Consider the following 72,089-nt stretch of genomic DNA (forward strand, 5'->3'; position numbering starts at 1 on the left):
CAAGTCCATCCCAGTTCTGCATAAGAACAAGACTAAGTCCCTCCCATTTCCATGCTTATTTTAAACGGAGAATCCTTAAAAAAAATCTGCTCAGGCATACAAAGAAAAAGTTTAAAAACTTACAAGGCAGTGCAATGGCTGCAATGCTTCAGTGTTGCCTCAGTCCAGTAAGTTTTTTCTTGTTTTTAAAAAGGTCCAAAGCAGGTCATTCAGCCGCCCACTACCTGGAGTGGCTAATGTGTAAGGCTCCTTGCCATCATGCACTTTAAATACAATAGAGGCAAGACCCCATGAGAGAGACGGGACTTGGACATTCTGTCGTTCTCAGAAGAAACTGTATGTTAAAAAAATGGCTGCCCCTATTTTTTACATGTTTGTATATACTGTTCCCAAACCTGGTGCCCTCCAGATTTTGGATCACTCCCATAATCCCTGGCTCTTAGTTATGCTGGTTGGGGCTGACAGGAATTATAGTCCTAAAATCTGGAGGGCACCAGATTAAGGAAGGTCACCGTAGTGAAACTGGCCTGTAAGGATGGTAGGTTAAGCCCAACACACCATTAAATGAAAGGGCCGCATGATAAAGCCAATGGTCCTATATTCCATGGGAAATGGCCATAGCTCAGTGGCAGGGCATCTGCTTTTTATATGGAAGGCCTCAGGTTCACTCTCTGACATCTCTTGTTAAAAAAATCAGGAGATTGGCCATGGGGAAAGACTTCTGCATGAGACCTTGGAGAGTTGCTACAGAGAATACTTGGCTAGCTGGCACATATAGTCTGATCTGGTATAATGCAGCTTCTTACGATCTTTTGACAACATATCTGTGCATTAAACCTTTATCACAACAGCACTGAAAATACACAGTAGTTCTTACACAAGAAGAGCCCTGCTGGATCAGATCAAGGCCCAACCTCATGTTCTCACAGTGGCCAACCAGATGCCCATGGGGAGCCTACAAGCAGAACATGAGCACAACAGCAGATTCCCCATGTGTTCTTTCTATTCTTCCACTCATACACAGACCCCAGAAACAGGTATTCAGAGACACACTGCTGCCAATACTGAAGATAGTGTGCAGCCTTCATATCTAGTAGCCATTGATAGCCTTATGCTCCATGCATTTCAGAGTCATCCAAGTTGATGACCGCTGGCCATGTCTACATCCTGTGGCAGTGAATCCCACAGTTTAACTGCACTGTGAGAAGTACTTCTTTTAGCTGAAAGAGATAATGAGACAACACTCTTGCTTATGCTGTGCACAGATTAATATCTTTATCCCACTTCTACCTCTTGTCAAATAGGTTTTGTAGGGTTTTGAAAAACTTGCAAAATCTGCTCAACAGAGATGACAGTGGAATGAATGTTGCCACTGTAAGCATCTATGCCACTTCAACTTTCTGGGGACTCCCCCTCCTTGTCTGTGGGACATTCTTCCCTAAGCAACTCGTCAATGTGCAAGGCTGTCTCTATCTCAGCCTTTGATGTCTAGGGTTAAGGAGGCATAGGATAATTTTAATTCTGTAAAAATAATGTAGAGTTTTAATTTATCAACTTTATTGCACAGTTGTAGTGGCCATGAGCCAGGAGGATAGAAATCCAATTTATTAAATAAATTAAATAAGTGATCTTTTTGTAACACTGGTCGTTTGATGTACTTACAGCTCTTGCTAGTCTTGTGCTTCTTCCTGAAAAGCTGATAGGTCTTATTCACAGACGATACACTCCAGCAGTTTGATAAATACGTAACAACTTGAAAAGGAGTTTCTTGGGACACTGCGTGTTATTCATCAGGTCTTATATCTACACACACACATACAGAGGCCAAATCAGTTCTCAGAGTTGGTTTTTATTATTATTATTTGACATTTTGCGTTGACTTCTTTGATCTTCCCCTTTTCCAATCCACACAAAGAAAAACAGCGTCAAGGACAAGCAAAACTGCACATATGGTGCAGTGAAAAATATAATTATATACTTTTAGGGTATTATCTCGTAGCAGCTATCTGACAAATGAGGGTGAGGGAATATTGTAAAGTCATATTCTATCGCAGGCATAATGCTTATCAGTTTATTTTCCTTTGACCTTCTGCCTTAGAAAATTAATTCACTTGAGCTCTCCTCACAACTCAGAACATTAGGAGGGGAAAAAATAATGTTAGCGCTAGTGAATATAATCTCTGCAGGAAAGCTGTGCAATTATTCAATGGTCTAATCTTATCTCTTGTTTCATTTTTTTTATGGCAAGTCTCCATTTAAACACATTAGATGTACTGGGCTATTGCCCTGCACCTTCAAACCACGGTAAATAAATGCAGCTAAGTGCCACCAAGAGTGAAAGAGCTTATAATGAGAAGTGTGAATAGACGTGGGTGCCATTCATCATTCTGTTCAGCCCAATATTGGGGCTCTTTTTATCAGCGGTATCCGTAGTAGTGTCATCACCTCTGGTATAAATCTTCTGTCAGTGTCTGTCGTCTCGGTACCCTATTAAACCCATGCTCTCATATAATCACCAAATGACCTTTGGATGTTTTTCATTAACCCCTGACCTAAACCTTGCCAGTGTCTTGTTGGTAGGTAAATCTATGACATGACATTTGCCTAGAACCCTACATTTATCTCCATTTATTAATTTGTGCCTTTTCAGTGACTGCTCCCAAGCTGAAACCCGGTAGGGATTTTAGATAACAGCGGCTTTAGTGCCCTTGAATTTAATAAGCTTTAAGACTTATTAATACATACATTTCATTCTTACAGAATATCCTAGATGACAATACTAATATCGCATCCCCTCCTCCCCAAATAAATCTCTTCTTAATGGGAAGTGATCTTAATTATTTCTGTTTGTCAAAGTGGAGCTTTTCTTTATGTAACAAAAGGCATAGTCTATTGGAAAGTTCTCCTGTGCAACCCTCATAGCAAAGAACGGGAATTGTGCAAGTGCACCATCCACTATGTTCTGCTTTTTCTCTCTCTTTCAGATAGTTCTGCCTGCTCTGGTTCAGATAGCCAGAACTGATTAATTAAAAATTAAATTGTAAAGCTGTGGCACAACTCCAAGTAGAATGGCAGACTTTAGAAGCACCAATTTGTTTGTTTTTTGTACCATTTGCTGAACCTTTGCAGCCTGATTCTGTGCAGTGTTTGAAGTGCCTAAACCTACAGTGGACTTTGGTGTTCTAAACTCTGCAAAGCACCTCATCCTCACTGTGGCTGTAGCAAACACTGTGAGATTGAGCTGTAAAAATACAAGATTTACAAAAATCCATACAAAAGCAGTCCCATTGTTCCCAATGTGGGTATTTTTCTGAGGATGTCAGTGAAGATTGAGATACCCTACTATTTTATTTATCTTTTTATTACATCCATTTCTATATCACTCTATTTTTTTTAAAAAAAACCAACAGTTCTCAATTCACACTGTCAAATGCATAACAGAGCAAATTAAAACAATTTTTAAAAACCCACCAAACTTAAAACAGCATGTAAACAATTCCATAAGCTGTTCTCCAAACCAAATTTTACTGAGTCTAATTGGGACCCTCAAGAAGGCCCAAAGGCCTGAGTGATTGAAGAGGTATGTCTTTAGCACCTGATGAAATTGAAGATAATGGCTGACATCTAAGGGACCTCAGAGGCAGGGTTTAATAAACAACAAATACTGCACATTGTTGAAGGAAAGACATGCTTCTCGTTCTCCACTGCGTTAGAGCCAAAACTGGCTTCAAAAAACTGAGTCCAGCAGCTTCAGGTCCATGAATTAATATTTCCCAGGACTTTTATTTATCCTGGGCACAGACACTACAAGCTGCTAGAGCCAGCAAGAGGGACACCAGAGGGCTGGGAAGAGGCTCCAACATCACATTCTCCTATCTCCATAATCTCTTCTGGAGCAAACAAAACAAGCACATTTCTTAAATGTAGCCTTCCCATTTACCTCAAAGGGGTGGGGGAGTCAGCTTTTAAAATCACATTGAATATTCAGAGAACGAGAGCAAAATCCACCCCTCCCTCACTGTGCTTGTCTGCTTTAAGCTGTTTTCCACGTGCCCAGCTCCAGTGCTAGAACAGAGCCAGGCTGGAGGAAAATCGCTTAAAGTAGCCAAGGGGGGCAAGGTAGGCCATTGTGATTTCTCTTCCATGTACTCAGTTTAAATTAAAGGTAGAACCCCACATCTGCTTTATAAACAAGCTACTAACCCATTTCTTGGTGACCAGGGAGTTAAGGACCAAGCTGTGGACATGTTTGTTACTTGTCCATCAGTTTCCCAAATAAAGCAACTTTTACCCCCAAGGATGCCTCACTTTAGCCACCTTGGTAAACACTTAGCTATCTCCATCTTTGCCCCAGACTCATGCAGTAAACTCCAGCAACTTTGCTTTTAACTCCTTCTCACTAGCCCAATATCACTTTCCCAAGTCTGGAGAAAGATTCCAGGGCGTTAAGGTTCCATTTTAGAATATTAGCTGCTCGTTCCTGATCAACAGTATCTAATTAGCTGATCAGCACCTACCAGCTGTAACAGGACTAAGTTAATCTTTCAGAATTTATTTTAGATTGTTTCACACTAATGCAAGACAGGCTACATATACAAAATAAGTGAAAAGCACAGAAAACTAGTTCCCAGGATTCTTTGGGGAAACCAATGTACTTTAAATGTATGGTGCATGTGTATACAACCCAAGTGGGCATGTAAGCTAATATAATGCAATACGATAGCAAAGCAAAACCTCAACATAAATACACATTTAACTAATTCAATTACATTAACTAATTCAAAATATTGGTTCCCATTTCAGCAAATTCAAAACATGTACTTCCTTTCAAATTTTGGAAATTTGCACTTAAAAAAATAGTAGCTCGCCTCTGTAGCAATCTTGATACCCTATTCACATCTACTGTAGTCCCCAGTGAGGTGCCCAGTGCAATGTCTGCTGCAGCTTCTTGGGAACGGTTTCAGTTGATGCAGCCTGATGACGTGGACAAGGTGCTTGTGATGATGCGGCCAGCCACAAGTCCTCTTGACCCTTGCCCTTCTTGGCTTATTAAAACCTGCCGAGAGGATTTGACCGAGTGAATCCAGGGTGTGGTCAACGCATCGTTGCAGGAGGGAGTGTTTAGGGTTGCCAGGCTCAGAGCCTGAGAATGATTCTGTATTTTTAAGAGAAGAGAAAATTCAGCCAAGTACAGGTTTTCTTGCAACATTGTAATGGGAAAAAACCACAAGATGAAATTCTCCCTTCCCCCTGCACAACTTTTAAAGATACAGAAGACTCCTTGGTTGCCAGGCCCAGCCTCCAAGAGGTCTTCTGTATCTTTAAAAGTTGTGCAGGGGGAAGGGAGAATTTCACCTTGTGGTTTTTCCCATTGAAAAATTGCACTTGACTGAACTTTCTCTTCTCTTAAAGATACAGAATCATTCTCAGGCAGTGAGCCTGGCAACCCTAGAGTGGTTCCAGCTGCCCTGAAAGAGGCGATGATCCGACAACTCCTGAAAAAGCCGACCCTGGACCCATTGGTTTGCGACAACTGCCGACCAGTGGCAAATGCCCCCTTCTTAGGGAAGGTGATCGAGAGGGTTGTGGCGCAGCAATTGCAAGTACTCTTGGATGAAACAGCTTAGTCTGACCCATCCCAGTCTGGGTTCAGGCCTGATTACGGGACTGAATTTGCCTTGGTCGCCCTGATGGATGACCTTTATCAGGAGAATGACAGGGTATATGCAGTATGCTGACAATACCCAGCTCTTTTCTCCTTAACATCTGAATTGGAAGACGCCGTGCAAGCCCTGGACCAGTGCCTGGACTTGGTGGTGGGCTGGACAAGGGCCAATAAACTGAGTCTCAATCCTAGCAAGACAGAGACGCTGTGGGTTGGTGGTTCCTGAGTTCGGATAATGGGTCAGTTGCCTGCTTTGGATGGGGTCATACTCCGTCTGAAAGAACAGGTCCGTAGTCTGGGGGTGTTCCTCTATTCATCTTTGTCTCTAGAGACCCAGGTGACCTCAGTGGCTAGGAGTGCCTTTTACCAGCTTTGGCTGGTAAGACAGCTGCGGCTGTTTCTGGATTAGGATAGCCTGACCATTGTTGTCTATGCACTAGTAACCTCCAGGCTGGATTACTGTAATGCAATCTATGTGGGGCTATCCTTGAGGTTGAGCCAGAAGCTGCAGCTGGTGTAAAATGCAGCTGTGAGGCTGCTCACTGGAGCAGGGTATCGCCAACATGTCACCCTGCTTCTGAAAAAATTGCACTGGCTACCTATTAGCTACCGGGCTAAGTTCAAGGTTTTGTTGTGGGACCAGGATACCCGAAAGACCGTCTTATCCCTTACATGCCCAGTCGATCACTGCGCTTTGCAGGTGAGGGCCTTCTACATCTTATCAGGAGGTCCGTTCCACACAAGATAGGAAATGGACCTTTAGCATAGTGGCACCTACCCTTTGGAATTCCCTCCCCTTAAATACTAGACAGGTGCCATCTCTGTTATCTTTTCGGTGCCTACTGAAGACCTTCCTCTTTCAACAAGCCTTTTAAGTAGAGACCTTATCCCAGTCTGTGTCCGTGTTGGAATTGCTTATTAATATGTTTTTAAACCTTTTATTTTTTTAAAAGATGTTTTTAAAGCTTTTTTTAAAAATGTTTTTAAATGTTTATTTTAATAAATTTTAAAGTCTGTTTTTATAATGTTTTAAAGTGTTTTTAGTACTTTCATTTGCCGCCCTAGGCTCCTACTAGGAGGAAGGGCAGGATACAAATAAAGTGTTTAATTTTACACAAATTTTTCTCAGGATGCAATTTGATGTGACATGTATCACATGAACCCTGTGTCAAGATCCCTTTTCTTTCTGAACTGTTCAGTAAGGGAAACATGAAATGTGATATCCCAGCTCCATATTATTGGTTACTACTGGGAGGTGGGGAAATACATGATATGACTTCATGTCATGAATTTCCCTCACTAAATAACAGTGGCAAAGAAGGGTGTAGGATTGCTGTTTTCAGTATCAACATTAGTTTTATACACACACACACAAACTTCATACAGCACTATAAACTGCATAACAGTTTACAATCCCTATCCTGGGTAATCACAAAGCGCTGGGAGACAGCATTTTAACTATGGGGAATTAAGCCTGTGAGACAGTGAATCATCCATGTTCACACCATGAACCAATGGTTACTATGAAAGGGTTTCTCGTTCCAACACTATATTCCCTTATGCAAATAGACAGTTTCAATTTTTAAAGTACAAATATCTTGAATGTTTCTCCTCAAAGTAACCTAAAAGCCACATTTAAAATGGTGACACTTTGAAAACATATTGATGTTTTAAAATCCAAAATATCCAATATTTGGAAACTTCAGTTACTCCAGAATACAACTGCTGGAATGAAGTAGAGTAGGTAATTCATTTATTATATCATTGGCATTAGTTGTCACCCCTCAGTTTAAAGGTACTGATCTTTAAATCCCTAAATGGCCTGAGGTATCATATGAACTTGCCCAATCATTGACATCATTTATTGACTCTGCCCCCCACTCCATTGGCTGAGGTAAGTGGATGGACACAAGGCACAGGAGCTTCTGTGTGATAGACAGCACAAAGACAGAGGAACATCAGCTACAGCTGTTCACCTTTTTGGTAAGTGCACAAGACTTACCTGTTTCAGAAAGTTATCTTGGTTGAGATTTTTAGACTTGCAATCCTAAATACACTCACTCAGGAGTGTAGTCGTGTGGGGTCTCAGGGGTCTTAGACCCTTAACTTTTTGGAAGCAGGATCCCTATGTCTCCAGCATCCTGCAAGCCAATGAGCATGAAAGGGGAGTGTGTTAGCCATGGAGAAGAGTCTTCTAACATGCTTCCTTGACCTTTCCTGCTGATTGCAGCCAATCAGAGGGAAAGGAGGTGAGTCAAACACTGAGAAGACTCTTCTCAGTGCTCTCCTCTTTCATGCTTATTGGTTCCTAGGCATTAACAAGGATCTCATTCTCAACCCCACAGCAAAAAAAAGCAGGGAGGGGGCATGGCTGTGATTAACATGAAGGGATCCTGCACTTCTGAATTTGCCACTACTCTACTTCACTTACTAGGGAGTAAGCCCCACTGAACACAGCGGGACTTACATTTGAATAAATATGCATAGGATTGTTCCATTAATCCAGTAGTTTTAATATGCTGTTGGTTTTGAATAATTTTAGCTATGGTTTTAAATCTTGTATTTCTGTTTACCAAATTGAGTATTTATTATACAGCCACGAGAGTGGCTGTATTTGCCATCATACTTGTTTATTAAAAACTGACACAAAACAAAATCTGCCAATGCTGCCTCTCTCCCCCCCCCCCGCTTTTTTAAGAAAGGCAGGATATAAATAGCAAGACAAACTAGCAAACAAATAAAAAGGGGGGATTTGAGAAGACTGAGAATATGAAATTAAATACAGTTTGCATTATCAGGAAAGGGTGAGATGTGCAGGAGAAATGCCTGGCCTGCAGATAAATGAAGAATTTTAGTTTTTCCAGCTGACTATCCAGTAATCTTTCATAAATGATAAAATAAGTCAATGCAACTCAGATTGTGTATTCTGCCTCTATAGCCAGCAATGTGAGCTGATGATTTGATGCTATAGCTGTTTCTTTATCTTTACTCTCTAACATGTCAGCCTTGTTGAAAAACCAATTTTATATGACTTATCTCTTGTAGGTTGTACTCTTGCTAAGTTTATGGAACTGTTAGCTGTCTCCCTTTATGTACAACAATGTTTCTGCACACACTGGATTATATCTTTGATCATGACCCTTTTCCATAGTAATTGGAACAGCTATTCTGTCTCTTATGGTTTCCTTAAAGTTTGGCAGTAATTAAAAAGTCTGTTTGCAAGAGATATGTTTTAAAAAAAGAACTCTTGCATTTTTTAATGTTGCATGCCAGCTTCTGAAAATCCAAAAGATTGGATAAGTGTTCCTTCCAAACTGCGGTGTCTTCTCTTATTCCTAAGATCAGCCTCCACACCTGAGGACCGGTAACTGGCCAATGTAACAATTTTAAAAAAGGGATCCTGGAAATTACAGGCCTGTTAGCTTAATGTCTGTCCTGAAAAACTGGTGGAAAGTATTTATCTTTAACAATACTAAACATATAGAAGAACAAGCCTTGCTGAAGCACACCCAGCATGGCTTCTGAAAGGGTAACTCCTGTCTCACTAACCTGTTAGAGTTCTCCCGATGGAGGGATGTAGAAAGTGGAGCCTCCCCAAGGATCAGTATTGGGACCTGTGCTTTTTAACGTTCAAATGATCTAGAGTTGTGGAGAGCAGTGAGGTGGCAACATTTGCTGATAATACTAAGTTATTCAGGGTGGTTTAAAAAAGGATTGAAAGGAGCTTCAAAATGATCTCTCCAAACTGAGTGAACGGGTGGGAAAATGGCAAGTGTAAAGTAATACAAGTTGGGACAAAAAAATCTTAATTTTACATATATACCCATGGGGTCTGAACAGGAGATGACCAGGAACAAGATCTTGGGGTCATAGTAGATAGCTCAATGAAGATGTCAGCCCAGTGTGTGGCAGCTGTAAAAAAGGAACATTTCATGCTAGGGATCATTAGGACAGAAATTGAAAATAAAACTGCAGAAAAGAGCAACCAAAATGATCAAAGGGATGGAGCAGCTTCCCTATGAGGAAAGATTACAGGATTTGGGACTTTTCAGTTTAAAGAAAAGGTAAGAGGCAACATGATAGAATTGTATAAAATTGTGCATGGCATGGAGAAAGTGCATACAGAAAAGTTTTTCTCCCTCTCTCATAACACTAGAACTTGTGGTCATCCAGTGAAGCTGAATGGTGGAAGTTTTAGGACAGACAAAGGAAAGTCCTTCTTCACACAATGCATAGTGAAACTATGGAATTCACTCCCACAAAAGGCAGTGATGGCCACCAACTTTAATGGCTTTAAAAGATTAGACAAATTCATGGAGGATAAGGCTATCAATGGCTATTAACAATGATAGCTATGCTTTGCCTCCATGGTCAGAAGCAGCATTATTTTATTTCTTACATTTATACCCCACTTTTCCTCTAAAGAGCTCAAGGTGGAATCCATGGTTCTCCCCTTCCCATTTTATTCTCACAACAATCCTGTGAGGAAGGTTAGGCTGAGAGATGGTGACTGGCCCAAGATCACCCAGTGAACTTCATGGCTGAGTGGGCCTTCAAATGCTGGTCTCCCAGGCCATAGTTCAAGACCCTAACCACTATACCACACTGGCCCTATATGCCACAGTATGCTTCTGAATACTAGTTGGTGGGGAGAGTGCTCTTGTACTCAGGTCCTGATTGTGGGCTTCCCATAGGCATCTGGTTGGCCACTGTGAGAACAGGACGCTGGACTACATGAGCCATTGGCCTGATCCAGCAGGCTCTTCCTAAGTTCTTATATTCTTTTATTGCTTGAAGTGAAGCCAAAGAACAGGACAGGTTTAATTTTTGTATCTTTCAACCATATCCCAAATTAGAGGCTAAAAGCAAAAATGTTCCGATTGATATGTCCTCCCAAGGGAGATTAGATTGGCTCCTTCATTGATGACTTTTAGAGAGGTGGTTAACAGCACAATTCTATATATATCAGAAGTGCCCTTAAATTCAATTAGACCCAGGAAAATGTGTCTAGGATTGTGATTTAACAGTGTAATCCTAAATGTGTGCAAGTGTGAAGTGCCAGATCGCCCACCTCTCTTCCAAAGACCCACCAGCTCATGCCAGCCAGGGAAGGTGTGTATGTGTTCGGGGGGGGGAAGACTTGCTGCTTTCTCCCCATGCATTTTCTAATCCCCCTTCTCCCCAGTTCCCATGGGGAGAAATGAGTTGTGCCAGTTCGAGGTTGGTGTAGATCAGAAGCCCAATCCTCTGACAAGCGAAGGAGCCCCATCCCACTCTGGAATGCCCCATTTCCACCACCAAGAGGCATCTCTAAGCCCATGGAGATATTTGCAAGTGCAGCAAGGGCCCCCAGAGCAGATGTGTCCCTCTGCTGGCCTCTGCTCAGATGCCTCTGCTCAGTCCTATCTTTCTATAGCTAGCAGATCAATTGGTTAGGGTTGCTCTGTCTGATATTTTTATTCTGCCAAGCTTTTGCTGTATTTTAATTCTTACTGGAATGTGGAGTCATTTTATTGGCTTGCTTTAATGTTTCCCAGTTTTAATTGCAGTGCTATGCTAATATTGTAGACTGCCTTGGGGTCCCTTTTAGGCTGGAAGACAGCATACAAATGCTTTTTTATAATTATAATAAAATATACAAAATGCAATAAGGAAGAACAATAGATTTTAAATGTTGATTATTCTACTCTGAATATCTAGAGTTAGGTGTCTCCTGCTTAGATCTGAGTGATCTTGTGCCTCATACTTAGTAAATAAACTAAGCTTTGATTTAGCAATTTGGTTCCTGCAAGGCACATTAAGATGCAAGAGCCAAAGTTGCTTCATCACTTTGTACCGCATAGCTTAATTCTTTGCTCACACTTACTCCAAGGCAGCTCAGCTTTTCACAAATAGTCCCTTGTAAGCTAAATTTACACAATACCTGAGGATTCCACTGTGTGGAGGGGAGGACGGTCGGGATTGTGTCCATTTTCTATTTCTGATTTCTACACATTCAAATAACAGGTTTGTACAAAGCAGGGATGAAGAACCTGTGGACCTCCAGCTTGCATCCCTGACCATTACCTATGCTGGCTGGGACTGATGGGAGTTCAACATCTGGAGGGCCTGGCATAGAGCTATGTGTACACAACTGTACATGCCCAGGGGGAATCTGCATGCCACTGAAACCCTAGTTTTCCAGGATTCCTGGATGTCAGGGAGTGCTAGATGCATCTAGTTGTCAGGGCCAACCCTACCATTAGGCAGAGTGAGGCAACTGTATCATAGGATAGATGCTGGGGGGCAGTGGCAGCATCCCTGGCTGTTCCTCTTAAGTTCCCTGGCCATTCCCATGTTGGAGGACAGAAGGGTGTGTTCCACAGCCTGCTGCCTACAAGTGTGGCACTTCTGTATGTGGAAGGGATAGTGGAAGCCATCTTGTCCATCTCAGGCAGCAAAATGTCTTGGGCAAACCCTGCCAGCTGTTCATGCAACTGTGCCAGTGTTATTCAACTTTGGGTCCTCCAAAGCTTTTGGACTACAAGTCCCATCATCTCTGACCATTAGGTAAGCTGACCAGGGATGCCAGGAGTTGGAGTCCAACAATATCTGGGGGACTCAAAAGTGAAGAATGCTGCTCTACACAGACCTTCATCTAAACACAGGGTGGTAGGGAGTGGGGATAGCCTCCGCTCCAAATGTTGAAATATTGTCTGCATTGGGCTCATTAAGATGGCAAGTGAGTTGAGAGGGCTTGCAAAGGTCAAGCTAATTCACTTCTAAAGTGAATGATGATCTGTTGTAGGGAGGACATGGAGGAGGCATCAGGTACTGCCACACTGGTGCCCTTAGAAGCAAAACTGTCAAGGCACTGATGATCTCCTGGGTGTGGGGATAACTCTGAGCCATCAGCTGTTAGACACCATTCTGCCAACAGTGATTATCCTGTAGAAAAGTAGACTCTGCTACAATGGCAGAATCACTCTGATGTCCCTGCAAACAGACAGTATGAAACTCATCTTGCCTAATGTTAGCACAACTTTTTGTTACCTTGTTTACTTTACTCAAGAGTCCTGTTTATTTCTCAGGACCAAATCCACTGTAGCCTTTATTAGTATTATTTACTCTGCAGCCTGCGCAGAGACAGTCTGTCCTTATTCTGTGTTAATGCGCCAAGTTTCCCATGCTGTTTCACTGGAAATGTTACAGCCCCAATCAATACATTGTGATCTCCCATGTCCACCTTCAAACCCAGAGTTCCTGGCCCAAACCCTTTGATTGGTTATTTGACATGGCCTGCTTAAAGGACCCCAAAAGCACAGGAGGCAAGATTCTTTGCTGGTTTAAGTTTGGTGTCTCTCTTTACCAGTTGCATAACTGGAAAAAGTCCATTGCACAACTGAGAAAACCTTGTTCTCCCAGACCTTTGGAGGAAATGAGATTGTTTAATGTTTCAGGTTTCTTCTGCACTGCTGTATTTTATTAATCAATTGGTTTTAAGTATCGTGTTTTATTGTTTTATGTTAAACGGAATTCATTATGCTGGAAATTGCCTTGATGTTCATTAGGTATGTGAAGGGCAGTCTATACATTTGGTAAATAAATAAAATTATTATTTTTACATCCATAAATGAAATTACCTGGTCAAAATTCAGGTGGATATGGCTGATCATCTTTGCAAGGATGTCTTGCTTTATGACAACCGCTCCCTGTCTGACAAAGAGCCATAACTCCGTAGTTTACTGAACAGTTGGGGGCTATGAAGCCATTAGGGAGACAGCTACGGTTTAAGTATTAAAAGATTTGTGTCTTGTCAAAGTGGGCAAGCTATTGCAACTATCTGTAGGTCTATGTAGGAGGCTACCATCCCCCCCTTTTTTGTGCTTGATTGCTATTGTAGTCTCCATTGCCATCTCCTGGGTTTGACCATGCTACTTGAACCCACTACATGCCACCTGTTGTGTCCCTTTAGCACTAAACTTGGTTCAGTTTGATCTCCTGACCTTTCAACCTGTTGAATTTCAGCAAATGGTTTGTCCCTCTGATTAATGACAACCAACTGTGCCAGATCTACTCCAGTCAGCACACTCCATCAGCCAGACTCCCATAAAAGCTGTTCGCAATTTTAGGGTTTCTGTGTTTTACTTTCAAGTTTAGCAGATGTATTCACAAGGAGTGTTTCCCAGCGACCCATCTCAATCTAGAGTAAGTTGCACCTGTTGGCTTTTGCATACTATATGGGGGAAAAGATGGCAGCCCTATTGTTGTTTGTGGCAGAATCCACATGTGCTGTGATATGAGTCACTTCACCAAGGTGCAATCCATGCACCGACATGGTTCTTTAATACACAGATTTGTGGAACTGTATAATTGTATCTGTATAATTTTATCTGGGAAGAGCTGTGAATTCACTTTAAGACAGCAACTGTTCCACCATAACTCTTCTCAATTAAGTGTCTGAACAATACGTGGCAAATTGTGTAAATATTGTGAATTGCATGTGTGACAGTGCCTAGCCTCAGGGAGAACTGATGTCCAGGAAAGCTTATCTTCACCAGAAAAGGTCACATCACCTTAGGAATTTTCTTCTTCTGCAATAAATCTAGAGGCAGCAGGTCAAACCAAACAGTAACCAGCATCATAAATATCTAATCTTCTGTATTGCAGGCACCCATTGCAAACATTTTTTGCATAGTTTTCTTTAAATTTGATTTACCAATTAAGTCAATTAAAGCCACAGTCGAGCTACATAAGTAACGCTTAATAGGTCCCCAATTTATAGTTACTCTTTATTATTTTGATTAATTTTTAAATACAGAACAAAACAGTTTTGTGGAACATTCTATAGCTTTGTTTTTAGGTTTAGGGTTACCATTTTATTTTCTTCCAGATAGGGCCCTTAGGAGTTTAACAACTGCATGGCAAGCAGCAATTCAGCTTGTGAAAATTGGGGGGGAAGGAATGTTGATGTGATGGGGACTGCTTCCCCTTCAGGTATTTGTCCTACTCTCAGGGGATCTGCTAGAGAAAAGAAAAACTGGCTACACACCTACTAGAAGCTTTGGGTGCAACAGAGCTATTATTTAATAATTATTCAAAAACAGCACTGTTAACTTTTAATTTGTCAAACAACTGATGGTCCAGCGGCCCACTGCTGTGGAGGAAAACGTAGGACAGAATCCTGTTGGCCAGTCGCTGCTTGCTTCCAGTTCCCAAGTAAATGTGCATAGAATAGAGCTGCATATATGACGTTCAAACGCAGATGGCCAATAATAAATCCAGCCCCAATTTTTCTCCGCAACTATTTCAAAGTAGGCACGGCTTAGAAAATACGACGCTAAATACACGCAGAACTATTTTAAAGCATATCTACGCCGCCCCCCTTAATAAAAAAACTGGAGGAAGACTGGATTGGCGTTTGCTCGAACGCCCATTTCGCACCCCCAAAACGCACACGTAGAGAAACTTACTAAGAACACAACAGTCAGCGTTTGCCTATTAGGACCATAATTAATAATTCATCCCCATCTGGTATGACTACCAGGCAACTGGTATGAAAACCCACCACCCATACTTTGCAAAGCCCTTACTGCAGCTTTGCCTCGCCTCCTCCCCCTCCCGGTCGCTTCTCTGCCCCCTGAACTCCACTGCAGCCTTCGCGGCTCGGCGGAAGCTGCTTTGCCCCGAGTCAGGTGTCCTCGTCGGCAAACCGAGCCCGCTGCCGAGTTAGAGGATGCGCGAGAGGCGGAGACCACGAGGGCTGGCAGGGGAGGGAGACGATAGCGGAGGCAGAGTGAGTGGAACTTGGGCGGCGAGGGACGTTTTGATGTCGGGAAGGGGAGAGACGTGGCCAAGGGGCTGCAAAATGCGCGCGGCGGAGTGTGAGTGCGCGCGCAGTAGAGCCGTAGCAAGAGGAAGGGCGATGCAGCCTCAGGGTTGTATGCGCGGGGGATACAGTAGCTGGGATGGGATCAGCCTATGGGGCTGCATGATATTGGTAACTGCAGAGTTTCTGTTTGTCTCCTCGGCTTTTCTGGTTTATGGTGACTCCACAAGCGTGTGTGTATGTCAGTCAGTCAGTGGGAGACAGAGAGGCGTCAGTCTTGGGGGTAATTGTCATGCCACTGTCTAGATTCAGACGGTAGCACTCTTCAAAGTATGCCCCGTGCTTTCCAGTTGAGAGCCATGACCACAACAACTCCTGCCGAGCCAGAGGATCTAAGAAGATTTGTTTCCCTGCTTTTATATTTATATCCCACCTTTACTTCCCCCTCCCAATTTTGTCATCATAACAACCCAAAAACACCCGGTGAAGTTCATGCTTGAGTGGGGATTTGAACCTGGTTCAAGTCCAGTACTCTTAACTAACTGCTGCCCGTTGTCTGTGAGATCTCATACTGGAGTAGCGGTCATTCCTTTAAAAACAAGGCACTTCTTCGGGTCACTCGCTAAATCACAGGAGGTATTAGAATGAGTAGATGACCCCCCCCCCCCTCTGGACTTTCTGTACAGAAGCTTTCTTTGTTTTCTTCAGTTTGTCTGGGTTTTTTTGATGCAACAAATGTTCTGCCTTATAAAATGGATTCCCCACAACAGACTCTCACTCACTCACTCACTCTCATATTATAATGTAGTTTCTTCAGGGGTTTTAAAGATGTATAACAATGTGCATAATATGTTACAAACGCTTATCCATTTCACTGAAGAATTCAGAGGGGTTGGCCAAGCTTGTTTTTTGTTAGCTCAAGACTAAAAAAAACAAAAACAAAGCAAAACCTAAACACCAGCAATACTGTCAAGTAGCCTTGCGTATTTGTAAATTGTTCCACTCTCTAGGTTGGTGTGCAATGTTAGGCCCTTTTCTGTTTATCCATCAGTAGGGCTCTTTTATACAGTTTCAAGCGTGTCATAGTAAGGGACTATATGGATGGAGCCACATGGCAAGTTAATTGGAGGCAAGCTGTTACATTGCTATGAGTACCCTCTCGAACTCATTGCGTCGAGTGATACCACCACCAAGTTTCTGATCGGTTATGGAAGCGTGGTGATGGTAACTTCATTAAATGGCTATGCACAGATCGCTCTCCATACAGACAGATTTGCTGTGCATTTGTTCTGAAGCTGTTCTTGTATGGGCAATAGCTGTATAAGCAGGGATCCCGAAATCTGCTTGCAGTGCCCCTGTAACGTGCACCCAGAACAAGAGATCGCCTTCATATTCAGCTTTTGCAAGAAGCAGCAGCAAAGCTGGAAGAAGAGAACCACCTTGCAGGGAGAGATTTGTGGCAGCCACAAATAATGGTTAAAATAACAAGCTAAACCAAAATAAGTGGACTTCTGTATATGACTTTAATTACTGTGTGGTGCTGTACAAAGGAGGTATGTGCTAATATAGGATGTAGCTTATTTCTGTTTAAGATCAATAGAAAGTCTGTCTTGTAGGTATCTCTTTGTTGTTGTTTAGGAAATATATTGATTTCTCTATCCCTAGTTCACAGAAGCCTCCATATGCATTCAGAGGGGATCCTCCTTGCCCTGCACCCATTACTGATTGCACTCTTTTTGTGCCATGTGTACTGCTATATAGCCAGCCATTCCCTATGATGAGAGGTCTTCCTCTTCATCACATACAGTTATCCAGTGGCCTGCTCCTGTGTAAGGCCCTGGCATGTAGGCTAATCAGAGAAAGCACAGAATTACTTCCTGCTAGGGTGCTGGAGAAGAGCAAGCCACAAGATAACTCTGTGTGAGTCACATGAGGTCTTCAGTAATGAGGGGTGGCAGTGTACCTAGCATAGCGACAGGAAACCAGATTAGGAGCCAGTAAGTGGGGTGGGTGGGTGGAGAGAGTATTCAGTCAGATGCCCAAGCCAAGACACTGCATGTGCAGACAAAGAGTCATGTCCAGTTGATAGTTTCTACATGGAACATAGGAGGGTGACTTATACTGAGTCAGACTGTCAGTCCATCTAGCTCAATATTGCTTGCACTAACTGAGAACAGCTCTCCAGGGTTTCAGACAGGGTTGTCTCCCAGCCCTACCTGGAGATGCCACGGATTGTTCCTGGGCCCTGCACATGAGGCAGGTGCTCTGCCACTGAGTTGCTGCCCTTCCCCGTGGAAATCTCTGTGTTGTTGGAGTTTATTGTGTCCTCTTTCTCCTCCTGTCTACAATAAGACAGTCCCATGTTATATGTAAAAGAGTGGAAGCATGACTTGATGGCCTTGTCATATCTGCTTTAGCCCTCAGATATTGACAAAGATATGTCGGTGGGTGACACTTGGCACAGTTTTTATTTGAGGAAGAGTATTTTGAAAAAGAAAATCCAACTAGCCCCATTCTCTGCCAGCCCGCAAAGGCATTTTTATTTAGACAAGCCTTCAGTTTGTAAGCTGACTTGTAAATATGTTTGAATTGGTTTTAACTAGTTGGGGATTTAAAAAAAAAAATCATTTTTATTCATTTTTTTAATCAGTCCTTGATCTGATTTTTTAAAAATGTCTTTTATAGCTGTTTTGTTTTCTTTTCTACATTTCATTTTACTTGTATTGTTGTTGCTAACTGCCTGGAGCACCAGTTGGTGTGAAGGCAGAATGCATATTTTTAAACTGGAAACTTATTGCAATGTTAGGATTGCTACATGTTCAATTCTTGAGACTTTGCAATACCGCCAATTTCTGAATTCTCGGGTATTCCCAAATAAATTTTAATTATGTTGGGTCACGGATGGAAATCAACACATATCACATCCAGAGTTGGTATCCTTTTTATTTCTTCAAATAGAGAAAATTGAAATAAATACAGCTGCATCAGTTTCTTATCTTGGAGCTCACCTTTCAGACAGGCTTGGATTAACAGCCTATTCACTGGAAGTAAATGTACCCAATAAGAGAAACTTCAGGAGGTAATTGCCATTCAGGACTCCAGGTTCTTTAACTTCCTTCCTCCTCTCCTCCAACCTCCCCCTCCCCCAATATACCTAGTGGTTTTATAGGTACATGGTATACCCAGGTACACAGTGTATCCACCAAGAAGACTAAAGGCTAGTTTCTAGTTAGTACTGAAGGAGACAGGAGGAATATCTTGGCAGGGCTTCGTGTGCTACACTACAAGGTTCAGCAGTAATATTATATTGCAGAGGTTCCCAAACTATGGTCCTTCATTCAGGTGGTCCACGACATGTTCTGTAAAAACACAATTAAAAATCATACAGCATCTTACACAGCACAATACAATTGCTACAACAGGCAGAAAAATTATGAAGTGGCCAATCTAGACTCAGCAATTTTCAAGTAGTCTGTGGGGGGGGGAAAGGTTGGCACTCTATTGCACTCTGATGAAATGCTTTTCAGTCCCCTCCAAAAGAATAACAAATATCATTCAGTAGAGGGACTTTGAAAGCTGTCCTTTATTTCTGGAACTTTTTGCTTTGTTTTGTTAAGGTACACAACGTTACAGTCAGGTGAGTGTAAGATGTGCTTGCACAACAGTTCTTCATGCACTTAGCCCTATAGCATTAAAGCAGAAGAACAGAATGTGCAGAGAGAAAAAACGAGGTATGCTTCTTCCCCCCCACCCCCCAACACATGCACTTTGAAATCAGAAAGCTGGCTGTGTAAATTGCATAATTGGTGTTCCAAAGCTGCTATCCTCTGTGACAGAATAGAAACGGAGCCTTTTCAGTGAGTTTGTATGTGCATGTTCATTGGAAGTACATCAAAAGCACTTAATAGGAGCATAAGAACACTGCCTTCCTGGGTCATACTAAAGGGAGTATGTATTCTAACACTCTGTGGCCAGGTAGATGCCCAGAAGCAGGACAGGAAAGGAAAACAGCCAGCCCTTCTCTTTGGTGCTTATTATTATTTATTATTACTTACTTATTTTGTTTATGAATTGCTTCCAATGAGACATCCTGAAGTGATATACAATATAATAAAATGAATATGAAATAGTTGCATATATAAAAACAGTTAAAGCAATTGCATATATATAAAAAACCATTTTTAAAAATGATACACAGACAAGTATATGGAAAACAACAGCACATACGTTAAATCAATGAAATCCAATACAGAGACCAACTGAGATAAAGATCTCCAGTTAGCTTGTTGAAAGAGGAAAGTCTTTAGTAGGTGCTGATAAGACTATATAGAATGTACCTGATGGATATCCAGTGGAAGGGAGTTCCAAAGGGTAGGTGCTGCCACACTAAAGGTGCAGTCACAGTGATTGGTTGGGTATCTAGGGGGGGTGAGACAATCTTTTAGGTGTCATGGTATGGGTATTATGGTTTCTTGCCCTTCAGAAAACAAAATGATGTAAATGGTGTCTTTAGCTCCATGGTCAGGTTTGCAGTTTTCACAGATTTTACAAAGTTTCTAAGCTTAATTCCGTTAACTTGTTTTCTGTGTTCTGAAAAGCAGTAGAAGTCACCTCTAGAAGCTTCAGCCTAAGCATTTATTCTGGACTCCTAACCTAAGTCTTCAAAAAGCATTGCTGCTTATGCCATTTTTTAATATTTTGCTTCCGGTCTCTCTACCCTCATGTGTCTTTCCCTGTTGCCTCCCCCACGCTTATCTGGTACGCAGACATTACAAAACATTCCAGACAAGTTGTTCAGACCCTTGCTGGATTAATCAGCATGATTCATGACTTTATGGATGCAAATAGAAGATTATACTAACCTTTTTGATGCAGGCAAATATCATCTCTGTGTACATGAACAAGCCTGCAGAAAGCTACAGAAGCTTGTGGAGTGATTACAACTTGTTGTTTTTACTGTGTTCAGTTGGCAATTCTGTCGAGTACAGAAGCACAGGCCGGCAGCAGTACTCCACATCTGCAGACAGTTCAATGTATGGAGCATCTGTGAGTAAGAGGTGGTGTAAAGGAAACAAGCAGTCTCTTGCTGCTACATCTCCTCCACTTGCTTTTGAATAAGAGCTATCAAAAGATGCAAACGATTGGCAGCTTCAGAATGTAGAAAACAACTTTTTTTAGGGGCTTTCCTCCCTCCCTTTTACGTTCCAGGTGACTAAGCTGTCAGTCAGAATACTTGTTATACATGAATGTGGCACTGAATCCATGTAGAACAAGAGTTTTGATTGACAGGTTGGAAAAAGAGGTGTCTGGGAAGGGAATTCTGTCATTCAGATCCAGAGGATGTGTAGGGAGAGCTGGTGGAATTTTCTTGAGTAGATACACAGTTTAGCTGTAATAGAAGTGTGCCTTAGTTATATGATGATTTGGATGGATTTACTAAAAGGTTTATCACCCTCCCCGCAGCCTAAATTTTTCTTTGGTCCAGAGTGACCTTGTCATAATATTCTTTGCTCTTATGACCATCGGTTTTCACTTTAACTAATTGCCTTCTCTCATGCAGAGGTAGTTCTCTGTCGCTTGCAGTTTTCTTCACAATTCAGCAGTCAGGCATTGATAATGCTTAGGAACCAATAAGCGTGAAAGAGGACAGTGTTAGCTACTGAGAAGAGTATTCTCAGAGATTGACTCACCTCCTTTCACTCTGACTCATTCCAATCTGCAGGAACTGACAAGGAAGCATGTTAAAAGACTCTTCTCGGTGGCCAATACACTCCCTTTTCATGCTGATTGGCTTGTAGTATGCTGGAGACATAGGGACCCTGTTCCCAAAAAAGTAAAGGGTCTAAGACCCCCCGAGACCCTGTATGACTACACCCTGTCTACTGATCTAGGTAACCATCGGCATATTGTGGTTCTTTGCTGTAACTCAGGAGTTTTCAGACTGTACTACTGGATTTTGTAAGAACCTTTAGTGTTTTACCCCTGTTTATATTTGAGACTGCTTCAAAGACCTCCTCCTGGGTGTGTTGTCGGACACCAAACGTAGTACTGGATTGTTATGACATAAATCAGTAGGCCGTGCTTTGGTCTGATGGAGTGGAATCTCCCCCCCCCCAATATTTTTATTTATTTAAAAATATTTGTAGATCATCTTTCTGAGTACAACTTTGTCAAGATGGCTTACATTTTTTTAAAAAATCAGTAGAACAAAATGAAGCACAATATAACTTCTACAAACCCCCAAGATTGATAACCAGAAGTACAATGCACCAACACATTTTCCACAAAACCATCAGTTAAAATGAAACATCCCAGCCAAGGAAGTATCACTTGTGTATAGGCCAACTAGTATAATAATGGGTATCATGATCCAGCTGCCTTGCCCCCATCGGATTCCGTTGGTCACATTTTGAAACAGGTGAATTTTTCAAACTACCTTTAAAAGCAGCTCCAAGTAAAGCGCATCACAGTAATCAAGACTAGAGCTAGGTTCAGCCTCTCCAGTTAGTGCTTCAGATGACATACCAGCTGAAGTTGGTGGAATACACTGCTGGCCACCACCACTGCCACCTGGGCCACCTCAATAAGTGCAGAGAAATTTCTCCTTGGTTGCTCCCCTGACAATTTCTCATGCCTTAGATTCCTTCAGAGGTGTTGCTTGGTTGGTTGTACTTAAGTGTGTCTTTGCTTTTGCTTTTTTTTTTAAAACGGTTGCTAATATTTTGGGGCAATTTGACTGGTTTTGTATAGTGCTCTGAGTCCCGAATGGAGATGCATTCTTTATATTTGTCCTGTAATAGCTGAGGGCTGTTTTTGTTAAATATTGTTCAATTGCCCATGAATTCTTGGATGTGTTATATTGGACACCACTTATCTACACTTGATCTTAGCCAAAAGGCCGAGGAGCCACGTATTATTTCCCTTCTTTTATCAGATAAGGATGACACGATCACGTACAGAGTTGCTCAGTTTGCACTCGCGGCGCAAAAGCTTCGGGTGAAGCACATAGAAGAGCAGACATGCAATTGCTCAGAGACACTATAGGACAAATAGCACAGTTTTAGATTGCGCCATATTTGTCTTATATTTTATTATGTAATTTTAATATGTTTGTAGAGGAAACTAGATACTTTGTATTTTGTATGCTTTGTGATGGCCTATGGCTAAGCAATAAAGGTTGACTGACTGACTGACCACTTATCATAGCTGGCCTAAGTTTCTGTTCTTTGTTTGCCCATTGCACTGGTAGCTGACTGTTAGAGAATCAAAGAGCTATAATTATTCTATTGTCATGCATGTAAGGATAGTATCATTGACTTTAAGACATCATAAGGAACTATGTTGCTGCCTCTTGTTTCATCTTACTTCATCAAAGTGCTCTGAGCTTCATCAAAGTGATGCAAATATTATTCTTTCCTGTCAAGGCAATGACTCCCTAGCCATTGTGTTATTTGTTGGATTATTCTGATTCTATTCCTGATAAGTTCAGCAACATAAACTAGGTTGTGAAATTTATTTATGCAAACTCTAACAACTTATTTACAAAGCAATTTGTGTAAGCATCACTTTAGGAGGTGGCTGAATATGTGTTATGCTACAGCTAAAAAAATCCTAGACTGCACTACTTCTATGATTCAACATTGTCCCATTAATGTTTGACTGGGTGCCTACAATATAATATATTGAGTTCTCAACTTTTTGGGATACGAAAAGAGTTGACTCTTTCAGCAATAGAGACCAAAAGTCTTGGTATCACTTGTGTCATATGTTAAAGTTCTGGAGGAATTTCTGAAATAATAGAAATTAACTTTGAAACCTGTCAGTTTAGTAAACATCGTTCTTCATTTTATTTCCATTCTGTTTTCTGAAACTTTCTAGAAAGATTGCCTTCAGGATTTTAAGTTTTCAGTCACAGATATGAGGACTAGAATCTTATTGTACTACAATAAGTGAAATCTGGGCATTCTTGGCATTGTAGCTGAATGTTGTGCTTCATTAAAGAAAATACCCGCTTGCCCTTGACATAATGATGCTACAGTTATCTTTATGTGAGCAACTTTTTTTTAAAGCAGGAACCACATTTTCAGTTGAGCACTGGATGCTATGGACTTACTCCTATGTGAGTGGGCACATTGGCAAAAGTTTTAACCCACTCCTTCCCACTATGAATAGCAACAAAAGCTTTAGTAGATTTTTCCCACAGTGCACTTCAAGTGCTGGCTCCTTTGTTTGTGTTTTGGCTGTGTAGCACAAATTAGGGTCATTAATATTGTATTTATTTATTTCTTCCTATGAAGCATCTCAAAGTCAATTCACAATAAAAAATAGGGACAATTAAAACATCCACAATAAAACGTGTATCAAACAATTTCATATATTAAAAAAAACATGAAAATTCTTCCTAAGCCTCTTTTGTTCACACACTTTAGTGTGTGCTTTCATTAAGGAACCTGGTGTATGCATATTGAAGTGGGAAGCTGAGATACATACCAAGAGCAACTATGCTTGGTTTCTGCTTGGAAGCATCTTCAGAATGGATGGAATCCACCACCACGACCACCACCACTGTCACCATTATTATTATTATTAATATTAGATTTATATCCCATCCTTCCTCCCAGTAGGAGTAGGAGCACCATGTGCTAATTTCCTATGCGGTAGCTCTCAAAGGTGCACAAGGATTGAAAGTTACAGAAATTGGCTAGTAGAATTCCTCTGAGTTCAGAACCTCTTTCTTTCTCCCTCCCTCCTCCTCCTTCTCCTTCAAATATATAGTGTGTTCTATAATGTTATTGTTGTTCTTTTCCACAGGATTTGGAGTACGTCCTGAATTGAGAGAAACAGTATTGCTTCAGGCTTTTTAGTCTTCCTCACTGCACTCCAAACCTATGCATTGAATGTTGCTGGAAGTACACAGGGCCATGGCAGATGACAATACTCAAACATCCATACCAAAAAAGTGTGGCCCATACGTTTCTTCAGTGACCAGTCACAGCTTGAACTTGCTGATCCACGGGATAGTCCTGTTTTTAATTGGCGTCTTTCTTGCACTAGTATTAAACTTGCTACAGATTCAGAGAAATGTCACCTTGTTTCCACCTGATGTAATTACAAGTGTCTTCTCTTCAGCTTGGTGGGTACCGCTTTGCTGTGGAACAGCATCAGGTACGTCAGAACAAATGTGGCTGAGGGGAGGGGAACATTAGGAAAAACATTGTGAGCTCAATTCAGTCTGCCAAGGACTGCAGGGCTTGTGCACAGAAACCCTATTTGTTATTTCTTCTCCTTCTCTCTCTCCCCCCCCCATTTCCTCCAAGACACATGTGCACATGCACCATGCCAGGATTGTTAAGAGGAATATGAGGCAAATGAGTGCCATTTATATCTTCACAGAGCCCTCTTTCCAGCCATGGAGCATGAGGTTGACAGAGGGTCATGGGAGGTACACACACAGATGTAATATTCCACATAGGAGCCTGATGTGCCCACCTTGGAAGAGGGATGGGGATTCTGCCACATGCAGATGCTGTTCACACAGTGGATTGATGCTGTTGTGCCACCCAGTTCCATTATTTGCTGCTAGTAGGGAGCAAAATCTTGGTTGCTGTGATGGCTTAGATTCTGGCAGTGGAAAGGGTGCCAGACATTTTTCATTTGTCATTACTTCTCATAGGGCAAACTAGGTGGGACATTAATCATATGACTGACCCATGCATGCTGGTTTTTTCTTTACTAAATAGAAGCGGGAGGGAGGCCTAATCCGGACCAGGGCTGCGGGGAGGGGACTTCAACACTTTGCTTCTGCTTCAGTCCCAGTTGAGGGTTGTACCTCCCCTCCCATGGCTGCAATTTGGTAAAAAGCAGGCCCAGACCAATCACTCACTTTCTGTTCAGTGGTCCAGCTTTCTTTTTTTAAAAAAATCTGATGTATAGTAGAGATGTCCTTAAATGGTATGATGCAGTTCTTCTCTTATGTAAGGAGCATGGTGTGCTGAATCTTGTTTTGAGGTGAATTGATATAAGCGAGCCTGCTGGTTGGGGTTGAAGGGGACTGTTGTCCAAAACATGTGGAAGGCACCAGGTTGGCGAAGGCTGCTGTAAGGGGCTCTACATTTTTGTGGAAGGGTAGGGTATATATCTCTCCTCCCTCCCAACCACCAAAACTAAGCAGGATTCAGCCAATACCTTAATGAATTCACTTGCTGCATACAGTCTTTTTATCAGCGGAAACCTCTTGGCAGTAGAGTCAGGGAGCATTACTAAGGGAAAACTCTATTGTAAGTAAACCATAATAAGACAATATTTTTCTGAGGTCCTCCTTGTTAGATTCTGATACTGGTCAATAAACAGATATATTGTTTAGGAAACAGATTTTTGTTGTTGTTGCTAAAGTTAATCTTCAAGGCTACGTATCTTGCATTATCTAATTACTTTCCTTTTGTACTTTTTCATGGAGTTTAATACTCCACAGATTTCACAGAGGACTTGGATTTGAAAGCAATTGTCTGAGTAACTTGTCTGAATGTGTTGGTTTTCTTCTCTCATGGGGGTGTACTTGGAATATTTTGGTCACAGTTATAGACTCGTTTTACCTCAGAACTGCCTGTCTGTCATAGTTCTCTCTCTCTCTCTCTCTCTCTGCCAGTCTGAGATGCTACTCCATACAACTGACAGTTCTAGACACAAGCATATTCATATTTGTATGGCTTGATTGCAGGTTGGGGAAGGCTGCTCTAAACTCCTCTTGTTGCATTGCATCTTGGCAAGTAGACATCACATCTGTAATTCTTTACTTAAATAAAACTTATAAGGAAAGAAGAGCATGACTATAGCACCTTGTATATAAACAGTAAAGAAGTAGCAGCTTGGGACATTTTTCTTTGTGGTTCTTCTAGAACACCACCTGACATAGAATATTAAGATTACCCTGGTGATAAATTAAGAGTGCTAGCTATGAACATGCTTCCTGTCATAAGTTAATGCTAGCAGTTTTTTAAAAAAAGTTTTATAGTTGAAACAGAGAGAGCTCACAATGCAACATTAAAATCACAAACTTAAAAAACATACATATCATAAAATTGAAGTTGAATACTATAACACCATTGGAAATAAGTTTGTAATGCAAGGCAGCCCTCCCCAGCCGTAGGTAACCAAATGTTGGACTACAGCACCTTATTATCCCTGGCTGTTAGCCATATTGGCTGGGGATGATGAGGATTGTAGTCCAACATCTGGGAACCCAAAATTGGAGAAGACTGATGTAGGCCATAATCTCAACTGCTATATGTGGTGTTCTGCTTGCATATGGGGCCTTTTACAGTTACCATCCCTGTGGTAGCCTCCCATGTTCTCTCCCTCCTCAGGCCAGGTCCCTACAGAGCAGTACCAATGAGATTTGAAAATATGCAATTGGTAGGAAGTGCCACCCATCTCCCGGAGCGTGAGCTGAAATGCTGAAATGCTTTCAGCTTGTTTATTGTGGAATTTAATTCTCATGCATAATGCTGTTTGCTTGTATGAGTACCTTTCCTCAGTTCCTTTATGCAACTATTTTTTTCCTAATAAAGAACTATTGGATACAGTGGCACTTGATAACACATATATACATATGTTTCATATTCTAGGAAGGAGCCTAACTTTGGACCAAACAGTTGCGCACTGCAGTTACATGTGAACTTATTCCTATAAGAATAAAGGTGCTGGCGGTGACAAGGGTGGGAAATTTTTCCTGAAGAAAACTTCCCATTTCTAAAAATATTATGAAACATTGTTTCATATCATTAACTGGTAATGTAATTATGAACGGATACCAATATGTTATCAGCCAAATTAGGAAGCTTCAATGAACGGCAAATTTAGCAGAAATCTAATTGTTTCTTTTCTATTTTTATTTTTGTTATTTACAGCCGTGATTGGGTTATTGTACCCCTGTATGGATAGACATCTGGGAGAGCCACATAAATTTAAGCGGGAATGGTCCAGTGTGATGCGGTGTGTAGCAGTCTTTGTTGGCATAAATCATGCCAGTGCTATATCCTTCTCTATGGTAATGAAGTTGGTAGCAGTCTCTGAACCTTTTCTAGGAGGCCAAAAGCTAAACAAGACCTGCCCTCATCACTTCACTGGGATTGCACGCATGGCACATTCACTGATGTGGCAGTGAATTTATTAGTCACCTTTCCATGGTGAACGCAGGGTGATTTACAACAGTTTAAAACCACGTTTAAAATAACTTAATAAACATGATAAAAATGCAGCATATCCCAAATAAGGCTGGCCACAAAACAAGAGCAAGAAGCAATAAAATATTGAGAACTAAAATTCTTGTGAAACAAGAGTTGATACTAATGGCAAAAAGCACATAAAGTTTTAGCATGGTGGCTGTCCTTAAAGAAGGCATTTTTACAAAACAAGAACCACCCTTGGATCATTGCACACCTGCTAAACAAGCATTTGAAACATCATGCCATGGGCCTAGTCCTGAGAGTGTCAGGAATGATCAGCTGGGGATGCTATAGTTAGCTCTAATTTTCAGAGAGCCAGTAAGTGACAAAACAATGGTTGTGTGATGCTTCCTGACAATCCCTTTTAGGTAAAAATAAATTAATTAATAGTCAGTTTTCCACTGATCTCTGAAACTGATCCTTAACGATGCTCACAGAAAGTGGATTTTGCCAACAACATTCAGTTGTCTCTCACACTTGCTGCGCTTTCAATTGGGCTATGGTGGACATTCGATCGATCTCGAAGTGGCTTTGGCCTGGGAATAGGAATTGCATTTCTTGCCACGCTGGTGACTCAGTTTCTTGTCTGCAATGGAGTGTTATCAGTAAGTGCTTCACACATAGTAATTTTAATGCGAGGATATTCAAGGCATTGTCTGTCTTTGTTGCCAATTAAATACTAAAAACTGTTTGACCCCTTGCCCAACATGCATTAATCCCATTGGAATAAGTGTAACTTAAGTGTGAGCAAGATTGCAACTGAGATGTAGAAAATACTTTGTGTGGGTCTGTCTTTTGCCTTTGAGGCTTCATGCTTCTACTGTTGCCTGTTCTGTTTAAAATGGGAAGGTAAAATGAAAGAGAGAAGTGTTCAGAAAGTGTGGCATAAGCAAGATCCCAAACTTGTGTTCTCAACTTTGGAGTTTTGCAGGATGGGCGGTATTCCTGTTGATGTGCATCCTCTTCCTAGCTACAAGGTCGAGAGGAAAGTTGAGGGGTTTGGGAGAAGTTGCATTGCCAATCACCTCTGAGTGCCATAGCGGCATAAGCCCAAAATAGCAGCCCATTCCAATTCCAAACTTGGAAGTAGGGAGGGAAGCAGAGACTCTGACCTGGCCTCACATGGAGGTAAAGCATGGGATCAGGGATAAGAGAAGGGGCAGGCTTTGAAGCTTTTGCTTGACTCCCAAGGCCACTCAGACATTGTGTGCTGGACATAAAGTGTCTTGCTGATTGCAATGGAAAATCTGCCATCAGCTCTGCTGTGTAAGGACTGGTCACCCCAGGCACTGCAGCACACTGCTGCTTACAGGTCTTGTGCAAAGCTGCAGTGTACAGTGAGCAAGCTGGAGGCAATCGACTGTGCCTCATTTTCCAGGAACAGATCGTGTGTCAGCTGCGTTGGCACAAGTTGTTACTTGTACCAATGTCATCTTGGGCCAGTCAATAGCATCAAGAGTGCCAGGGGCTTGTGTTTCTTTGTGCATTGTATCAGGTTTAACAATTAAAGAAGATTCTTAATCTCATCCTAGGTACACTTCTCCTGACTTTCTATATGTGCGTTCCTGGTTACCCTGTATATTTTTTGCTGGTGGAATAACAATGGGGAACATTGGCAGGCAGCTGGCAATGGTAAGTTAGTCTGTCTGTCCTGGGATTGTTTGTAGCATACTTGTGAATAATGTCTGCTTTTAGGTGTATGACTCTTCCTTTCCAGGACTCATCCAGATAACTGCATTGATATTTAGGAAGTTCAGCTTGTGCTCTCCACCTTCATGTTCTACACTCGCTATGCTGTTCACAATGGCATGTAGTAAAAACTCCAGGTTCTATCCAATGCTGTCTGTGCATGAGCACAACTGACTTCCATGCCTGCAATGGGACTTCACCTTCTCGTACCCCCTGCAGCCCCATCCCACATGCCTTCAAAATCTGCTCTGGATAGTTGGGGGACACTTGGTGAGGGGGCTGCAGGGCATAGGATGGTGAACTCTTGTTATGTGAGCAAACATCTGCTCATGCAACATTGGATTCAGCCTGCAGATTGTAGGAATAGGGGGAAAGCTGGCACCCGGAAAAATGGCAGAGTTGCTGGGCTCCATTTTTTTTGCATCTTTTTTTCTTGTTGTTTACAGTATTGTGTTTATATGCGCATGTCATTCTCAGATACACTCACCACGCCTGTGTTTATTTTGTAGTATGAATGCAAAGTTATTGCAGAAAAGTCTCATCAAGACTGAAAAGAGTGAAACATACCTTTCTCAAGGAGGATGAATGACAGACTGGGACAAACTTGCACTAAGGAGTATTTGATTATAATGTTTCCAAGCAGTGGTCTCCTTCCCTTGTTTCTTCTTCTGCTTTCACCCTCTACCACTCAGCCTGTTCTATCTGCAAAATACACTGTTTACTGCAATCTGTGATTGCTATATCTGACTTGAAAATCCTGGCATCTTGGGATCTGATCAGTGTGAAATTCAGCTAGAAGGCAACATGCTGGACAAGATGTTGGTTTTTAGACAAGAGCCATTACTTTCTGAAGTAAACTAGTCTGCCATATGCCATCCTCTTATTTGCATAATGTTCCTGTGCCAAACTATATCCCCCCCCTTCCTGATTGCATTCCTTCTTCACTTACCTTGGACAACTTGGGGATTTGATGTTCTTAGAGTGTTGCTATTTTATTATTCTGCAGGCCAGAGTGATGTATAGGTGTCCTGAGAAAGCATAAATATAAAATTAAATAAAAAATATAATCCAAGGCTGTGACTTCACAGGTCAGTTGTACATCAGATACATTTATACACAGATTACTTGAACTGTCCTGTCTGTTCAGTGTCATGGGTTGATTGCATATTGGATATAAAATCAACCTGCACCATGCTCTGAACAGACAGGTAAGACGTCTACTGCAGTCATGATGTCTGTGCTTGCGGTGTATTAAGATTGGTGTTCCTCCATAAATAGGCACATCCTGTTATAGAACTCTTCATCCAACACCAGCAGTAGCATAGCTGCGAGTGCAGACATGGCCCAAATGAAGTGATGTTATTGAGACTACCTGGAAAAAAGTTATTTATGGATGATAGCTTTATTGTGGAAACAAGAAAATCCAAAGTTCTTTAAATTAGTGAAATAAGTCTCTGCCTACTTATTGAAAGTTTTACTCTTGTTCCTTAAATATAAGCTTGGATTCTTGCATACATTCTGATGACAGAAGGCACAATCTACAGTGAACTTCTATGCAGGCCCCATTGAACTGAATGGATGAGTGTGTTTGGGGATAATTGTCATAAGTTACAGCAAACATGAAAAGTTCCCAATAGCTCGGGTGGCTAAGCTGTGAACCTCCATATTTTGTTGAGCTAGAACTTCCATTAGCCCCAGCCAGCATGGACAGTGATCAGGGATGACGGGAGTTGTAGTCCAACAACATCTGGAAGGCCAGCTAGTAGTTATAAAGGAGATCATCTTCTGCTTCACGATTATAATCTAGGACAACTCTTGTTTAGTAGTAAGCAGCCTTGGAGTGGAGCAGGCTCTGATTTCCCACAGTTTTCTGAATCTAGTTAGCATGAAATGTGGATGGAATTATGAAAGCATGAAGGGCAGTGGTGTGGCACCACAGTATGGCATGTGGTAGCTACAATGGTGGTTACTCATGGCTATGTCAATTGAAAGTTATGAATACTACTGTATTATGTAACAGACTTGGTAAACCTTGGAGGACTTGTTGCCAGTTTCAAGTTTTGCTTGCTCTTGTATCACATGGTCTTTGCATATAGCTGGAAAACGTTTTTCATCCATCTTGCTAAAGAACTCCAAGACAGTTTAAGTGTGATGATAACTCTTAAAAACATGAAGGTGTATGTATCTCAACTTTGGTATTTTAAGTTTAACATGAAGATTAGCACCTTTGTATATCATAATTGCCCCCTGGGCATCCTTGCATACAGTGACTTGCACTGTTTGTCAGTGATAGCACATGGTCAGTTTGAAAATGCCACTTGGAATAAACTGAGTGACTCTTCCATTTCTTTTTAAGCCAACAATGCAAAGTCCTACCCATCATCCCAAAGTCATTCTTGTGGACTACCGTTTTCTGTTGATAACTAGTTTTGGATTTAACAAAACTTTTGTTGATTTTTATATATCTGCTAGCCAGTACTGGAATTTTGGGAGGAGAGGTTTGTAATGGGAATGCCTTAATTACAGTGGTGAGAAAAGGCAGCTACTGTATAATGTGTAATTATAATATTAGACTGACTTCAAAATGTTCTGTAGAGGAGGAATAAGGTATATTTTAGATACAACTTATAAGCACTATAAATTCTTAACTAGTTGTGAATTGTAAAGGTTGATGATGTTTACTTCTTCACACTGCTATTAAAAGCAAAAGATGTATTAAATATAATTACAGCCTTGTTGAACTGGTTTCTTTTTCATTCTCTGAGAAGCAATAATTCATAATTCTCTCAAAGCTATCCTATTTCAAAGATCAAACTAGAATGCTGGCTGTTGAACCAGCTTAATGGTTATGGAGCACCTGTAGAAATGCTACAAAAAACAAGCCCATTAATACACATAAATCAGCAACTGCCCTGAGGCAACATGATTTTGGCATAATTGGGCCTTTTAAGATCCAAACTGTACAACTATGGTGTGGGCAGTAGAGCAGAAAAAATTAAGTGCAAAAACAAAACAAATTTTAAAATTTTTATTCTTCTCTTTGAAAGGTATCTGAGAAAGACTTTGCATCAGTATTGATTGCCCTGCTGCCCTTGAGAAGAACAGAAATTAACTGGTTAAACAATTGTTTTGTTTTAATGATGGAAAACAGGGAAGCCTCCTGGCATGGGTGTCCCTACTTAATCAGTTCAGCTCCTTCACACCATTCCACTTCCCAGGAAATTGTCCCACTACTTGAAGTCAGGATTGATGGCAAGCATAGCTTTGTACGTCATTCCCCAGTTAGCAATACCAGAATGCCACATTGGTTGCATATACCAGAGTACTTAGCTTAAATGGCTACGTATGTGTCAGGCCACGGTCTGTCTGAAGCTACAAACCAGCTTTTCTCAATAATACAGAACATGGTAGCAACATTTCCATTCTGCCTGACAACAGTTCTGTAGAACTTGAAGGCTTACATATCCTTTACCATGAGACTGTAGCCCAGAATGAAACTGGGCATGGTGTCCCTGGAGGGGAGTACCTCATTCTGAAAGCTTATTAAACAGTGCCAGGAGGGAGGGAGAACCAGAGCCAGAAGCTGCCCAACCCTATTTTCTCCTCTGTTTTTAAGTGGAGGGACCACAATAGCAACTTCAAGGTCGCTACAGGCACATTCTGGTCTACCTCCATGGACTGAACCCAGCATGGTCCCTGCATAATCAAATGGAAGACAATTACTGTCCATAGTGTGGGCAGAGCTTGGAAAAGTTACTTTTTTGAACTACAACTCCCATCAGCCCAATCCAGTGGCCATGCTGGCTGGGGCTGATGGGAGTTGTAGTTCAAAAAAGTAACTTTTCCAAGCTCTGGTGGGGACACTAATAATTGTCTTCCAAATCTGAAAAACTGAATCATAGTTTATTATTAGATTGGGATTAACTAATTATGACTGTTTCATATAATTTCCAATTATTTCATTTACTATAGCAGTTTTTGAGTGTTCCAGCACTTCAAATAACTTACATATGTGATAGTAATACAGTCTAGTAAGATAGGTCAGTCCCATGTTGCATTTGGAAAGTGAGGATGGAGCTGAGGAATAAGGCAGCTTCATGAGTTGATGGCTGAGGCAACCTTGAACTACAACAGCAGTGGCTAACCTTTGGCCCTCTGGATGTTGCTGGACTACAAGTCCCATCATCCCTAATGACCATGCTGGTTGGGCTGATGGAAGCTGGAGTCCCAACAACATCTGAATGCCCACAAGTTACCTGCCCCTGAATTAGAGCATTCTTGGGCCACAAGTCACATTTTCACCCAGTTATGCTATTGCACCGCCATCTTTCTCCAACCACTATCCATGAAGTATATGTAGTATAACACTTAAAAGTGCCACAGTGTCTTTTGGCAATATGATGAGAACTTACAGAGTTCACATTTTCCAAGACTTACATGACAACAGCTGCAATTGTTTTCATTCTTTAAAGGTTCTGAACAATTACTTGGTAGCAAAGTAGCTAGATGGAGTAAGTCAACTGAATTGTACAAACTTAAGTTTTGTTATAGAGGAAAAGTGTGTCTGCAATTTACATGGCACCTTTTTTAATGTAGTGGTACCAAGTTGTTAGCAATTGATGTGATTGCATATCCATTTAATAAGTATGGGTCTGCAAAGTGTGGCATCTGTTGTCATAACAGATTTCCATATGGATGAATGTTTGCACAGTATCTCACTAGAAGTGAATTCTCTCTGAAAACTGGCTCTTGTTTAACCAGGCAGGTTGCATGTGATTTCAGTCAACAGTCAAAGATCTTGGCTGTTCTCACTAAAATGTCCTGCTTAAATCGGCTTTAACATTTTCACATAAGGTAATTTGGATGAAGAATGTAGCTTGCATATTTTGATTTTAAGCATAACTCTACCACTGCCTCTCATACGTGAAAAACATTTACGGGTGAAGTATGCTACACTAAAAATGTTCCCAATGTCACCCGTAAGAATGCCTTACCCTTTGACTCCCCTGAAGTACCATAACTAGAAGGGGGACTGTGGTAGAATGGGATCATGGGAATAGGTCCATTAAAGAATCCAAAAGAATTAAATAGATAGTGAATGGCATATTGCCATCTTTAAAATGTATTCTTCTCGGCAGTATATTCTGGTGACAGGGATACCTAATGCTGCCATAAAGTCAGTGAATTCTCAGGGGTAGTAGCTATTCATGGTAAAAAGTTTTCCTCATGAAACTTCCACAGTGTCTGAGACAGTGTGCTATAAATTATGGTGAAGGAAGAGAAAATCCTCTCGGGATACAAGAAACGGGCATGTATCTCTGGGCAAAGAAATATTTCTTTTGCACTACTTTGCTCAGAGGCACATTCTGTTTCTGTGGTGCTTCTTATGCCACTATCAGGAAAAAATTCTTAAGGGCAGCCATCTTCAAGACCATACTTCTGTTATAAACATTTGAAACTTTGAAGAAGAGATGAACAGAACAAGTACATAAATAAGCATAAAATGAGTTTGATGGTCCCCTAATCAAATCTGTGGCACTAGGTAAATGAACACCAGAGACCAAAAAAATAAAACATTAAAAGATAGCATAAAATGAATGGATACTAATTACAGGCCATAGTTTGTTGCTAACTTTCTGAAACTATATAGGTGTGTAGACCAACTTACTCATGTTGGGCAGTTCCATAATTCTTTCCAACTTTTTTTTAATTAAAAGTATCAGAGGCTGAAGTTGGAGGCAGACCAATTCTGCTCAGAATTGCATTCCCATATCTGATGGCGATCTTGTCACAGTCTTAAGATGGAATGTGGGAGGAGGTAGCAGACATTTAAATGAGGCTCTGTTAGGTACTATTAGGCATGGGTGAATATGCCAATTTTGGCTTCTCACCCTTTTTTCATTTTCCCAATTTTAAATTCATTTTTCCACATTGCCACATCAGTTGGTAAATAATTCTCATGAAAATGTATCAGCATATTTGTGTGAATTTCTCCTATTTTTCAAATATTTATATGCAATTTTGTCTAATATACACATTTATGCAAAGTAGTTTACCCTAATAATATGCATTTTATATGTTCATTCACTTTACCTTTTTGTACACTTTTTTGTATATTTTGTATATGCCTTTTTGTACACTTTACTTGGCTGGAGAACTGCATTGCAAAATTCAGAGAAATGCAAATTTTGAAGGATGCCTCTGTTTCCATGCATGTTTATTTTATTTATTTATTTTATTTATTTCCATTTCTATACCGCCCTTAGCCTATGGCTCTCTGGGCGGTTCACAGCAAGGAATAAAATACAATACAGTAAAATGAAAATCAGGTAAAATCACTAAAACATACAGCTTGAGCATTTAACAACTTGGTATAGAATTAACTTAACAATAAACATTAAACATTAAAATTAAAATGCCTGGTAAAGCATCTCTTTTCCTAGCCCATTCATGTTAAAAGTGAAGGTACATGTTACAAGATCAGAAATAGCATGCAGAATACTAATAGAAAACAGCTACTATCTTTCTCATATAATAGAACATGGGGAAAGATATGAAGTTAACAGGAAGCAGGTTTATAAAAACAAGAGGAAATACAGCTGCACACACTGTACAATTGTCTTATGAAAATCATTGCCATGGAACAGCAACCCCTTGCTAACTGCTGCTGTTAGCATTTCAGGGCAGAGAGCCAGGTTGCCAAATATCTGCAGTTCAGCAACAGGCCTTGCTCAAAAGCTGTAACCTGGATGTAGATTCCGTGGCAATGACCAGTCAAGTAGCCTCGAATAAAATCAATGCTCTACAAACAACAGAAATACGATGTGAACAAAAGAGAGATGGAGGTAGGCAAAGACAACACTAGACCCTTGTTCCAGCTGGACTGTCTCCTGCCCCACCTTACATCCATCTGTCCAGTTGTTACCAATTGTCAATGTCAAAGAAACTGAATGTCTCAGCAGAAAAAGCAAGGCTGAGTCAACTCTAAACAGGGTTCTAACTGGTATGTCCAGGAAGTCGTAGATTTTGTGATCCATCCTCTTTCTCCCACAGAATGGTCCCTGTCAACGTCTCTGATATGTTGTTGAGACTACCATTTGGAAGCCTGCTGAAGTGGGTGGGCTTCCTCCCCCTAGCCATCTTGCTCCTTTATTAGCAGCCTGTTGGATCTGCACTCTTTTCAGGGTGACATGGTAAACTGCTCCTTCTTCTACCTCTTCACCCCAATCCTGAATTGAGCTCATTTTAGCTCTCCAAAGCAATTTCATCATTAGATTTCTCTTCGGCACATCGAAGGGGCATTGCGGGTCCTGGGAGCTGCGTTCACAATCCTCTCACACGCACTTCTTCAACTCACAGTAAGGCACCACTCTGCTTTGTGCTGCTTTTCGCTCTACAGTGAATTCATGACCACAAAGAGCTGTGTATTGTTTTGGAAAGTGTGAATTAGGTAGATTTGCCTTTAAATGCAAACTGAATCAAATTTATCCTTCATCCTTAGGCACTATGCAAGTTTCAGGTTGCCCCTTAGGCTGCCGGAAAGAAGGAACATAAAAATGGTTCATTCCCCCATATTTGAAAATATAAGCTTCTGTTAAAAATGTTGCAAACCAAGTCTCCAGAGGTCACATGAAATCCAAGGGAAAATCATGTCGTTTTGGCCTCCTATTATTAGACAAGGCTTAAAGAAGTTGCTTTTCAATGCCATTTTTGTCAAAATGCCAATCTCAAACTTTTTGACATTCGAGCTACTATTAAATAATGGCTTCTATCATGAATGTTATGTATACTCAAAACATAGTATCTTTCTGATATGTACCTTCTCATCACATACATTCAAGAAGAAAATTCCACAACTGACAAATGATTTCCCCTCTATATAATACTTGAGAATGAATAACTTTGCTTTAGCATGCAGTTCTAGACTAAGTAATATCGGGGGGGGGAGACAAAACTTTGATTTCAGCCCCTTAATTAGCAACTTATATTAGTAACTGATATCAGGGCCAAACAAGATGATATGAGAAGAGTGTGCTCACATTTCATTTATCTTGGAAGTTTTAAAAAAAGGCTCCTGTCTGTCTGTTTCCCAATCAGGACTGGGGCTTTAGTACATCAGATGTAGTGATTAACCCTTCCTTCCCACACTTTGGTCCTGATAAAAAATTGCCCTGCTGCAATTTGCACTGGAAGAGAAGCTGCCAATGGCTGGTTGAAAAGTTGCAAACCTACAAATAGCCTGATACTGGAGTATCAAAAAAGCTTCACCCGCTTGATTTTTGTATGTGCTGTTTCTGTGCAAAGTATAGAAATGGAGCTAGTTAAGAAGTTGGCTAGATTATTGTTTAAGAAAATAAAGTGAAACGCATGACAGACACAGGATTCCCAATATGTTAGATTTCAGCTGCTTCTTTCTTGCATTAGGAAGGGTTGCTGTACCATTTTGTGAAGTCCTAATGTAGTTGGACTGGGACCGGCACAAATTGCAGTAGATAATTGACAGCTAAATTATCAGTGAAATAGCTGCCATTTTTAAGACACTGAGGATTAAGGGCTGTCTTTAACCTTAATAAGCCTTGATTGATTTTGTAAATAAGAATCTCAGTTACTCTGTTTACAATAAAAAAGCAGTTTTATTGCTGCAGTACCAGAGATTATTACCCTCTAGAGCAGCATTATTGAAAGCAGCACACCATCTGTCCAGGAGAATTTCTTCCCTTTATGAGCAGGACTTTCTGATGGAAATTAATTGAACAGCAGAAACCGTGCTTAGTGTGTTTCACTGCTTTCTTTTGCAGAAAGGATCTGTATCCTACTATGTGGCCCCTAAAATATCTTACCCAAATTCACTCATCATAAATTCTGGTTCTGGTCTGCACACACGGTTTTACCATCTTATATGAATTTTGCACAGTACAAGAGGTTTGGAAAGCAAACAATGACAATTTATCCATATGTGGAATTACTGAGAAGAAACCATTGGCTGGCTTCTTTGTTTGCTTTCTAGAAGAGTGGAAGTAAATGAGCCAGGTCCATGTACTCCCATTTAAAGCTGAGGAAAGTGTGTGTTGTGTATATGTATGTGGGGTTGTATGATGGGCCATCTCGTTCTCATATTGGGGTGGCCACATAGGAGCTTCCTGTGATTCAGTGCACAGTGCCATCTGAAAGTACTGTATGTACAATGTGCTGCTGTGTTATGCTTTCCTGTCATGTGCCTCTGCAGGCTGTATGGGTTGCTCTGTCCTGGGAAGGTAAGGACATGGATAACATAGCTGGATGAAGGGGTATAAGAAGTACCCTCAGGCAATATCATTCATTCATTCATTGCATTTATATCCTGCCCTTCCTTCCAAAGGAGACCAGGATGGCAAACACACTAACACTAAAACAATAAAAATATCCAAAAACTCTTCCAATACAGATGCAGACCATGAAAGGCTTGTTGGAAGAGAAAGGTCTTCAATAGGTGCCAAAAAGACAACAGAGATGGCATCTGTCTAACATTTAATAGGCAGGAATTCTAAAGAGCATGCGCCACAACACTAAAGGCCTGTTTGGTATTTTAAAAATATATGTGAAATAGGAATAGTTTTGTGGTCCTATTTCTTAGCAGAGATACAAATGGAAGCAGCGGGATGAGAATCAACCAGTCCACCCTTTCCCTCAGACACAAATAATTACAGACACAATCTTCTTAAGTAAAAGATAAAGAATGTTTACTCATGACCTTTCATATGTTGAGAAAACGTAGGCTCTATCTTAGATAGAAAAATAGAAGTCTCGATCCATGATAATGGTAATCTTGAAGAGGAGCATGTGCATGCTTCACTCTCCTCAGGCTTAATGGAGAATATACAAAAACTACCAGACAAAGGAGGTGGAAGAGAAGGCCAGGTAACCCCACCCTTTAGGAAGTTACATCACTGGTAAACAGGTACATGGGATATTTCCCAAATATCCCTTAAAGGGAACATGCAAGTTTGCTTATTCTAACAAGGCCCACTTCCTATGTTGTGTGGAACTGCCCTCCTAATAAGATGGTATCTGCAGGAGGCCCTCACCTGCAGAGTGCTGGGATCAACTGGGTGGGGGTGAGACAATCTTTCAGGTATCCTGGTCCCAAGCTATTTATTTATTTATTTTATTTATTTGTTTCATTTTTAAACCGCCCATAGCGAGTGGCTCTCTGGGCGGTGTACAAAAACTATGTATACCCCCAAAACCAGCACCTTAAACTTAGCCTAGTAGCCAATTAGCAGCTAGTGCAATCCCATTGTGCTAGTGCTAATCCATGCACTAGCACAAATATTTAGTTGAATACCTCTCTAAATCAGATGTTTACATTCATCTATATCCAAGAATTACACAAGTCAGGCTGGGATGTTATGTGGGCAGAACATCTGATCAACATTTATAAAGCGCAATGGGATTTTGCTGCTTCCGTAAATCAAAGCAATTTCTGTTGCCCTCCCAGATTCCACATCATACATTTAAAGCACTTTTATACCACTTTAGCAGTCATGGCTCTCCCCCCACCTCTGCCCACTGGGAACTGCAGTTTGTTAAGGATGCTGAGAACTGTAGCTCTGTGAGGCATAAACTACAGTTCTCAGGATTCTTTAGGGGAACGCCATAACTATTAAAGGGGCATACATGTGCTTTAAACACATGGTGTGGATGTGACCTGGTTGTCCCTATTTCAATGCAGGGTTAAATGCACTTGGTACTAGTCACATACTGTTTCCTTTTGCATACATTTCTATATTAAGGCAATGGCTGAACTTGGTTTCCAAAGGCACCCTTACTTTTCTATCTGAGAAATACTGTTTCCCAAGAAGTTAACAAATGTGCTTTTTACGAGAGGAAGCACAATAAAAAAGAGTTAACTGGGAAATAATTTGATGCCCTGCATTAGGGAACCAACAAAAGCTCATATGAGATCTATCAATACTGAACACATTAGTTGACTGCCTATTCAAATAATTATTGAAACCTAAGTGAGTGCCACATCTGGTTTCTTTCAGCTCCCCATACTCTTGTTCTTCCAGCTGTTAACACCTGCTGTTCTGTTAGATATAATAATGAAGCTTAAGGTGCTCTCTAATAACATGAAAGCATTATTAATTTTTCATATGTAAAGGCCTTTAGGGGAAAATATATCTGTGAATGTTTGTCAGTGATGTTTTTGGAACAGCATGTACTTCATCTTTTCTTTTCCTCCAGACCAAATTTGTAAAGAGAAGATTTGAGCTGCTGCAATTATTCTAGGCAATATTCAAATAGGTGAGACATTTGGGAAGTGGCCTGCTGCTACTTGTCTGTGTAGCTTTCTTATTTTATTTTATTGCTGACATATACCCAGGAGGGGTTTGAACATGGTACAGTGCTGATTATGCCAGCATGATATTCACACCACCAGTAGCATATATGGCACCCTGAGAGCTCCTTTAGGCAACTACATCCAACAGTGATCCTGACGGCATCAATGCAACATTTGCAGATGTATCAGAGGATGGGAGGAGGGAGAGGAGGGTATTATACATAGGATCCTTTAGCCTTTGCAAAAGAGTAAGGATCCAAGGCCTTCCATCCATAAACATTAAGGAGCTACAATGCCAGTGAAATCTAGTAAACCAGATGAATGTTTAGAATGTGTGGAAACTGTAGACTTACTGGCTAGCGAGTAGGGTTGCCAGGCTCAGGATCTGAGACTGATCCTGTATCTTTAGGAGAAGAGAAAGTCAGCCAAGTGCAGATGTTCTTACAACCCTGTAATGGGAAAAACCACAAGGTGGAGGCCAGGCCTGGCAACAAAGAGGTCTCCTGTATCTTTAAAAGGTGTGCAGGGGGGAGGGAGAATTCCACCTTGTGGTTTTTCCCATTACAGATTTACCAGAACACCTGCACTTGGCTGACTTTCTCTTCTCCTAAAGATACAGGGTCATTCTTAGGTCAGGAACCTGACAACCTTACTAGCGAGGGAAGGGTAATCTATAGACTGCTTCCAGTTTGTCTGCTCGGCAGCAAAGAAGTTCGTTTACCAAAGTGTTTTTTTGCACAAGCAGCTTTGTTCTATCTCTTTTTGCTCCAGTAAGAAACAAGTCTTCCCAATTAATGGGGATTAAATGTTCCCCATCTCTTCTCCATATTCATTTGTCCCATCTGAAGCTGCTTCTTTCTTTCTTTCTTATTGTTATTGTTGTTGTTGTTATTACATCCCACTCTTCCTCCCAGAAGGAACCCAAGGTGGCAGACAAAAACACTAAACGAAAGTCTTTAAAACATATTTAAACAAAACATCATTAAAAATATATTAAAACAAAATATCTTTTTAAAAAATATTTTAAAACAACTTAAAAGCAATTCCAGCACAGATGCAGACTGGAATAAAGTCTCTATTTAAAATGCATGTTGAAAGAGAAAGCCACACCAGGAAATGCACACGTTGTGCATAAGGTGAAAAGTAGTTTACAAAGTGCTGCTGGTCTTGGTATATTCTTCAGACCTTTTTACAGAGGATGCTGAATTGGTTTGTGTTGTTGAAATCCATTCATGCTATAATGAACATAAAACCTACATTCACTAGAATGGACATTCAAGTTGTCTTTATCATTCTGTTCCCATATTACAAACATCCATATGTGTTCCTTTGGGAGGAAGGGTGGGGTGTAAATTAATTAAATAAATAAAGTTGCAATAATATCACGAGAGACTCATATGTGCTTTGTAGTCTGTATCATAAGCCTTCAATTTTTAATTTCAACATCACTGCCCCTACTTCAGTCAGAATTTTACCTGCTGACTTGGGTTGGCTTCCTAAAACCATACCATTCACCTGATGGCTGCATGTACATGCTGGCTCAGCCACCTGAAGGCTTCATCCCTGCCTTAAGGTTTCTTCACAGCAGCACTCTGGCCAACTGGAAAGATGTCATCCACCTGTGATGATCGCATCTCTTCACAAATGAGATTCACACCTGCATTTCATGTAAAAGTTACAGAACATAGGTTTCAGCTCTATAGCAGGGATCACCAATGTGGTACCTTACAGGTGTTGTTGAACTACAACTCCCATTGGCCTCAGCCAGCATGATGAACTTGTAGTTCAACAGGATCTGAACAGCTCCATGTTGGCTACCCAAAGCTATAGCTGTGTCTATTATGGATGCCACCTCCTTATTGCCCTCATGGAGGCAGTCCATGCTTTTAACAGCAGCTTAGTAGGAAAAAATTAAATGAATTTTCAATGACCTGTGCTGAAAATGGAAATGGACTGCCTTCAAGTTGATCCCGACTTATGGCAACCCTATGAATAGGCTAAGAGGCAGTGACTGGCCCAAGGTCACTCAGTGAGCTTCATGGCTGTGTGGGAATTCGAACCCTGGTCTCCCAGGTCATAGTCCAACACTAACTGTGGTTCTCAAACTACTGGGTGGAGTGCAGCATGACATTCTGGGAAGGGGAACGATTCTGCAGCAGACGGAACCAAAGATTCTTACTTTTTGGTAGTAGAGGTTTAGCACTGCAGCCATCAAAACTGAGCTAATCGCAGAAATTGCAGAGAGTCTGTGAACACATGGAAGCTTCTTGCCACAGCAGTTCCTTCTCCTTTTCCTGGGGGGAGTCAGTGGACATAGTGTACTTAGACTTTCAAAAAGCGTTTGACAAGGTACCTCACCAAAGACTTCTGAGGAAGCTTAGCAGTCATGGAATAAGAGGAGAGGTCCTCTTGTGGATAAGGAATTGGTTAAGAAGCAGAAAGCAGAGAGTAGGAATCAACGGACAGTTCTCCCAATGGAGGGCTGTAGAAAGTGGAGTCCCTCAAGGATCGGTATTGGGACCTGTACTTTTCAACTTGTTCATTAATGACCTAGAATTAGGAGTGAGCAGTGAAGTGGCCAAGTTTGCTGACGACACTAAATTGTTCAGGGTTGTTAAAACAAAAAGGGATTGTGAAGAGCTCCAAAAAGATCTCTCCAAACTGAGTGAATGGGCAGAAAAATGGCAAATGCAATTCAATATAAGCAAGTGTAAAATTATGCATATTGGAGCAAAAAATCTTAATTTCACATATATGCTCATGGGGTCTGAACTGGCGGTGACCGACCAGGAGAGAGACCTCGGGGTTGTAGTGGACAGCACGATGAAAATGTCGACCCAGTGTGCGGCAGCTGTGAAAAAGGCAAATTCCATGCTAGCGATAATTAGGAAAGGTATTGAAAATAAAACAGCCGATATCATAATGCCGTTGTATAAATCTATGGTGCGGCCGCATTTGGAACACTGTGTACAGTTCTGGTCGCCTCATCTCAAAAAGGATATTATAGAGTTGGAAAAGGTTCAGAAGAGGGCAACCAGAATGATCAAGGGGATGGAGCGACTCCCTTACGAGGAAAGGTTGCAGCATTTGGGGCTTTTTAGTTTAGAGAAAAGGCGGGTCAGAGGAGACATGATAGAAGTGTATAAAATTATGCATGGCATTGAGAAAGTGGATAGAGAAAAGTTCCTCTCTCATAATACTAGAACTCGTGGACATTCAAAGAAGCTGAATGTTGAAAGATTCAGGACAGACAAAAGGAAATACTTCTTTACTCAGCGCATAGTTAAACTATGGAATTTGCTCCCACAAGATGCAGTAATGGCCACCAGCTTGGACGGCTTTAAAAGAAGATTAGACAAATTCATGGAGGACAGGGCTATCAATGGCTACTAGCCGTGATGGCTGTGCTGTGCCACCCTAGTCAGAGGCAGCATGCTTCTGAAAACCAGTTGCTGGAAGCCTCAGGAGGGGAGAGTGTTCTTGCACTCGGGTCCTGCTTGTGGGCTTCCCCCAGGCACCTGGTTGGCCACTGTGAGAACAGGATGCTGGACTAGATGGGCCACTGGCCTGATCCAGCAGGCTCTTCTTATGTTCTTATGTTCTTATGTTTCTGTCCCATCCTAACACCAGCACTGGATTAGTGCAGGGGTGGGGAACCTTTCTATCTCAAGGTCCACATTCCCTTGGGGGTAATCTATCGGGGTTGCACGCTGGTGGTGGGTGGGGCCAAAACTATAGCAGGCAGCACAGTCCTTTTCTCTCTTTCTGCCATCTCCTCTTCTCTCTCTCTCTCTCTCTCTCTGCTAACTTATTTTCTCTCTCTCTCTCTGCCACTCAGGGGCATTGTTAGGGGGTGGCCTGGGAAGGGAGGGGAGATGAGGTCTGGGCCATTTGTGCTGGGCTTCAAATCTCCTGCTCCTTTCTCCAATTTTATTTTTTTACAAAAAGCTGCAGACGCATCATGCATTTAAATCGCATTAAAAGCATATGACATCCCCTAAAGAATATTGGGGATGGTAGTTTACCCTTCACAGAGCTACAGCTCCCAGCACCCTTAACAAACTACAGTTCCAAAGATTCTTTGGGGGAAGTCATATGCTTTAAATGTGCTTTAAATGTATGGTGTATAGTATGCAACCATGATGTTTACCTTGCTATACATTGAGGATGCTGCACAGTATGCTCTGCCACCCACCATCTTAATTTGTCGAAAAGGTACCCTGAATTAGGGATGGAAAGATCTGTCAATTTTGGTTCTCTGTTTCTCATTTTTCCAATCTTAAATTCAGTTCTCTCCATTTCTGCAGTAATTTGCTTTTTTTTAAAAAAATCCTCATGAAAATTCTCCAGCATTTTAGGGCAAATTTCTCCTTTTTTTATAAGGAGATTTTTTATACATTTATAAAAATATATATAATATACATTTTATAGGCAGTTTTGACAAAGCCACACATTTTTTGCAAACCATTTCTTATCATCTAATGCATTTTTTCATGTTATTTTCACTTATGTATTCATTTTATGCAAATTTTCCCCTAATATTTGCATTTTTGTAAATATTGTTTAGTTGGCAAACTGCATCACAAAATTGTAACAAATGTGTATTTCTGAGGATTGCTGTGTTTTGGTTCTCATAGTGACTCAGAAAGTGCGAATTTGATAAATTCTGCTTGAAATGTGAACTGAATCGAAATTCTTGCCCATCCCTACTCTATACATTTATACAAATTTGTATCATAGGCCTGTGTCCAATGACCTCTGAATACTTTTCAGTGCCACTCCTACCACCTGCTCCCTCACCCCCTGTGGCCACCTACATGAAATCTGGCTGAAGACCTCGAGTTTCCCAACCCAGGATTGTGCCTCGATCCAGGGATCTTTACCACAAAGCAGTGGAGTCGATAAAGGGCAGCCCTCTGCTAGAAGGATCCTGTACACTAAAGGTGGGGGGAATGTGCTGCTTTCCTGATGTAGCTGGACTCCAGCTGCCATCAACTTCCAACCAGCATGGCCAGTGATCAGGAAGTTGTAGTTCAGCAACATCTGGACAGCCCACAGATGCCCTACTCCTGATGTACACCTGAAATGAAATGGACTGCCTTCAAGTCAATTCTGATTTATGGGCGACCCTATGAATAGGGTTTTCATGGTAAGTGGTATTCAGAGGGGGTTTACCATTGCCTCCCTCTGAGTCTGAGAGGCAGCGACTGGCCCAAGGTCACCCAGTGAGCTTCATGGCTGTGTGGGGATTTGAACCCTGGTCTCCCAGGTATGTAGTCCAGCACCTTAACCACTACATCACACTGGCTCTGTACCTGCCAAGAAACGGCTCCCAGAGAGCTGTGAAGTTCTGGAAGGAGAGTAAATTTAGGAGGTTTATTTAAAAACCCTGTGTGTAAGTGTTACAACATTTTTTAAAAAAATGGTTCTTTCAAAACCACAGAGAGAGAGAAGTCCTCTCTCTAAGCACTACATACAGCCATGGACATTCTACCTGGGGAGGGAATCCTAACAGAGACTATTGACTGTGAGCCAGATCACCTGCTGGGTGTTGTAATAACCTGCAAGCCTGAGGGAAAGCAAAGTCACCTTCACTGAAGCATTTTTGTGTAATGTTGTGAAATGCCTGCTCATTCTTGGAAATAACTTGTGAAGTCTTCCTTAATTTTGCTTGCCTAAGGGAGCCTTTTATTAATGATTTTATTTCAAAGACAATTCAGAAGATATTGTTTGTTTATTTATTGCTAGATGCTTTGCTTTATATGAAAGCTGGTAACTGATGAAAATGTAGCATATTCTTTTACTGTGACCTAAATCTCTGTGACCTCATCCCCGATGGGTGGACGCTCAGTCGTGGCTGTTCAATAGGCAGAAAAAGCAGTCTGAATGTATTTGAAGGTAACAATGAATAGATTGAAAAATGGTCATACTACAAGGCCCTGCTGTGTTGTGCACTCCCAAGGGAGTCATACTTGGTGGTGAAATGAGACAGGGCTTTTCCAGTGGTAGCACGCAGTTGTGGAACTCTCTTCTGACTGCCCCCCCCTTGTAGGCAGTCAGCCAAGACATTTGTAGGCAGGCAGCCAAGAATAACCAAATCAGGTTATTCAAGACCCAAAGTCTTCTCTCTCTATCTCTGTCATCCCCCATCATTCCATACTTTACAGCTGTTTCTACCAGGGCCGGTGCCAAAGGGCGGCCTGGTCAGGCCCTGGCTGAGGGCACAGCACCCCACAGGGACCCCTGAAGGGCCCCTCATTAGGGTGGGGAGTAGCGCTCCCCTTCCGTGATCCACTGTAGGGTCCCTGCCACAGATTGCAGGAAGGGAGCTGCCTGCCTGCCTGCTTGCTTGCCAGCCTGCCCGCACCCACTTGCTGGCCCTCCTGCCCACCGTGCCTGCCCGCCCAACTGCTTGCTTGGTCACTCACCCGCTTGCTCGCCCTCCTGCCCACCCGCTCGCCCAGTTGCCCTCCCACCGCCGCCTGCCTGCTTGGTCACCTGCCCACTCCCCCTGCCTGCCCGCTGGCTCACTCGCCTGCCCTGCTGTCCCCACTTGCTCGCTCACTCGCCCGCCCGCCTTCCTGCCCACCCGCTCATTCACTGACTGACTCACCCACCCTCCCCTGCCCATCCTCCTGCTCGCCCTCTGCCTGCTCACCTGCTCACCCCCTGCCCACCTGCCATACCACCACCCTGCCCACTTGCTTGCCCTCATGTCCACCTGCTTGCTCACTCATTCACCCCCTGCCTGCTCACTTGCCCCCGCTCACCCAACTCCCCGCCCACCCACTTGACACCTGCCTGTTCGCTCACTCACCCCCTACCCGCCTGCCATCCCACCGCCCACCTGCTCGCTCGCCCTCCCGCCTGCCTGCCCACTCATCCCTCTGCCGGCTCACTCACCCACCCACCCACTCCATAGGTAGGTAGGTGGGGCGTGTGTACATGATGCATGCATGTGGGTGCCAGGGCCCAGGGCAGGCTGGTGCCCAAGGGCTCCAGCTTGCCTGGCACCGGCCTGGTTTCTACATTCTTGATATGCTAGGGTATAAAACAGCTTGCTAGTAACCATGATTTAAAAAAAGAAATAATCTGAGCATGTGCAGTTTCACATCCTAGCACCATCATAAATCATATCACCACCATGACTGCAGGAATAAAATGGAATTTGCTGCCCTGATGATATCTATCTATCTATCTATCTATCTATCGATCTATCTATCGATCGATCGATCGATCGATCGATTGATTGATTGATTTTATTTATATCCCACCCTTTATCTCAGTAGGAGCCCAGGACAGCAAATAAAAACACTAAAAACACTAAAAACACTTTAAAACACCATAAAAACAGACTTCAAAATATATTTAAACACAACAATTAAAAACATATTAAAACATGCTGAAAAACATTTTTAAATAAGCTTTAAAAGCATTAAAACAAAAGGTTTAAAAATATATTAAAAAGCAATTCCAACACAGATGCAGGCTGGGATAAGGTCTCTACTTAAAAGACTTGTTGAGAGAGGAAGGTCTTCAGTAGATGCTGAAAAGATAAGAGATGGCACCTGTCTAGTATTAAAGGGGAGGGAATTACAAAGGGTAGGTGCCACTACACTAAAGATCTGTTTCCCATCTTGTGTGGAATGGACCTCCTGATAAGATGGTATCTGCAGGGGGCCCTCACCTACCACAGTGATTGACTGGGTATATGATAAGATGGTCTTTCAGGTATCCTGGTTCCAAGCTGTATAAGGCTTTATAGACCAAAACTAGAACCTTGAATTTAGCCCAGTAGCTAATAGGTAACCAGTGCAATTCTTTGAGTAGCAGAGTGACATGTTGGTGATAACCTGCTCCAGTGAGCAGTCTCGCTGCCGTATTTTGCATGAGCTGCAGCTTCCGGATCAACCTCAAGGGTAGCCCCACATAGAATGCATTACAGTAATCCAATCTGGAGGTTACCAGTGCATGGACAACAGTGGTCAGGCTATCCCGGTCAAGAAACAGCCGCAGCTGTCTTACCAGCTGAAGCTGGTAAAAGGCACTCCTAGCCACTGAGATCACCTGGGCTTCTAGCGACAAAGATGGATCCAGGAGCACCCCCAGACTATGGACCTGCTCTTTCAGAGGGAGTACAACACCATCCAAAGCAGGCAACTGATGAATTATCTGAACTCGGGAACCACCAACCCACAGCGCCTCCATGCTGCTAGGATTCAATTTATTGGCCCTCATCCAGCCTACCACCGAGTGCAGGCAGCGGTCCAGGGCTTGCATAGCCTCTCCCGATTCAGATGTTACAGAAAAATAGAGCTGGGTATCATCAGTGTACTATTGACACCTTGCCCCAAATCTCCTGATGACAGCTCCCAAGGGCTTCATATAGATGTTAAACAGCATGGGGGACAAGATAGTACCTTGCGGTACCCCGCAGCACAACTGTCAGGAAGCCAAAATACAATTGCCCAATGCTATTATCTGAAAACAACCATGGAGATAGGATCAGAACCACTGCAAAACAGTGCCTCCAATACCCATCTCACCAAGTTGGCTCAGAAGGATGCCATGGTCAATGGTATCAAAAGCCGCTGAGAGATCAAGTATGAATAACAGGGTCACACTCCCCCTGTCTTTCTCCTGATAAAGGTCATCCATCAGGGCAACCAAGGCCGATTCAGTTCCATAACCAGGCCTGAACCCAGACTGGGATGGGTCAAGACAATCTGTTTCATCCAAGAGTACTTGCAATTGTTGCACCACAACCCTCTCAATCATCTTCCCTAAGAAGGGGATATTTGCAACAGGGCGGTAGTTGTCGCAAACCAATGGGTCCAGGGTGGGCTTTTTCAGTAATGGTTGAATCATAGCCTTTTTCAGGGCAGTTGGAACCACTCCCTCCCTCAACAATGTGTTGACCACACTCTGGATCCACTCGGTCAACTCCCCTCTGCAAGCTTTAATAAGCCAAGAAGGGCAAGGGTCAAGAGGACACATTGCTGGCCACATCATCACAAGCACCTTCTCCACATCATCAGTCCGCATCAACTGAAACCATTCCCAAGAAGTTGCAGCAGACATTGCACTGGACACCTCATTAGGGACTACAGTAGGTGTGGATGAGGCATCAAGATTGCTAAGGAGGCAAGCAACTTTACCCTCAAAGTGCCTTGCAAACAATTCACAGTGGGTGATGTCAACTGACCCCTGACAATACAGAAAAGCTCCACTGGATGGCTACTTGAGGATGCAATGATGTCAGAGAAGTGGGCCTTCTTCCCACCCTCAGAGCCCAACGTGCCTTGCTGTTCCACAGCATGACAAGGGCTTCAACAGGGTCAACTGCTCTATCTACTGGGAACTCATCCAGGGCATTCAGGAATTCTGTGGATTCCATTAGTCTCTGGAGCTGGACCATCAAAATCTGTCCATCACTCCTTCAGGGGAGGATGGGAGCCATAAGTCTAAACTTCACCAGGAAGCGGTCTGACCATCACAATGGGGTAACATCCACCCCCCCCATCTCTAGACCACCCCTTCCTCCATCTGGAGCAAAAACCAAGTCAAGGGTGTGCCCTGCCCTATGTGTCAGGCTGGTGACAACTTGAGACAGCCCATAGTCGTCATGGAGGCCATGAAGTCCCAAGTTGGAACACTAGAGGCAGCCTCAGCATGGACATTGAGATCATGCAGGACTATTGTTATGGGCTCCTCCAGTACCACAGCCGAGATGGCCTCCACCAGTTTGGTCAGAGAAGCTACTGGGCAGCAGAGTGGACGATACACCAACACCAACCCTAGTTTCCTGTCTCCTTGGCTCAACACCAGGTGTAGGCCCTCATAGTCAGTTCCAAGACAGAGTGATTTCCTGGTGACAGAGATGCAAGTTCTGTAGGCCACAGCAACTCCTCCCCCCTCTCCCTGCAGCCTCTGTTGGTGTTGCACCAAGTATCCCGGTAGGCAAAGCTGGGTCAGATCAACTCCTCCCAGCTCACCTACCCAGGTTTCAGTAATGCACACCAAACTGGCATCATCCATGATCAAATCATGGATGAGTGTGGTCTTATTGTGTACCAATCTGGCATTAAACAGCAGCACAGACACAGGCCAGTGGGCACAGCAGATGACCAATGAGGAAACCGTCCATGGGAGGAGTGGGAGCGAAGAACAAGGCGTAGATAGCCTTACTAAACTTCTATAGTAGTTCACCACCTCCGCATGGCTGTACCTCCCTCTACCTATCAACACTCAAACTGCGGTGGCATCACCTATGTTCCTCCTTACTAAGACTCCTTCTAAATACCTGATTTGAACCCAACAAGAGCCCGCCAACAAAACCTACTTGAACCAATTATCACAGTAGGCCTCTGAGAAAATTGGGAACAGTCAGACCCACTCAATATTTTTCACACAGGGCACATCTACTTCCCCCCGTCTCACACTGAGGGAGGGCCAGCTTCTGCCTGTTACAGACTCTCACTCTGAAGGCATCTGCCGACTTTCTCCTGTTGTTCAGTTCACCGCACAGGCTCTCACCCTGTTCAGGAACTACACATGTGCCATACACCCTCCCCACTATCAATCTCCTCCAGATTGGTTTTATATATATATATATATATATATATATAAGTAGGGTTACCAGGTCTCCTTTTTTTGGCTGGAGTCTCTGGTTTTTTGGGGGCCCCTCTGGCTCTCCGGCTAGCACCCCTTAATCTCTGGACTCTAAACTTCAATTTTTTAAAAAAATTTCTAGGTGGTCTGGTTCCCGAGATATACACTAAAACGTCATCCCCCCAGCGACTGTTTAATCTATTCAACTGATACGCTGAAGTTGGTTCCTAGTTCCCAGTTCCATATTTGCTTGAAAGTTCAAAACACTAAAAAAGAAGAGTTGACAACTACAGCAACTTCAAACCAAACTTAGCATGGCTCTAAACCCCATAATATATGTTGGGGTACCCTATATGATATATCACTGTGATTGGGGGACTCTCCCCGTCAAGAATAACAATACATTTATGCAATCAAAATCATCAGGCTTCTGATATTATCATAAATACATATTATGTCATAAAATCATAAAAAATAAGTAACTGGGGGTGCCCACACCAAAATCTGCTCTGGGACAGGACAAATCATATACCCCAGGAAAGGGGAGGGTGTCCTCTATGAGATGCCACTGCATCCCGCCTGGCCCAGAGCTTCTGCTGGGCGCAGGGCACGGAGGAGGGCATCTATGCAGACAGAAAGGGTAGAGAATCTTTTTACTCTTACTCATTTCTCAGACCTCTTTCTGAAGTGAAGGGTCAAATCTGTAAAGAAGTTTGGAGCAGCCACATTAAAAGATAAGGGCAGGGCATTCCAGGCAGGGGGTTGCCAACCCTGCTTGGATATGGATGTCTTTGCAGAGGATCCCTAGTCAAGCTTCACCAACAGCACAATCCAAACTATATCTACTCAGAAGTAAGTCCTGTTGAGTTCTATGGGAGCTTAGTCCCTTAGTACATGTGTTTAGAATTGCAGCCTTCAGGGGCATCCATCTTTACTCCCGAATGCTCCCATCTAACATCTCCACAACAGTAGGCTCCTTTCTTCCTACAGTGGCCTTCTGGTGACTGGCCTGGCCTGAAGGCACTTAAACCCTTCTTGCCGAAAGCAAGTAGGCTAGATTAAATGTTCCTTGCCCAGGCTCCATCTTTTAGCTAAGATGTCTAGCTTAATTTCCAGTCAGATATTTTTTTTAATTGTACGCTCCAAGCAACTGTGATTGATGCTTAATGTATCATGTTTAATGACATCACTCGGGCCCACCCTGTGACATCACTCGGGCCCACCCTGTGACATCACTTGGGCCCACCCTATGACATCGCTTGGGGCTGCCCCTAAAATCTCAGGTTTTGGGATGCTTCTGACCTGGCAACCCTAAAGGGAGTAGCGCCCTTGCCCTCGGGACTCCCTAAGGAGCTTCCCAAGGGACAATCCCCTTTGGTGGCAACCCCACCAGTGGCAAACCCGCTACCCAAGGACAGCTGGGCTTTTATGCCTCATGACCCAGCTAGGAGCTGATGCAAGAGGCTGCAAGGTTAACTGCAGCCTCTCTCTGGAGCAAGGGTCAGGCAGAGGGTCCCAGGCCTTGCAGCACTTACCAGGGACTTCAGCTGTCTCGAGAGACAGCAACCCAGAGGAGAGAGCAAGCAAACACCTGGATGCTCAGGTACTCACTCCTAGGGCAGGTCTTTCCCCCAGTGCTGCAGCTGTTCCCCAAATGTAAACACATTTACTTGGGAACAAACAACATATTGATGGAGAAAAGGATAATATATATTTTAAGTAAAAATAGAAAAATGAGCATGTACATGTCTTGCTGCCCACCCCTTGACTATATATATATATATCTTAAAATAAGAAGAAAAAAATTGTGGCAACTAACCCCAGTCCCAGTGGGCCCAGGAATGCCTGTGTCACCTCAGGTGCTGGTGTGGGCCCTGTTTACTACTGCCCCCTTTATCTGCCACTCTCTGTGTGGTCATGGAGGGGCGAGGCTAGACTTCAGTTCTGAGGTCCAGCCCTAGCTGAACCACTGATTATGAAGGCCGCAAATATAACGATGGTGCTCCTTCCCCGGGGTACTTGTGTTTTGAATGATTCTAGCTATTTCTTCAACCAACAAAATGCAATCTAAAAGACAAACGGAACATTGCTTGTGCTCTCATTCTTAATCTCTGTTCCCTAATCCCAGATAGGTGAAAATTTACTCATCTGGACAGTAGAATGAATGCACAGTAGGACATGAATTTGTAGTAATTTCTAATTAATTGTGTTGCTGATCTTTGAAAATTCATTCTGGCTATTCAGTGGGACAGAAAAAAGGACTCTGCACATCCTCGAAGGTATTATCTCAGGGACCCAGTTCCAATGTTCTGAAAGCATCTATGCACTGCAAATAGGTACTATAAATGATGCTTTGTAAATCTTTGTTTAGGCTTGAGGACCTCCTAAGGAGGGCAGTGGGGGAAAACACTAATTGAATCTGAGATTGCATTTGCCTTAGACTAATAGCTGAGGAATTTGGAATAAATTCTTCTGTGAAAAAAGTGAGATAAATGATGTGGACATGTCTATCCGGTGAAATATTTGATCACTTACCTTCTTAGTCATCATTGATCTTTAATCACTTATTATGTAACATTTCACCCCAATACAGATTGCAAGGGGAGGTGGGGGGGGGAATAACAAGCATGCAGCCTATGGAAGCGAGAAAGTAATTTGTCTGCAACAGGAAGGTTGCTCTATTCTGCTCACTTCGTTTACAGAATCATCTATCATCTGTGAAAATTGCCAGGAGGCTGAGGGAACAAAGATCAGCTCCAGTCGCAGGAGAAAATCTGTCTTATTAAAGTCTCATAGAGTGATAGTAGCCAAATCCTCAGAATTGCTCAGGGCAAAGAAAACAGCAGACACAACGCCACAGCAGTAGGGTCGCTGAGAAAACTTGTAAGGCTTTCAAAAACTCTTGGCCAAAACTGTGTGTTCAGATTTGCTGTTTCCCATGTTGCCTCCCCACTTCCCGGTGTTCCATCCATCCATCCATCCATCCATCCATCCATCCATCCATCCATCCATCCTGCCCTTCCTCCCAGTAGGAGCCCATGACAGCAACACATTCCATCTGTGTTGTTGGCAGCTTCCCATGGGATAAATGTGGCATCTCAACAGAACTGTCACCATTTTACACAGTGCAGTTTTCTTCTGAATATACCCACAAGTCTTTATGCCACTGCAGAAAACTACTGGCATCTCTTCACTGTATTTGTCTTTTCCAAGTTTTCAGCTAATCAACATGATTGGTCTTCATAGCATCTTTGCAGGTCAACCTTATACATGGAGGCTCAGAGGTAAACTCCACTGAATTCATTGGGGCTTACTCTGAAGTAAGTGGGATAGAGTGGTGCAGACTTAGAGTTCAGTCTTAGCGAATTGTGGTCCCAGAATGGTCTGAAGGTATAAGATGTAGCAACATTATTGTACCTCAGTCTTCAGCCAGGGACCCTCTAAGTGTTTTGGACTGCATCTCCTGTTAGCTCTGACCATTGTTCATGGTTGTTGGGGCTGATGGGAGTTGGAGTCCAGCAACACAGGAGGGCACAAGGTTGGCAAAAACTGCTGTGGCTAAACAAATCTGGGTCTGGTCGGTGCCTGGATGGAAGGCCGCCTGGAACTCCAAGTTCACTGCCTTGAGTTCTACGAGGGAAGGAAGGTAGTAGGATGCAAATATTATAAATGAATGCATAAAGCCTGCTGATTTCAGTGATACTTATTTTAGATGGGCATTTTTAGGGCTATAGCCATTGTATGCAAAGTACATTGTAATCCTCATACTTTTTCAAAGTCATAGTTAGCTCAGTTTTTGCAGGTGGCAAACTTTGCCTGGGAAACAGTGACTTACCTAAAGTGATCCAATAAATTCACAGTCACACTATACATGTAAAGCGCTATTATTCCACTTTAAACAGTCGTGGCTCCCTGCAAAGAATCCTAAGAAGCATAGTTTGATAAAGGTGCTGGGAGTTGTTAGGAGACCCCATTCCCCTCACAGAGCTACAGTGACCAGAGTGGTTTAACAAACCTATCCCCCTTCCCAGGGAACTCTGGGAATTGTAGCTTTGTGAAGGGAGTAGGGGTCTCCTACCAACTCTCAGCATCCTTTACAAACAACTATTCCTAGGATTCTTTGTGGGAAGTCATGACTGTTTAAAGTGGAATAATAGCACTTTAAATGCATGGTGCGAATGCAGGTTTGGTTAAGATTTTAAGTAAGGCCTACAACAGCCAAGTCAATACAGGGATTGGGTCAAGTAAACAATGCATGGGTGGTAGTAGTCATGCCCTTGGGTGCATGTCATTGTTACAGATCTAATCCAGATTTAACCACTATGGCTATCCTAAAAGAATCTTGGGAATTGCAGTCTTGGGTGAAACGTTTTTGTTGTTCAAAATTCCTCTTCTTCACAGTACTACAATTCCTAGGCTTCAAGGGAGCAGGAGCCATGACAATGATGATTCTGCACACAGCATGTCATTAATTTATGGAATTCATTGCCAGAAGGTACAGTGGAGATCACTGACTTAGAAGGCTTTAAAGAGGGATTTCAGAAATTCATGGCTACTGGTCATCCTGATGGCTATATATATTGGGCTTATCCAAACGGAGCGGGATAATCCATGGTTTCCATATTCGGTTTGTCATCTGATAGTCCTCACTTTGCCTTTTAGTTCGCTCTTTCCCAATTAAAAAAAAACGCTTTTTTGTACCCGCACACGCAGCGGTAAGACCCCTACATTCTTTTCGCTTTTTCCAAGCTCCGCCTCTAAAACCTCCCCCTATCAACCAATTGGTCAGCAAAAAAATTATGTATGCTCCTCTCCCCCTTTGCAACGAAGCACAATATGGCTGTAAAGGAGTTCTTGCCTGGGAAGGAAAGGCTGCTGGTCGGTTTCACGGCTGCCTTCCCACAGAGAATGAAGTTGACAAAGCCTTCTGGAGCAGGCTTGAAACCGACCAGAAGCCCTTTTCTTGTTTGCATTTGCGATATTACACTTAAATAAATGTATGCTTTTCTGCCTTTATTGATATTTAAGGAGATACACACACTGGCAATTGCACTTATTTCTCCAAAAAAGCAAGAAACCTGTCACCCCCCCTCCTTCTCCCTTTCACCCCCCCTCCTTCTCCCTTTCCTTCCCAGGAGAATGAAATTGACAAAGCTTTCCCCAGCAGGCTTGAAACCAACCAAAGCCCTTTTCTTGCTTGCATTTGAGATATTACACTTAAACAAATGTATGCTTTTCTGATTTGAAGCAAAAATCCCAGCCAGTAGAATGAAATTGACAAGGCTTTCGGAGGCAGGCTGAAACTGACCGCCCCCCCTTTCTCGCTTGCTGTGCATTGCAGATCTCACCCAGAGCGGCCGCCCAGTTTGCAGGCTGGCAAAAAATAAAATGCATCTGCGCAGTAGTTGCAGACCCCCCCAACACCCCACCATTGCGATGATTGGTTCAATTTTCCCAGGCTTATTCTCGCACATGTGCAAAAGTGCAGATATGTGATTGGCTGGAATGAGGAGAAGGGGCAAGGGGAACCGCCCAAGAACCGCCCATCAGCTGTAAAGTCCACGGTATTGCATCCTAACTCCTGAAGGCACAGCAGATGATTCCCGATTTTAAACAGCAAATCGCATATTTGCCGGTATTGCAAGAAGCAGATTTAACCCGCGAAAATGCATAACAGAGCGAGATGTCATTTGGACGACCGAAAAATAATGAACACACATAGCGGGCGTGTCACACATTTTTCAGTCATCTGGATGAGCCCATTGTCTCCAGGATTAGAGGCAGCATGTTTGTGAATACCAGTCACTGAGAAGCAACAGCAAAAGAGGGCTATTTCTCTTGTGTCCTGTTGGTGGGCTTCCCAGAGGTATCTGGTTGGCCACTGTGGGAAACAGGATGCTGGATTAGATAGGTCTTTGGTCAGATCCAGCAGGGCTCTTTTTACCTTCTTAAAATTGTCTTGTGTGTCTTCACTCCTAAAGGTAAAGATGCCCTCTCTTGAAATGGCACTGTAAGAAGTGGAAGAAGTAAGGGAAAACCTTTTATTTTGCCCCTCCAGTGTGTCTTTAACAGCAGTCTAAAATACAGCAGTTAAGCTGGTGACTCACAAAGTCTCCTCAGTGCCATCTGAAATCACCCTGCACACATCAGACTGAGGGACAGGTACACTGAAGAACAATGGAAGGTTATACTGCACACAATCCACAGCTTTTTTATCTGTATTATTCAGACAAGGTGGGCCATGACAAGCAAAGTGGAGGAACAGGATAGCTTGAGGTTACTGGGTCTTTTTCTAGCTACTGGAGCTGTTGTGCAATTGAACCCATTGTTAGGAAAATTATGAAATCTGTCTCACCAGGCTTGCATTTGGCACACTGTTCGAGGCCCAGTGGCTCAAGCATGCTGAACCAGAATGTGTTCTTTTTCAACTGTTTCTGTGGTTTTGCAAGTTATTAAAGGTAGGTTCTTTTTTGTGAGGCACCAAGGCTGCAGGAGGAATGCATATAAAATGGCAGGGCTAGACTATGGGGGAACTAAGAGCCTTTTCATACATGAGGTTTAAATCAGCTTTAACCCTCCATTGTACTATTTGTATGAACATCTGATCTTATCACTGTGTTCATACAGGAGAGAAAGTTTAGGAGAGCCCTGTGACCAATGTAACTTTCCCCTTTGCATTAGACAAACAAATGGAAAGAAGAGGTGCTTTAAGCCTTATGAGTGAAACCATCCTATGAAGAGTCAATCACCATTATGCAGCAAAACATGGTGGTGTGTAGGAATGTGCTATTTTCCCTCCAGTTCAGATTTGGTACTGAATTTTCCATTAATTCACTTATTGTTTATCATTGCGGGGGAAAAAAATTACATAGCAATTTTCCATGGCTATTTTTGAAAATGGATTTTTTTTTAAATCCACCCTATAATATAAATATTAAGAACAATAATTTTATTGATATTTCCTTTCATTTATAGATATTTATAGATATTTCCTTTCAAAATACTGATATTTCAAAATATTGATATTAATATCAATATTTTTAAGGAGGAAAAATATCAGATCGGCAAAAGCAGCAGCTAGTGGACAAAGGACAAACTCGAATCAATACCATCCTGATGGACTTTTTTTGAAGCGGCACCAGCCAATGAATCCCATCCTTAGTGGTGTGTGGGGCAGCCATATTAATTTGTCTCTCAGTCTCAGGTTGCTTTTGCGCTATTTAGCCTAGAATTACTGTCCTTTGTTCACTCACTTTTTATGCAGAACCCAGATGAAATTGTTGCCAGGTCATTCCATCCCAGCATTCCTCTATTGTCCTTCCTGAACCAAACTTTTCACAACTGTCATTAGAACAGGCGTAAGGTTAAATTATATGTGATGGCAGCAGGCCCTTCTGATAGAACTGGGTCACAGCTGAATTCTTAGAAAGTTGGAGGTATCAGTGACAGAACAGGCATAAAAATGAACACACACCCACATTCCAACAGATGGGTTGTGCTGTTGTAACACCTAGCTTAAAAGGGATAAACCAAAAGCATCCTGTGAAAGGAAGTTCTTCATTCACCTTCTAAAATCCACCAGTAATGGTCATACAGCTGAATTTAACCATGGCTTAAATTCAGAGCTTGGAAGTAACTCGTTATTTTTAACGAGTTACTTGTAATTAGTTACAATTTTAAATAACGAGTGGGTAATTCCATTACATTTGGCAAGTAACGGAACGACTAGTAATTTCCCTACTTTTCAGCTGCAACTTTAACGTTTCCACGTTAGGTTGGACGTTACTTGGGGGCGGGAACAAGGGGAAGTCAGCTCCTGGCTGTGATTGGTTAACACAAGACATGTGCCTCACACTGATTGGACCTCTGCACAGACTCTCTCTTCTCTCGTGATCTGTGTTAGGAGGCATGAGGGAAGAGGTGAATAGGCAGGGCCTGCTAGCGTCTGAGAAGAAAAAATGGACGCCGGAGGAAAAAGCCAGGGCAAGGACAACGGAGGAGAAGGCAGCAGCAGAATGGCGAAGAGCTGTGGAGGTGAGTGATGATGATTTTGTGTGTGTGTGTGTGTGTGTGTGCCCCCCCCGCGGCCCCTTCCGCCCCCCATGGCATTTTTGCCCCCCTGCCCCCCCACGGCCCCTTCTGCCCCTCCCACTGCCTCTCCTTGCCTTGCTGCCGCCCCCCCATCAATCACAAGGCACTTCTGAAACTTCGGCCTACTCAGAGCTTGGAAAAGTTACTTTTTTGAACTACAACTCCCATCAGCCCTAGGCAACATGGCCACTGGATTAGGCTGATGGGAGCTGTAGTTCAAAAAAGTAACTTTTCCAAGCTCTGGCCTACTTCTCTTCCTTCCCCCCCTTTTTGAATTCTCCCCCTTGTTCCTATGCATACCTGTGTGCTGTATTTATCCAGACAGAGCACTCCTGCCTTTTAAAATGCCGGCTAGCTTTTTATTGTATATTTATTTGAAATCCATCTTTCTTTTTATTTGTATTTTTGTCCTGTTTAATCACAAGACTGAATTGTATGTGGGACAAAAACTGTCTCAGTAATAATAATAATAATAATAAAAATAAAAAATCATTAGGCGTATAATAAATGGCTTAAGGCTGATTTTTTTGTTCTTGGGAGAGATGAGGTGAGAAGTAGGGTCCTTGCAGCTCCTCCTCTCAGTCCCCCAGCTCTCAAACTCATGTTCTGTGAGAGAGAGATTCCCAGTCCCTGAGAGAGATAGACTGTTGACAATCTCTGCTAATATCTATACAAATGTACATAACATGCATCACCTGAACTCACATGATCTAGAGTTACCTTAGATCTTGCAAGGTTTGCAAATGAGAAGCAATAGGGTTTTATATTAGTTCTGATTGTCTATTGGGCTATCATAGGTTATATGTTTTTTTCATTTTCTATGGCAAAAACTCCAACTTCAGTGGAATTTATGTGATGTGTTCTAATCATTTGAATTTGGCTAATGAATGCTTTATTCTTTCATCAGAACTTTAGCAGTAGTACTAACATATTAATAAAAAAGAAAAGGGAAAGAAAAAATACTTTACATACATCATTCGGCTGTATTGCTAATTATAGATATAGATATAAAAGATAAACGGCATTTTGTCAAAAGTATTTTTGTCTACATTTTATACCTCATCCTTGGTTTTCCAAGCTTGGCATGGAATGCTTCTCATACAGAATTAATTTGAAATGCTGCATATTTATTATCATAATCATCATATTTAAAATAAAAAATATATGTACCGCCTTCAAGTTGATTCCAACTTATGGTGACCCTATGAATAGGGTTTTCATGAGGCTGAGAGGCAGTGACTGGCCCAAGGTCACCCAGTGAGCTTCATGGCTATGTGGGGATTTGAACCCTAGTCTCATTTTGTTCTCACAACAACCCTGTGAGATAGTAGGTTAGACTGGCCCAGGCAGCGTTATTCAGTGAGCAAAAATGATGCAAATAGGATCTCTTTTAATTGTGCTATCGACCTGCTTACTTCCACTCTGACTGGGGGATCTTGCAGCATGGGGAAGAGATGGGTGCACATCACAGCTGAAGTTCACCCACATAGGAGCATTATCTCTTGTTTATTACAGAGACGCCTGTTGCAGGTTTTGCTGCTGAGAGCAGCAGTCAGTTAGTGCGGCCACTTGAGTCACAGCTTGTTGATCCTGAGGAGGCAAAACTAGAAAGTGAGTTCAGAAAGGAGGCCCTGTGCATGTGCAGAACGGCAAGTACCATGGTTTGGCTTTGAGAAAGCTTGTACATTTGTGAGCCAGAGTGGGAAAAATGTTGTTGTACGATGCAATTACTGCCTTCCAAGGATCAAAAATCTGAGATCAGCTGTTTCCTCCTCATCCAATGTGAAGAAACATTTTGAGGTAAGCCTTTGTCATGCTGGTCCTCAAAGAGTGTCCATTGTCTATTTATGTTTAAATTGTGAAGTTCCTCTTCCATTTTTTCTTGGATTCATGCTTTGTTCTTCTTCCTCAGAGGGCACATCCTGAGAAGCTGAGAGCAATTGAAGAAGCAATAAAGGCAAGGAGACGTGGCCTTCCTGAACCAATGCATGACACCCCTCCTCCCAAAATGCTGAAGCAGCAGCAGACAACCCTTGAGAGGTGGGGATCTGGCAGGGAGCCTGTCACCCAGAGCAATCTCGACAGGAGAATCATTGATTTCATTGTAGAGGAGCCATTACCACTTCAGACTGTGGACAAACCATCATTCATTAATCTGGTTCGCACTGGACTCCCCAAAGATCTCACCATCATATGTGCCAAGACTCTGAGAGACAGAATTGAGAAGAGAGCATGCCACATGAGAGAAACTCTTGCAAACCGAATGGGTGCTGTGGCATATATAGCAACCACTGCAGATTGTTGGACCAATGGCAAGAAGAGTTACTTTGGGGTAACAGCCCACTGGATCAACCCAACTACCCTGAAACGTGAGGTCGGGGCCTTGGCTTGTAAGCGTCTGAAGGGGCGCCATACATACGATGTCCTTTCAAAAGCACTGCATGATGTACATGTGCAGTACAGGATCCACAACAAAGTTATGTGCACTACTACAGACAATGGCTCCAACTTTGTGAAAGCGTTCAGAGTTTTCATGGCCAAAGAACCAGTGGAAGCTGCAGGCACCAGTGACGATGATGGTGATAACCAGGAGGAGGAGGAGGCTGAGGTGGAGTTTGTGCCTATCTGTGAGATCCTGGACACAGGACCTGAGGCAGAGGAAGAAGCTGCAGACTCAGGAGAGGATTTTGTTTTACCACCACACCAGAGATGTGCTAGCCACACCCTCAACCTTGTGGCAACACAAGACATAGAGGCCATGCTTTCTGACTCCTCCAAAAGTACTCTTCTTGGTCCTTTCAAGAAACAGTTTCGTTCCTTGATGGGAAAGTGCAGCAAGTTGTGGTCCAAGCAGAACCAGTCAGCCCAGATTGCTGAGTATATCCGTGCGCAATGTGGTGTGTATCTGAAGGTACCGAATAAGACCAGGTGGAATTCCACCTTTGATGCATTGAAGCAACTACATGAGCTCCTGTCAACTGTGCCACTAAAAATGCATGCCATAATGGACCGCTGCTCCTTGTCCAGGATCACAGCTGCTGAGACTGAAGTGGTACAGGAATACACAGAGATTATGGAGCCACTAGCCCAGTCCCTAGATATCCTGCAACGGGAGAACAGCATGTTCATGGGGTATTTGCTACCAACGCTCTGCAATCTGGACCGCAAGTTAGAAGGACTGGAAAACAAACCTGAGAGGTACACATACTGTTTTCAGCTGCTGAGAGGTGTGCGCGAAGCCCTAAGAAAGCAGTTTGCAGCTATCTGGGAGGACAAGAGGCTTCTTCTGGCAGCCTGCCTACACCCTCGCTTCAAACTAGATTGGCTGGAATCGTGTCAGGCCACCACCCATACCAACAAGTAAGAACATTAGGGAAGCCCTTTGGGTGGATTACTCCAAGGGAAATGTTGTCTCAAGGGAGGCATCAGAGGGCTTAAGGTGGTAGGCAGGGGCTTGTCCTTTTCTTCCTGGGGCTCCTCATCACAACCTTGGGTTGCTGCAGGTAATTCTTAAGGGTCTGCTGTGCTGCCCATGAGTGTGGTGACTTGGTCACCTTCCTACCTTCCATGTCATCATCCACAGGCTCAGGCTGGACCCTGAACTAGGGGACATGACAAGCATCAGGAAATGAAGAGCAGATGATGGTTTCCTAACATATATGTGTTAACATATCCTCTCTCTTTCTTAGATACACAATGGAAGCCTTGCTGAAAGCTGAAATAAAGATGGGTGTACTTAATGAGGACAGTGATCAGTCTTCAGATAAAGACCAGGAAGGAGATGACTTAGAAGATGACTTCTTTAACTTTCTGCCCCAGGGCAAGAAGTCAGCAGTGGACACTGCTGAGGAGGAACTGGTGAGGTACCTGAGGTCTCCCAGCAGGGAAGTGTCATCACTCCATGGCTTTCCACGTGTGCTGCGGTGTTTTTTGCAGCACAACACAGGCATGCCTTCAAGCGCCGCAGTAGAACGCCTGTTCAGTACTGGTGGCAACGTAATGACTGTAAAAAGACATTCCTTGTCTGACATGCTCTTTGAGCATCTTGTTCTTTTGAGACATAACAGAAACATATTATAAAAGCATTTCAAGTGTAAAATTTGATTTCAAGAGTTGGGGTATCTTCATTGCTTGGGGGGATGTGAGATTCTGTTATGCCATTATATTAATCTTATGGATAAATTTTTTTATTCTACTACCCCCTGTGTGTGTGTGTTTATTTTTAATATTGTTTTAGGCTTCTTAGATGTGCAGCAGCCAAGGCCAGCACCTTGTAGGAGTTTTTTTAAAAAAGTAATGTAACTTAAAGTAAAAGATGTAATTGCAGTGATTACTTTTGAGAAAAAGTAAAGTAATCAGTTACTTTCAGAGCAATTGTAATTGTAACGGTAATTACTACTTTTTTGGGCCAAGTAATTGTAACTGTAATTTATTACTTTTTAAAAGTAATCTTCCAAGCTCTGCTTAAATTCTACCAAACTAGAGCCATAATAGTGGGGGAAACACTACTGCTGGACCTAGCAAATGATGCTTTTCTTTGTGTGCAAACGTGGAGCAGAACCTCCAATTCAAATGTTAAAACACTATTCTCAGAACTGTCTCACAGAGGAATGCAGTCAAAGAAATCTAGATGACAAAAGCTCAAACCCTGCATTAAAAAAGTAACCATTTCAAGGTTGGACTACCATATGGGAGGTTTCCCCAGCACCATTGCTCTGATCAAACTTGCATTTGATTGAAAAAGAAAATGTGGGGGATCCGATCATGTATCTCTCACATAACATGTGATTTGGTTCTCAGGAATCCAAGGTGTGCCATAAGTTTGCACAAGTGTAGGTAATGAATAGAGCTGTCCTGAAACTAAGGTGCTGTAGTTCCTTTGTAGCCCACTGTGACATAGATTAGGGCCCCTCCTGATGTCATTTCTATTAAACATTCATCACAATTTGTGCTCATGATGTTATCAGGGTGGTTAGATGTAATCATGTTTTCAATACCATCCGTGCCTGCAAATGTTTTGGCCATACAGCTTTGTTTGCAGTATGTGCATGTCCCATAGTTTTCTGGTAAAATTCTGTTATTTTTTATATCACAAATGTTTGGGGGAGGGTTTGTCCCACTTTTGTTTACTATTGTTGTTGTTGTTGTTATTGTTGTTTCCCTAACTGATAGCAGCTCTCCAAGGTGTCAGACGGGTTATTTCTTTTTGCAGCCTTATCTGAATTTCCTGATCTGAAAATACCAGGGATTGAACCTGAGACATTATACATGCAAAGTATAATGCTGTACAATTGAAATATTTCCATCCTGATGAAGCATTCACAGTTGATCAGTTTTCCTACACAGGGATTTTTTCTCTCTCTCGCTCCATACTAATCCTCAAACTTTCTTATTTTGTACTAAAGGCTGTCTTGTACTTATCTATTCCATAAAACATTACTATTTGCTGCATGCCTTGAATGATTTCTTCTCCTAAAACCAACATTTCCCACACTTTGGCTTCTCCATTGTAGTTTGAGGATGTGTGTTTCAGTTGAAGCGTTATTACATTACACTGGAAGAACATTACTGTCTCTTTAAACACATACACTCACACACCCCATATGGATTTCATTGAGCGATGAAACTGGAATAAGAATGAGAGAGTAGGAGCAACTGCTGGGAGATCTAGCTATTGTTCTTGTCAGTCATTCTGATTGATTAAATATGGTAGCACACCACATGATTCAAATGGAATGTTCTTCCTGAAAAATACTTGTTGAGCTAAGCCATTCGACCAGCTTTTCTAAAAGCAGAGGTAATAGGTTTGTGAGGCAGCATGTGGGCAATGACTTGAAATAAACAAAAGCACTGAACTGTATTTATTCAGAAGAATGTATTAACCACTGAATCAAAGGATCACTAAGTGGTGTACATAGAATAGTTTAAAATTGTTAGTTACACAGGAAAAAAGAACTGTGCAGTTTTATCTTGCTTTGCTGTATTATAGGTAGGTATGAACAAATACGTCAATTTTGGGTTCTCTCAGTTTCTCATTTTTCCCTGTCTTAAATTCAGTTCTCTGCATTTTGATATCAGTTTGTGATTTGTTTATTTATTTAAAAAGTCCTAATGAAAATTCATTCACGCTTTACTGCAAGTTTGTCCTAATATACACATTTTTGTATGCAGTGTTGCCTAATATACACATTGTTGGAAAATAATGTTCCCTAATGTAATGCATTTTGTAGGTTATTTTCACTAATATATGCATTTTATGCACACGTTATCTTGGCATAAGCATTTTTGTACACATGACTTGCTGGGGGAACTGCATTGCAAGATGTGGAAGAGTGCAAATTTTGAAGGATGGCTACTTCTTGGTTTGCATATTGTTTCAAGAAGCACAAATTAGGTATGTTTGTCTTTAAATGCTAGCTGAATTGAATTTCTCCCATCCCTAAGTACAGGTAGTGGTGTACCAAACCTCCAATTTCTCAAATGTTTTCTTCCTATGCAAAGAGGCTTCAATTTTTCTATCTCCTCCTTAGGGCAATTTATAATTTCTTTAGAAAGTATGCTCAAGAAAAAAACCCTCACACTGTACTCATGAGAATTTGAGCAAACTTTTTTCTCCCCTTTGATAATTTTTAATTGAATTTCTTTTCCCATTCATTGATGGAGAATTGCTGGGGGAAATGCAGGAGAGAAAATTTAGCACAGTATTAATAACAGATGATGGTCATTGTACGTAGAACATTTGCATCTATAGTAAACAAATTATTTTAAAATGGTGATAGCAAAATCATTGCCTATGAACCTATTGAATATATAGTTAATGTGGTGTTCTCCAGATGTTGTTGGACTCCAGCTCCCATCAGCCCCAGCCAACATGTTGGCTACCCCTGATAAAGAGCATCATAGAGTTGCTGGGGTCCTTGCGGTGAAGTCCAAGCCCCTGCGCAGGGCAAAACATCTACAGCTAGAAAATCCTAGATGGCGCCCACTGCTTGAAGACCCCTAGCAAGAGTGACAACCTCCCCAGATAATTGGTTCCACTGTTGAACTTCTCTTACTGTTCATAAGTATCCCCTAAAGTTCAACAGAAATTATTCTGTTTATAAGCATATGAAGCTAACATATACTGAGTGAAATCATTGGCTCATCACACCCTTGTTGTCTACTCTGACTGGCAGTGGCTCTCCAAGTATTCCCCATCACCTGCTACCTGATTTTTCAATAGGCGATGCCAGGGACTGGACCTTCTGCATCCAGATCTTGCATCCGATCATTGAGCTATATTCTGGCCTGTGAGCTCTCCATCCATCTATAATGTTGTAACTTATAGGAGCCTTTGTGTCCCCCAAATAAAAGATGGATGGACAGGAAACCTACAGGCTGTACCGCCTACATCTTTCCTGCAGTTTCCTTCTGCCTGCCAAAGAAAAGCATCTAGCAATGAGCCAGTCACATAGTTATTATGAATATGCTGGCAGTGGCAATGAAGTGAGAGGGATGTGGGGGAAGTGTGCTGTGCCCAGGATTGGCCTAACATCCAACACAGCTGTCACCCACTGTTCCACAAGAATAAGAATGGAGAGAAGTCTTTCCTTCATCACAGATTGATGTTTCTTTATAAGTGTCTCCACAAAATTCACTCCTTCTGCCTCTCTGCATAAGCTTCCTCTTGTGGAGATCTTTTTAGAGTTTTGGAAAGTTCTCAAGGTTTTACATGACTTTAAAATGAAAAATGGCTTCACTAATACACACTGCCAGTATAATAAAATGAATTATGAAAGGCTTTAACTTTGGCTATCAGCACTTTAGAGCTTCCTGAAGCTTTCGGTGGCTCTGTGGAATGTAATGAATTACAAAGACTTTTAGCACTCTGTGTCAGTAACTTTAGTGGCTTGGTGATTGGCTTGCAGTGACAAATTTTTGGAGTTTGTAAAAGTGAGTTTTGTATGGGCTAAAAGCTTAGAAAATCTGGGTGTATTTATTGCCAATACATTTTCTTCATTTGGCCAAATTTTCGCTAACTTTAGTCAAAATGGCAAAATATTTTAAAATAGAAAGAATGATGATCTACTTATTTAAAGAAAATACCATTGAGATAGTGTGTGTGTGTGTGTGTGTTGGACTGGTTTTTGTTTGTTTCAAACATCTATTTGACACTTAACTTGTGGGGGAGGGCCACAACTGACACATAACCAATGTTCAAAGTTCTCTTTTTATGAGCGCTAATTGCACTGTTAAATTAAACAGTCTTCCACTCCACCCTAAGTTAGTAAAAGGATGGCCTCAAAATGGAGGGCTTAGTCCACTTTTCTTGCTGTAAGTCTGAGGTAAAGCATCTGCCTTTTTAATATTACAATATTAAGATCTTGTACCGGTACTTTGTTTGCTAGTTTTCTGAAACTATCACCCATAATTAGGCTTCACTCATTATATAGCAGGACAAATATTGCCATAAAAATGTTCTAGAACTATTTCTCCATCAGCACATGATTGCTTAGGGAGTGTTAGGCTAAGAGTAGCAAACTGATGTGGGCAGCTGATGCCTGGGATGTAAGAAGGCATTGTTTTCCATTCTCCTCTGTATTCATCAGGTGAACAGCAGATTATCTTCTGTCAAAAAAAAAGTTATTTGTTTCACTATCCACTGTGGCAAAATTATGTAAATGACAAAATTCAGGCAATTGCATAAATTACATTCTCATTACTTTATTATTTATTTATTTTATTTAGTTGCATTTCTAAACCGCCCTATAGCTAGCAGCTCCCAGGGCGGTGTACAACATGATAAAACCACAATATTTAAAATACAGCAAGTGTGTATTGCGCAGACAATATAAACATTATATAAACAAAGTGAAAGAAAACTAAAAAAAAATAAGATTAAAAGCTTAAATACTTTAAAATGCCTGGGTGAAGAGGTGGGTTTTTAACTGGCGCCGGAAAGATGACAGAGAAGGCGCCAGGCGTATCTCATCTGGGAGGGCATTCCATAATTCGGGGGCCACCACTGAAAAGGCCCTAGATCTTGTTACTGTTCTCCGGGCCTTATTACATACATTATTTCATTTATGCCTCTGTTCCTTAATTCACTTATCCTCTCCTATGATTCATACAACCTCTTGCTTTTCTAGGCTCTAAAACTCTCACCATTCATCTCTCAGGATCCATCTGATCATGAATGTACGGGCCACAACTGCATTTGGTGACTTCCAGAGATCATTGTGGCAACCTCCAGATTGCAATGCAATCGGCTTTGCTCAGTTACTTTTCACCTTGAAAAGTCTCACAGGGAAATGTGGTAGCAGCTGCTTCCAAAAACAATGGCTATAGTAGAGCTGCCTGAATAAATAATAATAATAATAAAATTTTATTTATTAGTCGCCCATCTGTCCGAATTAACGGACACTCTGGGCGATGTACAACAATATAAAATACAATATAATACAAATACAGTCAACAATAATCTAAAACATCTTTCAATTAATACACTATAACCTTAATCTGCCCCAGCAATCCCATAGGCCTGCCTGAATAGCCAGGTCTTTAAGGCGCGGCGAAAGACCATCAGGGAGGGGGCATGTTGGAGGTCAAAAGGAAGCAAGTTCCAGAGGGTGGGGGCCACGACCGAAAAGGCCCTCTCTCTGGTCCGCACCAGCCTAGCTGTTTTCACCGGTGGGACCGAGAGAAGGTCTTGTGAGGCTGATCTTGTTTGGCGGCATAATTGGTGATACTGGAGGTGTTCCTTCAGATAAACTGGGCCGAAACCGTATAGGGTTTTAAAGGTCAGTACCAACACCTTGAATTGGGCCCGGTAAACAACTGGTAAAAACACTGAAGGTTGGTATTGATTCTTTGCTTCTTTATGGGCAGATTCACCTGTTCTTGCCACACTGCAACTGCTCCAGTAGGAGTCAATAACACTCCACACATCTTCAAACTGGCTTATTTTGCAACATTTTTGAGCTACAAAAGTGGCTTTCTAACCCACAATGCATGTAGGAATGGGTGTGTTACTTTCTCATAAACCAGAGGTGAACAGAAGGTAAGTCAGATGCTACTGGTAGATCTCTGAGTGACTTGCAGTAATTTGGCAAGGGTTTCTGACTCTCCACTGTTTAGCAACAGCAACAATTAACCCACACGCACACACTCATAAGTAGGGATGGGATCCGTTTATTGGTCAATCGCATTCTATCGAACTGGCAGGCAGTTCTGTTCCGTGTTTATTTCCCTCCCCGGCTGTCTTTTGCTTTTACTGTTTTGATTTTTTTCCTTCCAGAAAATAACGTTATTCTTAACGTTGTTACACAAATGGGCTGTTTGTTTTTTGTATTTAAATGTAAATGAGGCAGATAATTGCACATCAAGTCTGTCTCTTGCTTCTTGCTTATTGTCTATCTAATGACAATCAATTAAATCCTCCACACACAATTGAACAGAGAGAAAGGGCAGGATATAAATCTAATAAATAAATAAATAAATAAATAAATAAATTGTGTAGTTGAATTTATTTTCATCTCATCTATGTGATTTAATTTTGAATGTTGAAATCTGAACCATAGCTGGCTGAGTTAGAGGGTAAATGGGTTAGAATGCAGGTCTGGGACCTGGGAGAGCTAGGCTCAAATCCTTCCATTCCCCGCATCCTAGAATGCTGTTTGTGTGATCGAATGCATGGGGGAGGGGTCAGGAGTACAAGTCAGCCCCCCAACTAAGCACCTTCAAGACTCTGATCCTATGCATAGTTATCTGAGAGTAAGCCCCATTGAACACAGAGTGATTTACCTCAGAGTAAACATGCTGTATTGTTGCAGCTGCAATGCTAAGCACATTGACTAAGGAGTAAGCCTCATTACATTCAGGTTTACTTCTGAGTAAACATATGCAGGCACCTTGTGAAAGCCAGACTCACAGTTGCTTGGCTTGCCTAATGAGGGGGCCACACCCACACCAGACCTTTATTTCACTTGAGACAGTCATGGCTTCCCCCAAAGAATCCTGGGAAGTGTAAGGGTGCTGAAAGGAGACTCCTATTCCCCTGACAGAGCTCCAGTGAACAGAGTGGTTTAACTGTCTGCTGCTCTGATTGAAGCTCTGTGAGGGGAGCAGGGTGTCTCCTAGCAACTCTCAGCACCCTTCACTACATGGGAGGCTACATGTGGGAGGCTACATGTGCTGCTGTAGAATACAAAGGTGGGGAAAACACTGAAAAAGAATGATACTGTTCACAATGTTTTCTTTTGGAAAGGAAAGGGGCTTTCCCTCTGCCCAATGCCTGCCCACACAATCTCCTCCCCTCCCCCTTACTCCCTCCTCCTTAGTCACTCCCCTTCCCCTACTCCCCCTCCCCTTCCTGTCGCTCCCCCAAGTCAGTTTCACATATCCTAAGCATGATTGCCCAGGAGTAAATCCCACTGAACTCAAAAAGCATGCAAATGATAAAAACCTGCCCTCCCCTCCTCCTCCCACCTGTCTCCTCCCTCTTGCCCCTTCCCTCCCCCTTCCTTCATCCCTCCCCTCTGCCCTCCCCCATGGTCAGTTCCCTCCCCTCTGCCTTTCCTCCCCTCCCTCCCTCCCCCTCCTTGTCCCCTCCCCATCCCCTGTGGTCAGTTTCACCTATCCTAAGCATGATTGCACAAGAGTAAATCCCATTGAATTCAATAAGCATGCAAATGATCAAGCCTGCCCTCCCCTCCTCCTCCCTCCCATCACCTACCTTTTGCCCCCTCCCCCTTCCTTCACTCTTCTCCCTCTCCTTCCAATTCCCTCCTTCTGCTCCCTTCTCCCCCTTCCTCCTCTCTACTATCTCCTCCTCCTCCCCCATGGTCAGGTTTACCTATCCTAGCCATGATTGCACGGGAGTAAATCCCACTAAACTCAATAAGCATGCAAATGATCAGTCCTGCCTTCCCCCTCCTTTCCCTCTCCTCTCCCTTCCTCCTCCCTCCCCCTCCCTCCCATCACCTCCCTTTTGCCCCTTCCATCCTGCTTCCTTCACCCTCACCCTCCCCTTCAAATCCCCTCCTCCCTCCTCCCACTCCTTCTGCTCCCCTCTCTCCCTTCTTCCTTCCCTCTACTCTCCCCTCCTCCCCCATGGTCAGTTTTACCTATCCTAGCCATGATTGTAAAGGGTAAATCCCACTAACTCAATAAACATGCCAATGATCAATCCATTGTCAGCAAACCTGCACAGGATCCCATTTCTTACCTCCCAGATTAAAAAGCAGAGAAATTCACTAACAGGCAAAACATCTTGCAGTTTAAGAATGTACCTATAGCCAATAGATATTTCTTTCAAACTTTAAAAATCTGGGAAATTGGGCAGCTATAGTGAATGCACCAGGGGAACGGGAGACCTGACCTCCTCTCTGAGATATTGAACTGCCCTACACATTTGTCAAAATGTAAGCACGATTTGGGTTGGTCTTTCACAGTCCAATCCACTTCCTGTGTAGCTTGGAAGAATTTGGTAACACGTGCCTCTGAGCATAAGGTGAATGGTGGCAACACCTGCCATTTCCAGAGATGGAGAATTACATTTTTGTATGTTAGTTGATGTTCTTCTTACTTTGCTTCTTTTCTGTGTTACTACTGTTTCTACAGAGAATCTAACCTAGAAAATTATTAGTATTAAACAGTATTAAAACAGTAGCCCAAGTACTGCTATTTTGCTTTTTCTAT

At 42.3% G+C, this 72,089-nt stretch overlaps 1 protein-coding gene across 1 annotated transcript; it reads left to right on the forward strand.

The window, feature by feature from the left end:
• The first annotated feature begins 15,341 nt into the window (after positions 1-15,341).
• Positions 15,342-32,046, forward strand: INSIG2 (insulin induced gene 2). The gene is made up of 6 exons (XM_061612706.1): positions 15,342-15,440; positions 24,285-24,638; positions 27,380-27,519; positions 28,135-28,295; positions 29,230-29,329; positions 29,896-32,046. The coding sequence occupies exons 2-6, from the start codon at positions 24,371-24,373 to the stop codon at positions 29,935-29,937; spliced, it is 711 nt and encodes a 236-aa protein (XP_061468690.1). The 5' UTR covers positions 15,342-15,440; positions 24,285-24,370; the 3' UTR covers positions 29,938-32,046.
• Positions 32,047-72,089: the final 40,043 nt, after the last annotated feature.

Source organism: Rhineura floridana, chromosome 2, assembly GCF_030035675.1.
Source record: "Rhineura floridana isolate rRhiFlo1 chromosome 2, rRhiFlo1.hap2, whole genome shotgun sequence".
Classification (NCBI taxonomy): Eukaryota; Metazoa; Chordata; class Lepidosauria; order Squamata; family Rhineuridae; genus Rhineura; species Rhineura floridana.

What these genes read in the sequence shown, in the direction of transcription:
- INSIG2 (XM_061612706.1), top strand. Translation starts at nt 24,371, where the DNA reads ATGTTGCTGGAAGTACACAGGGCCATGGCAGATGACAATACTCAAACA. An exon ending in GTGCTATATCCTTCTCTATG is followed by an intron (nt 27,520 to 28,134) that starts GTAATGAAGTTG and finishes CGATGCTCACAG; the next exon opens with AAAGTGGATTTTGCCAACAA. An exon ending in TTGGCAGGCAGCTGGCAATG is followed by an intron (nt 29,330 to 29,895) that starts GTAAGTTAGTCT and finishes TTTATTTTGTAG; the next exon opens with TATGAATGCAAAGTTATTGC.